The sequence below is a fragment of the Ascidia mentula genome, chromosome 3 (assembly GCF_947561715.1).
Source record: "Ascidia mentula chromosome 3, kaAscMent1.1, whole genome shotgun sequence".
NCBI lineage: Eukaryota > Metazoa > Chordata > Ascidiacea > Phlebobranchia > Ascidiidae > Ascidia > Ascidia mentula.
In genome coordinates, this window is record NC_138568.1 from 8656223 (window position 1) to 8724554 (window position 68332).

A 68332-nucleotide genomic window follows, 5' to 3' on the forward strand; every position below is an offset into this window, starting at 1 on the left:
CAGACAGGCGAAATATATATGTCGTAAAAACTTGAAACAGACAGACGACTTAGGATTATTTATCATTTTCTGCATTGATCCGTTACTGAGTCTCTGTCAGCCAAAAGGACTACACAGGCGATTCATAGAAATCAAACTCTCACTTGTTGTTAGTGTTACGCCCCGCTACACACCTGGTCACGTGACGATACAAGCGGTGCCGATGTTATCCATTCCCCTTTTTTGTGTTTTTCTTAACGTTTTTCTTGCGTTTTTGGTGTTTATGCGCATAATGCATTATTGTTGACATAACCCTAAGGACGTCTCGCCGGATGGCAGACGAAACGTCGGTATTAAATAAAACTTTAGAAACTTAGAGCAATTCTGATAAGTATTATGCATGACTGCACATGAGAAATTGGCGGGTAACGGGTAAACAATCTTACTTTGTTTATTTTCTTATAGGGCAAAGTTTAAGTGCATTTATTGTTCTGACACTTACTAGACGGAGAATGCCACTTGAAGGATAAATGTGGATATTTTCTTTATTTATAAATTGCACCTATCTAAATAATTTTAATGTGCGTAAAATTGCAATTGTACCAATGCTAAAGCAATACTTTTTGTTTTAACTCAAAATGAAAATCGCGGTAGGTTTAATTAAAACATACCAGCGATATGCCAGATTTAAGCAACAAAGTTTGCATTGTTACTGGAGCTTCACAGGGAATTGGACGAGGCATTGCTTTGCAGCTGGTGGAATGTGGTGCTACATGTTATGCAACTGGTCGAACTATAGAAAAACTCACTGAACTTAATCAAGAGGTAATGCCAGTCATTGGAAATTTAAAGAACTGTTCTTCTGGCATAAGTTTGCAAGATTTTTTAAAATTAAATTAGCATAGGCTACTTTGCAACACAACAACCTCACTTTTTTTTCTTTGCCAAGAGGAGTCCCATTTTCGGTATTTGAAACATAACAAACTGTTGTTATTTTTAAGTGTACTCTGGTGACGGGAGAATAAATTGTGTATGTTTTAAATTGATTAGTCTTAATTTTTGTTTCAGTGCAAATCAAGGGAAGCAAAAGGAAAACTTATTCCGGTACAGTGTGATCACAGTAATGATGATGATGTCCAACAACTATTTGCAAAAGTTGCAGCGGATCAAAATTCAAGATTGGACTTACTGGTCAATAATGCATATCAAGGTGCAGGGGTAAGTGCATGGGTGTATTGTTTTTTTGTGTGTACAAAAACTGGTGGTAACCTTTTTAGGTGTATAAACTTTAAAGAAGAAATATTTGTAAGAAGTTAAAAATGTAATCTCTATGCAGATATTAATAGAAAACCAAACAACAAGCTTTTGGGACATTGATCCATTTGAAATGTGGGATGCTGTAAACAACACTGGGCTAAGGTTTAAATTCTTTGTTCTTTGTAATATGGTGAAACATAGAAATACTATTTTATCGTGACTGCTCTTTTTTAGAAACTGTTATACTTGTGCCACTTTGGGTGCCAGAATGATGGTACCAAAAAGAAAAGGCCTAATTATAAACATTGGTTCATTTGGAGGTTTGACTTATATGGTTCAGCCCACATATGGCATTGGAAAGTGTGCTGTAAGACTTTGTCAAATTTTCCAAGTTTACTGAACCATTCATGAGCTTTTATGAAAACATTTAGAATGACCGCATGGCCAAGGACTGTGCTGTGGAATTGAAGGACAAAAATGTTGCATTTGTTTCGCTTTGGCCCAGTGCTGTAAAAACTGAACGAATGCTGGAATACAGTCAAAGGTTGGAAAATGAAAATCATAAGGATGCTGCGGTATAAAAGAAACTCCTGTTCAGTAACGTTAATATTTTAACTAGTATGTCCGTTTTAATTCCTCCCAATGCAGAAAACCAAATGGCTTGTGGACCATGGAGAAAGTCCAGAGTATGTTGGAAAATGTGTCAGTTACTTGTTTGCTGGTAGAATTTTTTTTAATTTTTTTATATTTTCATTTTATTGTATCTGTCAATTTGACTTGCAGAGAAAGATATTATGAAGCAGAGTGGAAAAGTTATTTTAACCTGTGATGTGGCTGCAAAGTACAACATATTTGATATTGATGGTAATTGTCTATTGCCCCATGCTGTTACATGGCACTTTGAATTGACAAAAATTTGTACTTAAATTGTAAATTTAATCTCCAATAAATTATTTTTTTATTTCAAAATATCAATTTTTATTGTTCATACAATGAGCCATAAACTTGAATTGATTTGAAACAACTAATGTAGGTTGACAAAGATCTATTCCTCTTTAGGTTCCACGCCAGCTAGTCCAAAGAGCTTCAGAATGATGTTAGCAGGGTCTGGTCTAATTTGGTTGAGTGAATACATACCAACCTGGGTCAAACTACCAACATGGATGTTTAAATGGTTATTGGGACTTGCTGCAGTTCCCCAAGAAAAAGTAAAGAGTAAATATGAATAATATTAACATGGGTATGGCAGATGGTACATAATTTGATAAAATTGTTAGAATGTGCTTTCAACATTAATACTTTCATGCTACCTACCGTTGTTACCTTCTTCATTACTTTATCATGCACATTTACTTGATCTGGCTGTGACTGTAAATTTTATTGATTGTGCACTTAGGTTATAGTCTGTTACAAAACAAGGCTCTTCCATCCTACTTCTGTTTTTAGTTTGTCTTGTTTTCCATTTCTTCAACAAATTGTTTGTGCTGTCATAAAAGTTTGCTTTTTGTTGTGATTTGCATGCAATTGAAGAAAAAGTAAACTTGTAATGACAATGACTGCTTATTAAGCATGAGCGGTAAATCACAGGGAGATCATCTATGCGTCTGGCCCTTTTTCCCGTCGCAATGCGTTGGACCCCAGACGAATATATCGTTATTGTGCGTTGGCTGTAGTTTTGTTGACAACTACACACCAACGAAACAAATATCAAAAAAGCACAATTGTTTTGTTTTTGTTGGCCTATCCACAAATAATTTACACGGATCTTCGCCACTGTTAGCAAGACAGTTGTAAAGCGTGGATGCTATTGAAGTCAAATATACTACGACAGCAATGCACGCATGATTGTGACGTCACATTTTCCGAAATCAAAAAGGATCAGGGTTTTACAACTCATGTGGACAACCGCTAGTTTGTATTATCAAACGTGAGGAAATAAGCTTCGAGTGAGACCGAATACTTCAGCAGCCATCGGTGCAACGAAGCGGCGACTTCCGCCGTCGGCGCCGATCATTCACGGGTGGGAGTGCTGTCGCCTTTTTGTCTGCTGCCATTTGACTGGTGTCGGCGCGCGTGTGTGCTTGCGCAAGATTGCGTTGCCAGACCAGCAGGGCGATGGCACCGATCGTATTGGATGTCGGCGCCATGTTCCCTTAACGGTCAACAGCGCAATGTGTTGCTGTCTGAAGCAGATAAGGTGCTGGCAGGTAATACAGCAGACGCAGTGGCAAGAGGTTGGGTAGTAAGTCAACTGTTGTTTTGCAAGCTGTAGCTGTAATTATTTGTTTGGCTAATTTTTAAGTGCACTTCATGTTTAAATGACTTTGGCTTTCAGCAATCGACTGATGAACCTGTACATGTTTTATCAAAACTAGGAACTAAAAAATGACGCAATTTAACCTAAAATTAATTGACTTAGTGCGGGGAAATCCTGCCTTGTACGACATGAGCTTGGTTTCATACAAAGATGATGAACTGAAACATGAAATCTGGCTCAACATTGCTAAGGAGGTTGGGGAAAGTGGTAAGACTAAAATATGTCAATTCTTTTGTATTATCACAGAAAGTGCATAAGGCCTTTAATGGGGGGTTTACTTTTAGCGTTTGTGGTATAGCCCCGAACAAATATTGGACCTAATAATTGCATGTGTTTTTAGTGGAAGTTTGCAGAAGAAGATGGAAGACATTTCGCACAAGATATAGAAAGGAATATCTAAAAACTGAAGCTAAGAATAAAGACGGTGAGCGACTTGCTAACAGCAAGTGGGCATATTATAAACTACTGGACTTTCTTCATGATCATCTGCGACCGATCGAGTTAGTATTTACGTGTAATAATATATTGGCCAAGTTAAAACCTTAATGTAACTTGTAATCTGCGAAAAAAGTCAAGTAAAATGTTAATACTGGTGCGTTTAACGTGCAGAAATGAACAAAATTGTCAGGATGGAAATTTAGAAAATGTCAAAGTCGAGCCAAATTATGACGATGATTTGATTGATTTGTTTGCAGGTAAATATTCTCTGTCATTGTTTTTCATTCATAGCGTACAAAAAGTTCTAAATTTTAGGATTTAAAATTGTATTGACATTTTTGCGCTTTGCACAGTTTAAATTGCCTGCAGTTTTAAGGTTTGCTGTGTTGTCTTCAGGGCGAAACGTTCAGGACATCTCTGCCAAATCGGAGGAAGCAACAGCCGAATATTCCTCATCCTACAAAAATTCGGAACATGACGAAGAATGTCTCTCACCAAATTTTTCACGCTACAAACGCCGGCGGTTTGATGACATCCCGCCAAGTATTTGGCAAACACTTGCACAAAACTGCAGCATTTTGAATCAGTTGGCAGACAGACAATTAGCCTATCAACGTAATGACGAAGCGGCTATTTTTGGCCAAGTCGTTGCAGCTAAAATGCGAAAGCTGAAGAACACCTCAAAAGTTGAACTTGGTATTTTGAAGATTCTAAACGACGAACTGGATTGCCAATGCCAGTCTACCTAGTATTTTCAGAAAAACACTACATAGCACAGTGCAATAAATTGATTTTTGTTCATCGGTTTTATTAATGTAGATTTTCTTATGTCCTTATTTCTGTCAGCGTTTTATCAACATACAACTAGCATAGTGTGCTGTTTGCATAACCTCAACGGTTTTTACTGCCGTCACCTACAAAGTCACGTTTGTTTGTGGAGTAAAACAAAAAAAATTTAAAATTCAAAATTATGAAAACGAACACACGTAGCGCTGTTGAATTATGACGCCACGCATTATTATCAAGGTTTTCGGCTTTGGTTTGGTTTGGCGTGAGAGGTGAGGCAAGACCGTGACGAGTTTTATTGAGCGCTGTTCAGCGAAATACGTCAGAACAGAAGTATAGCATTTGTGTATTAGTACTTGCCATGTAGATGCGCTGATCGGTTGTGACAAATACACATCGATAAACTGCTAAGTGCATCATGCGAACGTTAAACAGATCTTTGTATTTTGTTAAGTTTTCAGAGAGGAAAAGCTCGGAGATTAGGTTCTGGTACTGTTTAGGAAGATAACTTGTTGGACTATTAGGTAGTGTTAATATTTGCACCAAGAACTTCCATCATGCCCCAAGAGGTTGGCTGCTGCACCAAGTATTTCCTTTTCTCATTTAATGTTTTATTTTGGGTAAGTTTGTAACTGTTAATATTCAATTCCTATGTAAAGTATTACTGTACGTAAAAATAAGCTAGTCTATTAAATATATTGACTAGTATACAAAAAAATATTTCTACTATAAACAAATACTAACTTGCTAATTGAAAACTTTCCAATCTGGCAAGTACAAACACTTTTAATTTGAATCTAAAGATCTTACTGTTTTTAGATTGTTGGACTTGCTTTGCTTGGTGCAGGAATTTGGGCATGGAGTGAAAAAGTAGGAATTCTATCAGATTTTAAAATAAATATATATATTGGTTTCAATTTACCATGAACGTACATTTGGCATGTATATACCTATTGGATCACAGCAGTACATCTTAAAAGCTTTGTTTAAATAATTTTCGTTTGTAGTCTCATCCTATTAAAATAATATTGTTCATTCACGAATATTATTTTGACATAAAGATTGTGGCACTTAACAGGTAAAATGTTGTGATTTCAGGGTTTCTTCGACAACCTGTCGATTATCAGCTCTTTGCCCATTGACCCTGTGTTGATAATAATCATCATTGCGTTAGTGATGTTCATTCTCAGTTTTTCTGGCTGCATTGGATCCCTCAGGGAAAACATTGTCCTTCTGAAATTTGTAAGTCAAATGATATTTTGTTTAATTTGAGTGTAATTTGGATACCTTTTGTTACATAAGCCTATTATATTAGGAATAATTCTATGACTGTTAATTGTTGAAAAATTCATCATGGTTTGATATATTTTATGACTAATTTTGAGATGTTTATATACCACTTCTTGACCATAAGATAATCATTTTCCATGTTTCATTATATTGTATGTATATATATATATATATATGTACGTAATAATTGAGGAACTTTAAATTTGGTGGCATTCACATGCTAGAAATTATGTCAGACATGTCATTCATTATTAGCGAGGTATTTGAACTGGTTGATAAATGTTGAATGTGTTTTTGGTATAACTGAAATGTTCTATACAAATGTAATGACAGTTAGTTTTTGTTTAAAGAAAGGATAGAGTTTGACTGCAATTCAATACTCATTGTTTTCCATATATACATATTCCTTTTTTGCTAAGTTCTAAATGCATTCTGTGACTACCCTGTATGTGAATTATTCATGTTTTGGTTGGTTGCAGTTTGTTGTGTAATTTACAAAAGGTGAATGAGAATTGTATTACTGTAAAAGTAGCTGATATTAAATATCTGTGCCGTAATCATCCTAGGTGCATGCACCAATGTCTGACATGAAACACATAAACTCTAATGGTCTCTATTCTATAAAGTTTAAGGTTTACATAAATATAAAACTTTTAAATCTATAAAAACTTTATGTGGCAATATACCAGATTATTTTTGTGCGTTTTAATAAACAAATGTACTGTGTACGATCAATTAAAAAGTATATTTCAAAAACACAAAAATATACAATATTGCATTAATGGCATATAATTCATAAACATGTAATTTAAAGCATCTATGGCCATTGGCCACTGTTTTCCACACGGATGTTGACCCTTTGGTGTTCTCTTGCCCTGCTGGTTGTTGTTGCTAAATTTATCCCACCTGTGTTGTGGCGTAAACGCGCCCAGTGCGGTATTAACGTCATGTAATTTACGCTTCTACTGATCTTCCTGTCGTCATTGTCCAGCGCACAAGCGCTCATCCTGATTTGCTGTTAATCTTCACGTGACTTTTATACGCCTGTTGTTTGTGCGCACCCCGTTTTCGTTGTCCCGTTGGTCGTCGTCATATGTATGTCTGTGACTACCCATAGTAACGACCCGGTTATCAATTTTGCAAAAGTTTTAAATTCTACACAGAAATGGGAGATCTAGTATCGTTTTTAGTCATATTGACGTTTTTCAATCAAATATATATGTCGTGTATATACATCTGGTACAGGAAAAAGGCCTTGTCACATATGACGGGACGGTTGTGTTGGTACAGTAATTGCGGTGTTGAAATATTCTAATATGCTTATCAGAGCAAACATGTTACAAGGTTGTAATTAGTTAAATTTGTTCCGCACTGTGTCTAAATCTGGTTCACAGTATGATTGGTGGGCACTGAACTAATTTACGCTCGACAATATACGTCACAATGAAGTATGTATATAATGACGTGCTTGCCTTATGTGTAGCAATGAGTCAGTTGGCCATTACAGGCCCTCCCAAAAGTAACGTGTTGTGTTGTATTCGGCAGAATTTTTGACTTATCCTCTCTCACGTAAATTCGTGTGTCAATATGCGCCCTGCTTTGTTCTGGCGATTTGTAAGCTTATCAAAATCAACTTTCACTTTTATCTGACATCATAAAACTTTATAGCCGATGAAAAATGACCCGTTTTATGTTTCCTCTTTATTCATTTAGTGTATTTGCGTTTAGCCGACATGAACAGAGATTCCGACTTAACCACGCTATCTATAAGTTATATTCGAACCTACACAACCTACTCTGTGCTAAATCGTGGACATTTGTATAAGCCATAGTGTTTAATAGTGACCCGTTTGGGTTACAGGGCCCACTTCTGTCTTCGTATAAGCTTCTTGTTCAATTAATTCAACATGATCCTATTTAGAATAATAGGCTTGCAAGTATGTACCGTATGTTGACGATGTTATTAAACAATTTCTTTTCATAGTTTTCGGTATGTCTGGGTGTTATATTCTTTGCCGAACTGGTTGCTGGAATTCTTGGATTCGTATACAAGGACTGGTTTCATCAGCAGTTCGCAACCTTCGTTAACAAGACCATCAAAGGATACAGAGATGACCCCGATTTACAAAATATCATTGACTTCTCTCAAGAATATGTAAGTTTATAAGATGTCTTATCGCTAAGATTTTAAATCCCATTTTTCATTCTTGGCCAAATTAGGCGGTTTATTATATATTTTTTGTATTGTGGTGGAAACATCAGACTTTGATTGTCAGGTATTATATCACTAAGAACCAATTTAATATTATCGGTTGAAAAGTAGGTGTCATTTTCCGGCATTTAACGGAGTAAAAGCGATTTTGTCTATTCCCAAGCCCGACCCTGCCTACAAGCCAGACTAGGCAATAAACGGCCACTAGAATTCGAAGCACTCGTAACACACCGTAACACCCTTATTACGTCACAATTGTCAAACACTAGGTCCCTTTATATACAACCGCCTCTCCTTTGCCTTAGCTTTTATGTTGTGGTGGCGACTCGGGCGTGAACGATTGGGACAACAACGTGTACTTCAACTGCACCTCCAGCATTCTCGTTAACGACGTTCCCTTCACACCGGTCGAATCGTGCGGTGTCCCCTTCAGTTGTTGCATTAAGCAGAGTATGACCGATGTTGTGAACACACAGTGTGGATACGGAACGAGGGAACCGAAAGTTTCGGTATGTGTTTGTGCAAGCCGTTATAACTCCGAAGTTGCGGTGAACAAATCAAACTCATTGGTACAAGTTGGCCCTCTTAAACGCTTTAGACCGACTCCTTGCTTCCGCATACACTTTCACAGGCTGCTGATTTGAAGCTAATCGCCGCGCGCGAAATTCGCTTGTTGATCTTGCAAAATATAAATAAAATACGAAAACCATATAACAATGTCGTTTGTGTCAACCACGTTAATAACGAGGACCAGTTATTGCCAATTAATTTGGTTAATTGTCTGATGTAATCTAATTAATGTACTATGTAGCCAGTCCATGAAAAATACTGGTGCATGTGTATAACGATTGATTTGCTGTTACTGCAGGCAGCTGAACAGGTGAAAATCATCCATACATCAGGCTGCATAGCAAGTTTTGAAGACTGGCTGAAAACCAACCTCTATATGGTGGCTGGAATTTTCATAGGTGTCGCTCTTGTACAGGTTTGTGTTTGTATTGCTGTATATATATAAAAGACGACACAGTTTGGTGTGCCGTCATGCATTTGTGTGCATGTAGTTTTTTTTTTAAATCTGTCACCCCCGTTTTGAACTGATTTCAATGTTTCCAACCTTGATGTTGTACATAGGCGATGTTTGTGTTACGCTTGTATTTATTTCCTCATGATTAATATACAGAATGGTTGGCAAATGTAATAAACTGGCATACTGCATTTCATGCCCTCAAAAAAAATGTTGTAATAGTTTCGACCCATTTAGGCCAGGCTGTATTTTTATACATACAAATAGACAAATTTTGTCCCATCTTTGCAGATCATTCCGATATGCTTCGCGCAGAACCTCATCAGCGACATCGAAGCTGTCAAAGCCGGATGGTAGTATTCAATTCTTCTACGTATACCGTAGAGTAGCTTGCCAGTTGGCATTTGCCGCTCGTGCAACGTGTCATCAACCCCTGTGGGGAGTGCTAATTCACTAACCACCCCCTAATACAACTGCATGTACCCTTTAACATAATTATTCAAAGCTTGCTTTGTGCCGTAGCGTTTTTTGCGCAAGTGTGGTTTGTGCCTATTTCGTATCGGTTTGATTTTGCATCTCCCCTTGCACAAAACCTAGAGTGACGTTGATCTGGCGTAATATCATCTTTAAATTTAATAATCTCCTACCGCTGAGGCAACACGATTTTCAGTTAATTTTTGCAACACACCCACAATCTCTCTGCGTAAACATAAGTGGCATCGTAGATTCATTAATTTTCGTGCAGAATTATTGAAAAAATGTCCGTGTAGTTTCCAGAAATCCCTCTGCAATATTCTAGTTTTCAAGTCTATAACCAAACGCCCGTGTTACATCACCCTGATCATGGCGGTATATTCAATTAACGGAAGTCGGGTTTTTCACAGAGCCGCTTAACCTGCAGCTACGGGAGGCACGTTTTTTAAGTTCGTTGAAGGCACCTGAGCCATAAACCCACGAGCTATTCATTACACAAAGCGCCCTGTTTTAATTTGCCCAATTTTTAATTTACAGCGTTATTTCACCATAGTGGCATTTGCTACATTCGTACCATAACTTATATGTTTTTAGCTGCGCAAAATCGCACACAAGTAGTTAACAATGTTCTAGACTCAATGTTGGCATCGCTATTATACCATCCCATGTAGATAATTACCTAACACAAATGCGTAAACCAACTTTTTTGTTTGTACCCTGTTAGCGCATCATTATGTGTAAATCAACTTTAGCATGACACTATCATTCCCGTCATTGCAAAACTAACGCATAGAGTTGAATGAATTGTGCATCAAGATTTTAGATTATGTAAAACGAATCGTTCCCAATGTAAATATCCGCATTTTATATTGTAGAAATCCGCTGATTCCGTCTACACAACAATTTCGGCTCCCAAAACTTACTCTTGACGTTTATAGGCCGGGTGGGGGCAGCACACATTCCACCCATTTTTAATGATTTTGCTTTAAAAAATGATCAACGATCGGCCTTTAAAGAAAAGAACTATTTTTTACTAACAGTGCCGGCGACAACCTAATCAATAATAACACCATTTCTTGGTTTCTTGCTGTGTTGCTTTATGTGATTATATCTTACCTTGTGATCTTTGCTTGTGTTTTTGGTAGCTCTACAGCTCGTAGTTGCTATAATCGCTGTCCTTGTCTATATCCTTCTGTAGCCTTTTGCTTTCTTGCTTCGTGTGCGAATTCGAATGCTACGCCATGGCTTTTTTGAGCTATTTCATGTCATGGTGGACTAGAATTCACTTTGTGATACCTCAAATCATTATTTGACATGACTGATGGAGTTTGACTGTTTGTACTAATTACTATTACCTGTGTTACATGGCCAGGTCACATTTACCGGTCCGACAGGTTGACAACCAGGTCTGCTTTTCAACAAATGCTTAATTTCCAAGGCAGGCGCAGCAACTGACGCAGCACTTGCTGTGATGGACAGACATCTAATCACAGATACTATGTTTTGCTTCATGGAGGATGATGAGATGAATGTTACCGAATGATGACTGATGACGATAACAATTTGAGTTGCATTGATTGGTTATGTCCGTGTGTTGTGTTCAGTTGTGCTCGATGCTGCCGGCCAAGAACTACAGAAAAATATTCTCAGTGTTACGTTAACGGTTTACTACAGAAGAACTAGACATCCCTTTTGTAACCCAGAACGCTAACAAAATTGTGAACAATTTGTTTTCTGTTGTGTCACTTTGTATATGATTATTGATATGATTATTGTCATTTCCCTGTATTTCCATACATTTTATATTGCATTGTTTTACTTTTTGCCTACTTGTGCACGCGTCTAGCCATGACTGAGGTAATGTTTTTCTTTAACACAGGCCGTTATATAACTTTACTTAATTTGGTTTTGAGTTTGATATTGTACTTACCGTTTGCGACATAGTAATCTCTCGAATTGTACTTTTTTGTTGGACACTGTCATTGACTTTTTTGGAGTGTGGAAAAAGACCACATAGACAGCTTAACTGCTGCGAAGACAGATCATTTTTGTAACAACCGACTCATTGTTTTGTTTACGAATTTCTTTTTACCGTCTTCGGATTATTGGTTTATGAACTCAATTGGTTGTTGATATTCTTGCTACATCATTATCTTTAAAGCCATTTACGCTCCTTGTACAGTGCACACACTGTGTTTAATTTACCATCATACATTATATAAGTAGGCGGCACCCACCCTGCTTCATATTTTCCAGATTATTGCAGTAGCAGCAACAGAAAAATACAGTTGTTAGTTAAGTTCCTCTGTGAAAGTATCACATATTTCATTAAAGGTATAAAATTATTGAGGTGTAAACCCAAAGTGAATATTAATACCGAGAGAGGCGTAGTTGTGGCAGTTACATCACACACATTGTCTATTTTAGCAGGTTGACGAGATATCACGTACGATTTTATTTTTATTCTAAATTCCTTGCTGTGACGTAACAAACTCAATGCAAGCGTGTATTCACAGGCTCGCTGAGAGTTGGTCGCGAATTGAGGTTTTCATGAGGCGAGACAGCGAGTTGCAGATTCGGTATCAGTCGGAAGACAGCAGGACTTGGCGTAGACATGACGACCGCCTTCCTTTCGACTCCAAAGACTGGGAAGCGAATGAGCGACAGCTGCAGCACTTTTTCTGCAATTTGCCTCAAAACGAAAATTGGGATGACTTCCCTGAGGTTTCCAATAGTGATCTCAGTGTGAATGTCGACAAGACTCCACCAAACGAATTGAGTGTTTCTGTTTGATGTCCATCCCTGCGTTTGTTTAATAAAAAATTGTATGATGCTGACAGCTTACATATTTTTGTCAGGAGAAATTTTGCATATCGCAATTAACTAAGCTGTAGGCTATTCACATTTGAACTATTGGTAGGTGAAGTAATATTTCTATGTAGCATTGTTGGCAGACTTAACAGCTATAAGTTTACAGAAATAATTAAAAACAATTATTTGCGTCAATGTTATAAGTCAGTTATTATAATTTGCAGGCAAAACCTGCAATAAATAACTAGATAAAATTATGTATAGTTTGCATAGGACTTCGTCTACAGATAAATAAAATAAAAACACGCTGCATTTTCTTGTTCTGAACGCAGCTAACGAAAACACGTTTCGAGTGATTAAACACGGTTTCTCCAAATTGATTTAAGCAATTTAAATGAGTAATTGGCCATAAATAGTCAAGTTGTTTGCAACGTGGTTCAGTTGAAGAAGTTTTTGTTGTAATAAGTTCCATTAACCTGAGTTATGTTTGCTTTCGCCTTGTAAGTATTTCTAAATGAAGATGATAGTTTTGTTTTTAAATGACTAATGGTCATTAATTTCGTTTTTTCAGATGCTTTTGTTTGCTGTTCTCGCCAGAAGTTGAAAGTGCAGGTTATTATTAGTAAACTTAATTCATGCAAAACTACGCGATTATGTTCCATTCTATGTGGTAGTTTTCATGTTACTGGAGATTTGTGAAACCATATAACATGTGTGCAAAGTGTATTTTTTTAAAGATGATTCTGTACAAGTGGACCAGCGGGTTGTAATTCTTCCCACATTCTGTGATCCAAACCCCTGCTTGAATGGAGGCGTGTGTGAACTTACGGAAGACAAAATAGGTTCAAAGTACGTAATTTTTCATTTCACGTAACATGTATTTGGGGTCGTAAAATAAAAATATTAACAAATAATTTACTATACAAAGAAAAGCACTTGGTTATGTTGATGCTGTTTATAGCCGTCGAATTTGTACTAGTTTGGGCCGCAAGTCTTAAATCGTTCAGGCTTGAGATCTTGATGGTTTAACATCTTTTACAGGTGTAATTGCGCGGTAGAGTGGTACGGAGTCGTGTGCAGCAAACAACTACTTTTGCTGTGTGAACCAAATCCCTGTTTCAACGGAGCAACCTGCCAAGCACATAGTGTCAATAACGTCACGTAATAACCTTTCTATATACAGGTGTATAAAGCTTTGCAAGTGTATTTTTTCAAAGCTGTACATGCGCTAACGGATGGCAAGGGGAGCTTTGTGAGGATAAGATGGTGTTGGACGACGACGCTTTTGGGCCATGCGTTCCTGACCCATGCAATAACCGTTGCGAGTGCAGACTTTCGTGTAAACATGAATACGGTTACGTGTGCGTCAGCGAAAGCGGGTACATGGGGAAGGACTGTAACATTGGTGAGTTGTGCTTAATCAACTTTTTGGCACGTTCTGATTTGGTGTGTTGCAATTAAGTGTTCAAAGAAAAACATCGGCTATAGCAGATACAAAAACAAAATTGATAAAAACAATGGCTCGAGACGAAATTGATGACATTTTTTGTACATGCACTGGACCTCTTAAAACTATAATCCATAAACGGGCGGTGTCCTGAAATACGCTTTTTGGCAACCTTTACTTTTCTACTGTAGCAATGCCACGAGTTTCTTGCTTGGAATCGGAGATTGTGATCGATATTTCGAAACAATTCTATGATCAGTTCGACGATCGGATTCGCAACGCATACATGTACATCGCTCCTTCGGATAGCAAAACATCCAAGTCAAACGAAATTGAATGCCAAGGTTTGGTGACTTGCATTTTTGCAATTTAATGAGAATATCTTTTGGATAGAGATCGCCCAAATTCGTACCAATCGTTATCCCGACCGCTGGCAACAAACTTAAACTTAAAGACGCGTCTTTGGGTTATTTCGGGCAAACTTCTGCGGCTGTGAAAGCTATCTTTATCTAGATATCACTCTTATGACTTACAGTGAAACCTTTATTTTAAAAAGTATTTTTGTAAACCACCTTTTAAGTATTACTGTAAATAGCTTCCCTGATTGGTAACTTCATGGAAGTCAGCATTAAACTTCCTTTCACCGACTGCGGGACATCCGTGAGCAAGTCCAGGAGCAATTCGAGCGCTGTGGCTTTCGAAAACCGCCTTTGGATCAACAGAGGTGGCAACGAAGGCTTCGATATGCCTGTGCCTGTTCTGGACTTCACTTGTCTCTATGACCGAACCTACTCCGTCATGTCATCACTCGTTCCAATGTAAGTAACCCAAGATGAAGTGGGTGAATATTAGATGGAGCTCAATTCATTTGTTTTGCAATTTTTATAGGATCGACAATGTGGATCGCCAGGTGACTCGATCCGGTAACTTTGGCTTGCACTACGGCCTGTGTAAAGTCCCAGTATGTTCAAACGTAGATTTAGTCTGTCCAGACATTTATCGGGTTGGAGTCGACGGTCAACCAGCAGTTTACACAGTTGGGCAAATGATTCATTTTCATATCAATGTCCTTACGCGACAGGTGAATACAAAACCTAAATTGTGTTGAAAGCTGTTGCAAAACAACTGATAGCAACGCCATCATTTTTCTTTCAGGACTTGTTGTTCCAAAAGACTTTGATAAGCACACTAGATGAGATGTTTCTTTCCTGCAATGATGACCCGTTTCAGCCAATGTTGGCAATGATCTCTGCAAAAGGGTAAAATCATATTCATCAGTCGCAGTTGTATCAGCTCTGTCGTCTTAAACCAAATGTTTTATGAATTATACTGAAACTGCTTTTTGTAGTTGTCCGGTTCGTGAGGAGTTTCCAGTGTCGCTTTCGTCAGGCCTGGTTGAAAATCCGCAATCTGCTTGCGCCACATTCCAAGTACCTCGCGTGACATCAAGCGGTTGTCAAACATTGTACTTACACGCCAAACTACGTCTGTGCGACAAAGACAAACTTCGCGTAAGTTACCCAAGTCTGGGGGGGTATAACGCTGGTACCTAATAAAAGACTTAAAATGATATTGTCGGAAGTCCGTTAAAATTTCCTTATTAATAGGCATGCCAAAACGATGCAAGTGTTCTATATTGTCTTTCTGACAACTCTGACAACTCCGCTCGAAGGAGGCGATCAATTACTCAGGACGAAACCCAGTTCCTTCTGATCGGACCCATAAACATTAGGACATTAGCTAAAGGAAAATCTTTGGAGAGTCTACACCTTGGTGACGGATATGGCGGTGTGATCACTCTCGAAGAGCTGGATAATCATCTCGTCGTTTCCTCACAGAAGCCGGAAGCGTTGGAACCAATTGCAAACTCCAGTACGTTTTTAATTGTTTTTTTTTACAGAGATTTGAAAACACGGCCTGTAAGGAACTTTCTCTGTTAATAGGTGTCCACGTTCTACAAATTCTCGGATTCATAACAATTGCGGTGTGCTTGGGTGCGGCTCTTTTGTACGTTATTTCGAAAGTCTTCGTCCGTCGTCGAGAAACTAATCCCATGATGAAAATGCACGCCACCTCTGCGTGACAAATTCGTATAATTTAAAATTTTCATTTGTTTATTCGTAGTTTTATCTATGATGTCAACAGTGAAGTAAATACATCATTTTGATGCAAAAATCAGATTTGTCTCCGAATACTGATTTTCCCTGAAAGCATGCTATAAAAAAAACAGCAGGCAGATTATAATAAGACATATTCCAGCAAAACATTTCTATACTCGTGCAATCCAAGCGTAAGACCTTAAAAACTGCAGACTGCCATTCTATGTAAAATTTGTGATCAAACTTCTATAAAACTGCGGCTAAATACTTCCCGATGTTCATCAAACGTTTACCAACATTATGGAAGTGTCATTTGAAGTAAAGAATGAATCCAAACTCGTTGTAAAACATCTTGCGAGCTGAAATCACGTTTTTTTATTTTCCTTCATATGAAAGCAAAACCTTTTTTCCTTGACGTGCTTTCTGTGCTGCCATATTATTTTACCCCCCTGCTCGACTGTTTGTTCAAAATAGAAAAGCATTCAGTGTAAGTACACACCTTCAACAATGCAAAATGTATACAGTTTATTTATTTATTTCTTGCAACAAATCGTATTACATTTATGTGAGCAAAATCTACCAGTGCCTTTGACAATCCTTGATTTATTATATTCACAAAATTAACTTGAAATCAATAGTCGGTGATGGTATTAATCAGCATACAAACGCAAAGATTAATCACAAGCAATTAGAGAAGCTCATTGATCAAAAAAAGGTATGTACACGTTTTCCGCACAATCCATTAAATCCGTATTGACCAGGGAGTTTTCTGTTCGTCCTCCATCGGAGTGGAATGTTGTCGATGCTTGCATGACAAGAAATATATTTTTTCAAGTTTACCTATGTTAGGGAGTTTATTAAACCCCATTCGAATCGTAATTGTTTTGTATTGCGGCTTTGATGCCCCTTGTGATGTCACCGTATGTGTTAATTCTAATCAAAATATCACAAATAAATCCTTACTTGATTGACAAGGTGATCTCCACAAGCCATCCTTATTCTCTCCGCAGTGGCTGGACTGTCCATCCGAAAACTCCCGACTAATCCCGAATCTTTTCTCGCACTTGCAACTGCTTCCTTGATTGCAAACAACACAGAAGATCCCAGAAATAGAGGTGGCTCTCCAATGCCCTAAAAACAGATATTTATAAATTGAAAACAAATTTGGGTTGTCTCGTTCGAAGCCACCTAATGGATACCTTTATGTCGGTTATAAGCCAATCCAAAAAGCTGGCTGCTACTTACCTTTGATGAGTAAATAGCTTTGTCGTTTTCCGAGTTTCCCAACAAATGAACGTTGAATTCACGAGGACAATCTCCAAATCCCGGGATCTTGTATGTACCGGGACCGCTTGTCAATACTTTTCCGTTTGGTGCATGCAAAGGTTCCTCCATTGTGAATAAACCATAACCTTGGACAAATGCTCCTTCAATCTGCGTAAGGAAGAAATTAGCATTGTATTGGTGAGAGCTTTCATTCAGTTTTCGCACCTGTCCAATATCTACAGCAGGGTTGATACTTTTCCCAACGTCCATAACAATGTCCGTTCTCAACACCACGTGATCACCGGTCAAACAATCCACTTCAACTTCTGAAACAGCCGCCCCATATGTGAAGTAGTTTGATTTTCGTCCCTTCACTTTTCCTGTGTTTATGTCCCAATCACTGTACATGTTTGGAATTCTGTGCCACAATGAAATGAAAGTGTTCAATGTCCATGTTCTATTTTCAAATGGCCAATTTCCTTCTAAGACCAATAAGCACTGTATATACTTGTGTAGACATTATGTATGGGTGCAGAAAAATCTAGGTATGTGATATCCGCTTGAAAATAATTTTATGAAGATTAAATTAAAAATGTTTTGTGACTAAGAAATTTAGTTCACTTGTGTCTTTTCGCGTTAGATTGAAATGTCGCTTATACTTGTAAAATCCAGTTGCAGAAAGGCTAATGCGTTCCATGTAAGCTTTTACGATCAGTTCGTCCCACAACAGATCTGGAAACTGTTTGCGTATAGGATCAAGTCTTCCCATGATTTCCTCGCATGCCACCTGTACATTTGTGCATATACACTAGGTGTCAACAATTGATTCAGGTCAAACATTTTTTTTATGTAAATAGAAAACTCCGACAAAAATTGTGCACCTTCACCGCCATTCCGTTAAGATCTGAACTCAAGCTCGCCGCGGTGGTAGACGCGTTTGGAACCATAGCTGTGTTTGTCTCCGATATGTGAATGCGAGAAATGGGAATTCCAAGACAACGGCCAGCAATCTAAGTTTCACGGATTAAATTCACGCAATCAAAATACTACAGTATAGTTTATGGGCATTTAAAAATAGTACGTTTTTCACGACTGAATAATAGAAGTATTTTTATCAAGCGGCATTACCACAATTACCACCGGTAATGGTATGTGTAAAACGAAAGAAGTTAAAGCAACCTGGATCATTTTAATGTGCAGTCCTTGTCCCATTTCAGTCCCGCCGTGTGTTAAACTAACAGATCCGTCTGTGTATATGTGCACTAGCGCCCCCGCCTGGCAGCGGTACTCCTGAATGCCAATTGCAAACTTTGTTGGTATGCAAGAAATCCCGCGCTTTCGCCATCTGCTCAGTAGAAACAATTAATATTCCGAATTTCTGGTGCACTAATATCACATATGTAGTACCAAGGTGTTTGTTTTACCTGTTCTTGTTATTGTATGCTTCGATCTCCTTACGCCTGTTTGTAAACTGGGATCGATCCATGCATTCCAACCAACACCTTCGAGCGTTCGAAGTTTCAAGAACGTGGTTAAAGTGTGTTACATCCCCTGCTTTATACAAGTTCATTTCCCGTAGCTATGAAAAACAACACCGATCTTTTTAAATAGTGAGTACTGTAACTTTGAGTCTAATTTTATACTCTGTTGTTTGTAAATTTAAATTCTACGATGCACTACAAGCAGAATAATATGTTAAACCTTTTCTTTTGGCATAGAGAGTTCCTCAGCTACTTTTGAAAGCCAACTCTCCGTTATGAACATTGCTTGTGGTGCACCGAATCCACGGAATGCTGTGTTCGAAACCACATTTGTTGAGCACACAGAACCGCGAACCAACATATTCGGAATGCTAAAATCAAAGTGTTATTTGCAGGGTGTTTATTCGTCAAGCCCATAAAAGTATGCACTCTTCTTATTGTTGAAGCAATAGAAAACAATATTGATTTACATCTGCAGTTAATACATCACCCATAAGAAAGCCTAAAACACCACTCTTAAAAAAGCACAAATGCCTTGCCCTCAAAGTAACAGTACGTAAAGCGTAATCAACGTATTTCCTCTCACCAATAGCAGTTGTCGCTGTTTATCATAGCCTTGTCCATTACGAACATGGACGAGTCGACAGTGTTTCCTCCGTTACTATACATATCCAGTATCAAGGAAACGAACCGGCCTTCCTTTGTACAACCCACCTACAAATATACGTTAAAGATATGATGCACTGAAAAAAAAACATGAAATTTGTTTTTACTAATGTTTTCAATTACTTTGTACTTAGCAAGAAATGGATGTCGCGTTCCAGTGATGGACATGTCTTCTTGTCTGGTGAGCATGCACCTAACTGGGCGACCACACCTTGAAAGAAACGTTAAGCTGTTGGAAGACTGTATTTTTCAATACAAATCCAATACATGTTATAGAAAAACGAATTTGTTGAAATGTTCATAGCATTAGACACAGGCATATATTAAATGTAAAGGAAAACATATACTTGGCTGCTGCAATGACAACAGGATTGCTAAGCACCAAAAAGCGAGTTGCTTTTCCACCAAATCCTCCACCAAGTCTTTTAACTCGGACATTGATCTTGTTTCGTTCAACACCCAGAATTACCGCAGCCTTTGGAAGTGACATATTTTGTTTAAGTTATGCAAAAGTCAAAAGCAAATGGCCCTTTATTGCCAGTTTAAATAGGAAACATATTTGATTTCAAAATGTTTCACTAACGCGTGGTTTATGAATAATAAATTAAATCACCACTGATGGAAAAACGTAAATTGGTTGTATTTTGACATGCCGAGGATTGTTGTGCAGCTGGATCTTGATTTGACGAAAATATCTCCATTTCTCCCTGGTCTTTCGGGACTGCCAAACAAACTTGGGTTTCCATGTAAAAATGTTCCTGTCCGGCAATCCTGCAGAATTACATCATTGACGCGTGTTTTTTAGGTACACAACTGTATCGCACCTAATTTCCCCTTCGAAGATGTGGTCGCTGGACTCCATCGCGCTTTCGGCATCTCCCTTCACCACTTTGCACACTGGTTTTTGAAATGATTCTTTTGCTATCGCGTCCTGTGTACAAATGTTGGCGACTTGTGGAAATGCAACAAAAAATGTCCCTTCTACTAGTACCTCAATTGTAATGATAACCGGTGATATGTCTTCGTATTCAACTTGAACCAACTGTGCGGCTCTCTGCGCGTGAGCTTGCGTATCGGCCACCACGGCACCGATCACTTGACCAATACAGGTTACCTGTCAGAAGTGGATATGTCGTAAAACTGATAAAAGTGTTTAAATTGACCTCTTTTCATTTAAATTTTTTTCACAACGCAACCCTAAATGCTCAAAAATGTTTTTATGTGATACCCCATCGTATAGTCCTTAAAAGGTAAAAGGGCCATCGACTACTCCGACGAAATCAATAGTGGCCCGCTGAGACAAAAAAGTTTCAAAACGCTCAATTAAATAGAACTAAATCCCGACCTTCTCAGTTGCAAATACTTCATGCAATCTGTTGTAGATGCAAACTTCGTTCGATCCTGTTACGTCACTATGATCGACGTACGTCACAAAACCTGGTGACGCCATGGCTGTTCTTATATCCACATGACGTATCAACGCGTGAGGTCTGGAGCTTGTCACCAGACATAAGTACAGTTCCGCTGCATGCACAGAAAATTGTAATGTCGAAAGCATTTATGAGAGAATTGCTGTTTTGCTGATGCATATCAAACATTTCGAATTTTCGGTTTACGTAAATTTTATGTTTCACATAATACGTTATGTAATGTACTGTTTGCTCTATTTTAAATGGTTTGGTCCAATATAGATGTATTTGTACATTTTTATGTAATTCAACCAAAACCACGTTTTATCTTATTTGTGGGAAATAAGCTGGCCAGATAAAACACGATAGACAGTATTGCAAAAAAAAAAAACTAAATCCTAAATTTCAGTGTGAATTTAATATTGCTCACCGGTGTGCTGGGGAATATCATCGATATAAATTGCCTCTCCGGTTGCGTGGAGTTCACCAGCAGCGTGTTTAATCGGTTTGCCCACTTTGTCCAATAAAGGCTGCTCGACTTCAACCTAAATTCCAAACAAGAAAACAGGAAGAGTCGTGTTTCATTGACTCATTTCATTTCCTCAATCTTCAAATGTTAAAATCGGGCTTTTACCTCCTGCCATGTTTGTCTTCCTGATATAAGTTTAAGATTATGGTCAGTAGTCAATGCCGACAGTTCGTAGTCACCGAGAGTTTCCTAAACAGATTCGATTCGACACACTTAGCAAGTTTTGCGAAATGTAACGTTCATACCGTGAATACTCCCGCTTTTGCTAAACCAGCCTTCACGTGAACAAAGAACTTGAAAAAGAAGCTTGCAGCCAGTGTTTCTCTGTATTCCACCATTCCTCCTGGAGCGTCGAAACTTAACGGAAAATCTTCTCTGATCCATTTCATGCATTCCTCAAGTAAATCATTGTTCCAGTGACTGCATTTCAGGACAAATGAGTAAACAAACACATAATTATAACAGAAGTTATTACCGGCCAATAATATTTGCCATTGTTTTCTGCGGCATTACTGAAGTTGCAGCCATTCCACCAAAAGCTGCCACAAATTTTCGAACCTTGGAAGTTCCCGGATGAAACGCGACACGCATGGCTGCGTTTACTATAGCAATATCATCTTCTCTGCGTTTAGATTGCTTGTACGCTTTCATGTACTCGCCCTGAATTATTTTGCCACAACATATGTTTATGGTTCCATTAAATTAACTCGATTGATGTTTGCAATTTTACCTTTTCATTAAATGGGACGAATATGGAAAGAAGGACCTCGCCCTTAACTGAGCACGTCGTCCTGTACTTAGGGAAGAAGTTCTGATCCATCAAAATCAGGCGATCGTTAATACGAGAATGCAAACCAAAGTTTGCAAGACATTCGTTTGCCATCAGGATTGGGTTGAGATCAGAGATTGGACTTGCAGTCATTACATTCCCACCTATTGCCTGCAAATAAAGTCAAGCACAACAACTTATGACTGTAAGAATATGTTGTTGTGTTTTCTTACTGCCACGTTCCTTATTTGGTTTCCAGCAAACAAGTGCAGCATTTCTAGCAGGCAACAAATGCACTGAATCTCGTCCTCGGATCTTGCTTTTCTCAATGTCTCGAAGGAGTCTTGTAGCTCAGTCAAAGAAGATGAAGACCCAATCCAAACACCTAACCAAAAAAACATCACCCGAAATTGAGTTAGTTGCCCGCATTGTGTGAGTACACAAATTTTATTTGCAGTGTTTGTAAAAATCTCGATCTGAAATTAGCTGGAATTAATGAGCTCGGGAAGTTAAAATATTTAATAGTATGTCCTTCAGTTTGGTATATGTTCAGGTTACCTTTATCACTAATATCGATTTTTCGAAGTTCATCCACTGCTGTTGGGGAAATAATAACCGGATACAAGCGCCCTTTCACGCCGGTTTCCACCCCGATCTCCGTGTTTCCGTTCACCAAGGGAGCTTCTGGATATTTACTTTTTAGTTCGAGAAGTTGCTCAAGGGTTGTTGGCCGAAACCACGTGACTCGCTCCCCAATGAACTTTAGAGACTTCGGCTTCGATCTAGATTGAATCTGTGAAAACAAGAAATGTTTTATTTCTGTGCATGGCTCATAACAACATAACAAAAACGCGATGTGTTTCATGGTTTTTAATGAAAACATGACCAACTTGGACTGGAATATAATAACAGTGTAGGATGTAGCCAAAAATCAAGCAATACTTTGTTGCATGTTGCTTGTGGATGAATATCTCCAATACTCACCACAAGTTATAAAGACGAAGAAAAAAACCACTTACCACTTCTGTGGGAAGCCAGTAAGGTCTAAAGAGCAAAGTGTATTTTTGTGAAGCAAACAAAATGACTGTGTTGAACCCACCAAAAGTTCAGGCGGGAAAATGACCTCCTGGCTCGGATTGTATCGGGCATAACAAATGTCACGTGACACCCCACCCCCTTCTGCAAACACGATCTCTGCTGCCGCACGTTGCGATCCTACATGAGCAAAACAACTTTTGAAAATACTTGCAAAACAACCATATGTGCAAAAAACAATCGCTGATCAACGACCCGAAGTAATAATTGTTCGACACACGCATTTGAATTCAAGTTAGTTCTGTCAGTTCATCACGAATATATGAGGGTGATTCTTAAACTACAAAAGAAAACAACACAAAACAAACTGTGATAAATGTCATGCATGATATGGTAGAAGTTCTTGCTTTTGTTTTGTTATAATATTTTTAAACAGTAAAACCTTTTTAGTGACCGCGTTTAACCTACATAATTGCAAAGGCCTTGAAAGGTGTGCAGATCTTGTTTGCTCACTATGCAAACAAAGACTTTATCAAGGCACCGATAGGCACAGCTGACCACGTCAACAACCCCGCCCCCCCTTGTAACAAACATGTGGTTCTGTACTACGATATTCTGGAATGTCTTGTTAGGTATTTAAATACTAGAATCTTTACCACAATAAATTTTGCTGTATCTCCTATAGTACTCTTCTTATAGTTTGGTATGCCACCAACCTGTTTTGTCGCCGATTTGATTGAGACAACAATTTCCATCTTTCGGGCATCCGGAACATGGATTTGCGAAAGTGTTGAAAGCTGAAATAAGTTCATAGTTCATTGGTCGCATGTGCGGTAGAGTAAATTGTGAACTTATATTATATTTTTTAAATATATAGTACATTAAATGAGAATGTGGCTTTGTTGTTATTATTCTACTTCGTATTCGTGGAATGCTGGTAATTGTGCTTGATTACGCAACAAGAGTACTTGGCTGCAGACTGGGTGCACCAATTATACTACAAACAAAACTAATGGGACAATGTAAATTTTAAGTCTTGTACACGCCTTGTGCATTAGTTTGTAAAATTTGGATTAAGTGTAGTACTGGCCTTTAGTTTGGTTGCTTTCAGCTGCTTAACGACTTTGCAAACATTGGGCGGTGTGGTAATAGTTTGTGCCAAAAGCAATGGATTGCTGGCATGCTCCAATACGTATTGAAAGGTTGCAGCATTTATTACATTCGAACATGGCTGATTAAAGTTCACTACAGTATATGTCACTATGTTTGACGCACGTAACACCGCATTTTAGTAAAATGATTGTGTTAAGCAGCGGTCCCCCAACCACTTTGCAGTCAACTTTATCAAGCACTTGTAACGAAGTTGTACGTTTTTATATTGTCGGAACCCTTTCACTAACACCAGATTGGAAACAAAGTTGTATTGTAATGCCTTTTCACCTTGACGCATAATGAAAAGCTGCACTAGCCCTATACATGAAATGGTTTGCGAGCGAGCTTTTGCCGCTGAACCATGAAAAACAAACTGACGAGCGAGCTTCAGTCCTCAATTTACACGCTCTGATGATGTTGCGAAATGTGCAAAATGTTTTTTTTTAGTGAAATGACGGTTGTAAAACGATGCCGGTTGAGAAAAGTTTTTTGCTTTTGTTACATCCTGGTGCATAGCATTCTCATAGCCGACGATTTGGGCGACCTTTTCGTAGGCAAATGTAACTATTTGCTTGAAACGACTGTACTTTTCCAGATCTGTAGTTAAACATTTGCTTCTGTTTTACATCACGTAATTTGTTAATTCCAAAATAAACAAACAAAGCTTGTTTGTGTGAGAACAAAACCTAATTTATTCGTGAATCAGACACAACTTCTTAAATGATCAAATGTACATACTGGCGCATTCCTATATGTCTGTGCTATATGTAACTAAAAGCTAGTTGTGGTGCTTTACTCCAATTATTACCGAGATATTCGTTTGATATTTTTTACACCTTTTTGCTGGATTTTGGAGATACATGATAGTTAATAAGAAGACTAATCAGAAAACGATAATTAAATGGTACTGGTACAGCACACAGCCAACACCAAGAAACGTAATGGCCTTTCGTTTGGTTGCTTTTCGCTGCTTACCGACGTTGCAAACTTTTGGCGGTGTCGTAATAGTTTGTGGCGAAAGCAATGGATTGCTGGCATGCTCCAATACGTATTGAAAGCTTGCAGCATTTATTTCATTCGAACATGGTTGCTTAAAGTTCACTACAGTATATGTCAGTATGTTTGACGCACGTAACACCGCATTTTAATCAAATGATTGTGTTTAAGCAGCGGTCCCCAACCACTTTTGCAGTCACCTCAGAACTCTCCCACGAACACCAGATTGGGAACAGCGCTGAATTGCAATGCTTTTTTACCTACATTTTGCAAAATAATCAGAGCGTGTAAATTTAGGACTGAAGCTCGCCCGTCAGTTTGTTTTTCATGGTTCAACGGCAAAAGCTCGCTCGCAAACCATGTCTGAATTGCAATGCTTTTTTTTTACCGCATAGTGTACAGCTACACTAGCCCTGTACAAGAAATGGTTTGCGTGCGAGAAACACAAAAAAAGTAGCAACAACACACTCCATAAAAATAGTCTTTTTATGATAGCATCAGCATTCTTTTGCGGTTAAATGTCTTTAGGTGATTCATTCTAAATAAACTTGACTTTGCCACCATATTTTTCGATCAGCTGATGGGCAAAAAGAAGCTAGTTCGCTCAACTAGCTTTCGAACCCACCCTAACTAAGCTAGTTCGCCGAAACCATCAGTTCCGAGCTAGCCTGGGCTGTAATGCGTGACGCTTTTTCCGATAATGACGAAAAGCTGGAAAGCAGTGAGCCGCGAACCCGATTTAGACGTCCATGTTAACAGGGCTATTGTTGTCTAAGCTAGCTCAACCAACCACTTAGTATAGGCCGATATCCAGTGCAGCGGCACAAATTTCCCTGTAGACATCTCTCTATGTCTTCAGCATTCGGCACGATTTTGTTACGTAACAATGCATACATTGACATCACAATGCCAGGAGTGCAAAAGCCACATTGGGAACCGTGAAACTTTGCCAGTCGCTCCTAAACAAACATACATACAGGAATTCAAATATGTAATGGCTTGTTTCGTTACTAGATACCTGCACTGCATGCAACTTGGTCTTGGTGCTGCCGATACCTTCTACAGTTGTAACAGCGCATCCGTGAAGCGAAACCACTGGAGCCAAACATGCGTTTGCTGAATAATGGCTGAATAGATTTGAAAGCAAACAAGTTCATCGCTATGTTTTATCAGTATTTCCTCACTCACATAATCTCGTTATAGAGTGGATCCCATTTAGAGATCATGACAGTACAAGCTCCACATCCACCCTCCCCGCACCCCAACTTTGACCCCGTCAAGAAAACTAGGAGAAAAAATGTTGAAAAACTTTTAATATTAGCTCGGTTGCTTCAGAAAACCTTTCAACTCACGTGTGGTTCTTAAATATGTCAGAAGGCTTATCTCGGGGTCTGGGCTAGTTTCAGTTACCTATAATAAAACAGCTTTTACGTCAATTTTATGTTCGATTAGAAATACCCCGTTTCAGTTGTCAACCTTTTTTCCATTAACGAAGAATTTAAGGACGCTGACATCCTTAGATAAATCTTGCTTCAACTGGTGATCAACCTCGTTTGTTACAGAAGCTGGCATGTTGTCAGTGTTCAATCTACACTTTTCTAAGTTACACGAATAGATTTTTGTTTGTCAAATATTACGTACTTGTTACACAATTTTGGGCTTGAGCATATTTTACCAGCAGTTTTTTCCACGTTTATCAAAAAAGTAGTTTGCACTTGCAGGTTGTCTCTTAACTAACTCTTTTGTTCTGTATCGCTTAGTTTATATACCTTTGATTGGCGATTTTTTCCCGATCTTTGAAAAATATATCTGTGTCGCCCTCTTGCGGAAAAGTCGTATTACTTATCGTTTATATAAAGCAAGCTGGTGTGTGTTTAATTAAAGAGACTCCATTCATTTATGTGCGTTGTTATTTTTTAATCATAGTTTTTCAAGAAAGCTATGATTGATCGTTTAATGAATTTATAAGATTTCTTATTAGTTCCTTAACAATAAGATTTGTTTTTATATCCAAAGCCACCAGCAATAAACGAGCCAAAAACTTTCAGCGACATTGCCACCGTTACACATTTATTTCTGTTCATGTATAGACATAACTATCAGACCTAAATTAACAAAATAACCACATAACTAAGCTTATTTATTAGCACGAAATTGTTGTGTTCTTAAAAATTATACAAAAACAAATTTATACAAACAGATTTAGCAAAAAATCACACCGGGAATAAAAATCAATCAGATAACATACACTGCTAAAAAAAACTACAAATTTTTTTAAAGCAAATTACAAAAGGCGATTGTGAAGTATATAAAGATTCAAACGGAGGCAGATAAACCAGCAAACCTAATTAACAGTGAACGATTTTTTGTTTCATGAACTCTTGCTTTTGTTCTTATTTTGACAACAACCAGGATAAGGTCATCGAAATGAGAGACAAAAGTACATTGGCTGATAACCCTACAGTTCCAGAACCTACAAAAAAATGCAACAATTGCTATGAGTCTTCCTTTAACACACTGATTTCATCTACTGTAGTCAGCCTGGCCTTGTTCTGTTGAATCTAAAATTAAATCGTTGCATCATTTACCTTTGACTTGTATGGTAGGAGACTTGGCAAGCGATATTGGCTTCGTTTCTGTGATGGACGGATCTCTTGGAGGAGCAACTTCCTCCTCTTCTTCTTCCTCTTCTTCCACTGCTCGGTTGGAGGACGGGATGTTCAGCTTGGTAATTTTGGGTGCTCTAAAAACGAAAAAATTTGCAAAAGACTGGTTGCTTGATTTTGGCAGAATCTAGTCCTCGATTAAGCATTGTCTCATTACCAGCGACGCCAATATCGAAATAGGAATTGAAACAAGATGTTAGGGATTGGTTCTGCTAGTTTATTCTAAACATTATTGTTTTTTTTCTATTGTTTGCAATAAACTGGATGGCAACTTTTTGAAACATCTTGTTTTAAACAATTAAAGTTGCACATTTTCTGCGAAAATGTAAAAAAAACACGCAATCAAAATATGTTTCCTTGCCTTCGTATGGGAGGAGACTGGGCTGAACGTAAAGCAGAATTAACACAACCGCTTGCACATCGAGTTCCGGTGTTTCCTTGCACACAAATCACAACTTCACACTAAACAGCATGATAATACTTTAATATGTGTTTGTTTTGTATAACAACCAATTTAATAAATTTAGAGTAAATAAATGTCAAACACAATTTGTTTACCACAATCGCCACGTCTGTAGTTGTGTCAATGTGAGCCAAATTATCGTTGAAACGGAAAGCGTCGATACTGAAATGGTTTCTCTTCAGAGAATTGGAGGAATGTGTTGCCATGGTCGAGTCTTGCAGACAACTAGGATGTTATGTCAACTTGTATTAAACACTCTTATACAATCAAAATTTATAAAGTTCAGGTATTGTTAACCGCATAAATACCCATTATCAATCATTGTGTAGAAGTAGCCGTCCACTGCTGGTTCAGGATAAGCGGTACATTTCTCCGTAAACAACTCAATGTCGTCATCCGTGCTTTCGGCGTATAAACCGAAATAGATTTTCTCGTTTAGATCGTATTGATGGGGGTAATCTGCTGGACCATATGGCGTCTAGGGAAATGTGTTTATTAAAAATGTAAACCGGTAGATGCTTTGATCTGTCAATCGTTTCCAATAAACGTATATCTATCAGTAATAACAAAGAACAATTTGTTGGCATCATTGTTCAAAGTTTTACTCAAATTTTGCCTCTTCGCATTAACAAACCTTATTACACTGATATATAACAACTAATAAGTGTAATTTACCACAAAAAAAACAACTGATGGAACTTCAAGCATTAAATTTTACTTGAAAACTTGAATCGGTGTAAAAATCAAAAGCCATCTGGATCTCCGCAAATCCGTCTTCGATGATGATGGTCGTCGTAGTGTCTTGAGGGTCGAATACACCCGTAACATTCTCATATCTTTGTACAGAGCAAGTGTAATCAATGTAAAGCCATTCGCCACGGGTAATGGCTGCATTCAAGTTGTAATCGATCCACATCTTCAACGTGTTTTGATGTTTCACTTCGTCAGCTGAATCCTTCAAACATGATTTGTTCACTTTTGGTGTTTATTCCAAAATTGCCGAACATTTTGAAAACCCTTGTCTATCGGAGGATTAAAAAAACGGCTTTAAAAGGGCATAAAAACCATCAACAACCTTTGCATGAACAATCGGGTAAATATATTGCACTAAAGATGCATCTTGTTTCATATATTTAAATGTTACAAATATGTGTGAAAGAAAAATGCCATGCAAATAATTTCTTACTATGCGTTGCGTCCCACAGTTTTGTACACCAAAATCGAAATAATGGTGAGTGTTGTTGCCTTTGTTCTTGCATTCCGCAGCGATAAGGTTCATGTTGTCAGGATCAAAATCTCCGATACCAATTTTTCCATCGACTGCGCATTCCTCCACTGTGATTACCATTTTGTCTTTGGTGCAACTTCGCCACATTTTAGCTGCAAAAATTCAAGTTGACAGATAAAAATCTAAATTTTGGCAATGAACTTAAAATTTTGCTTCACGTTTTGGAACAACATTGATCTACAAAGAGTGACAATTTTAAGGAGCATTTTCCAGTTAAGCGGATCACTATAACCACGTATATCTTTTTCAGACTCAACCTGTACAATAACCCCGCTTCACAAGGGGTTATAGTTGTTAGGGCTTAAATCATTTTTGTTCAGGATTTAAATCAGCACATCAGTTTTTCCCTAAAGTGGAAAAAACACCTTTTAAATCCTAAATTCAGTAACGGCTCCAGTTCAAGAGCCAACCCCACTTTAGCTTTTCAAAAAAAGCAGGGTTGTCGTTACTTTGATAATCTTTAATTGTTGGTTCGTTGGGATAGTGTTTTCAAAAACTTACGAACACATTGACGTTGATCTTCCATCAATTCCCAACAATTATGGTTGCATTCGCAGTGATATCCTCCCACAGTTTGCACGCATGTGTCGCTGCACCCGCCATTTTCAATACCACACGGATTTAATTCTGCGCAGAGATAAGCTCAAAATCATGAATAAACGTATCATCTATTAAGTAATGTTACCTCCAACATTTACAGTGATGCACCTTTGCTCGGTAACAAGTCTAGATATAAAAAAAGACCAACAAACCGTCACTTTTACCACAAAATAACTGGTTAAATTAAGCTTTTAGATATATTATCGACAAACAAGTGGGGTTTGTTGCCAAAGTGAGAATTGATAAAATTTTGTTACTGAAAATATTTCCTCCAATTGACAATTAGACGTGAGACAAATGTTAACTTTAATAAACATTTTGCTTTGCAAGTTGCCAAATAATAAAAACGAATAGTTGGCCGACTGCAAACCATTACACCTTTTGGTCGTATACAAGAAATCTGAATCAACAAATCGAACAAATTATCTCCACTAACCCTGTGCTTTCTCTAGCTTCATAGCAAAAGTAGTTTGGACCAGTGTCCATAATCGTCGGGGTCCATGTGACTGTTGTTGAATATTCATTATTGCTGTGAGAACCGATAGTACTTCGACTGACGTTTCTTGGTGCGATCAAACCAAAGTGAGTGATGCTGCGACAATTCAAGAGACCAAATACTGTTATTGTTAGAGACGAACAAACCATTACATACCTATTTGAATTGCTAACTGGTTTAGCCCTCAAATTAAGCGTAAGGGTTTGACCCACTGACACAGAAGTCTTTTGGTTGTTTGCTGGGGTCGGGTTGACAAATACTGGTTTATCGGTGCAAGAGTAACCGGACGATGGCGCAAGGGAGACTGCAAACAAACAAAAAGGCTTTGCGCCGAAGCTTTGTAAAGCTTAAACCAATGGCACTGAAAACTGATGACAGATATTTGATTATGAACAGGAGTGACTTGTTTATAAGGGGAATTTTTACAATTTCAACTTCCAGTTCAAGCAGCTGGATCAGACGTGGATATGGGACCCTTCTACTCAAAAGGTTTGCATTTCTAAAATTAAACCACGTCTGTGAACCCAACTTAGTTTGAGAAAGAATATCTCACCATCCACTATAAATTGTAGTGAGCTGTAGCTTTTCACAGAAGACAAGTCGTTAGTTGGGTGATCTTCTATGATCAAAGCGACAGGATACAAGCCATGTATTGCTGTGCCAGCATATTGCAAACGACAGTCGTTCTGTGACTAAATATCAATAATTTAAAACAAATATAGCTTATAGTGCTTTGCTAGAGTTGCTTTAGGACATCATTTTTAACAAATCTGAAAAGGATAAATTAAATCCTAATTATGAAAATGCTTTACTGACTCCAAGTAGAGTGAGATGAGGATAATTCATGTTGATAATCGCCCCTCCCTCCAACTCGTCCTGAGCAAACCGACACGTTACCGAATCTCCGTCTTCATCCATGGTTGGAATCGAGATCGTTGAAGCGCAACCGGACATAAATCTTCAAGTCGAAACATTTTGAATAAAAACACCAAACAACATAAGACGATTTAATCCTGTGCTTCCCAACCAGTGGGTCGCGAAGCTTTTCTAAATGTTACAGTTTTCTATTAGATCACGAAATTATTGCATTATAATTGTTTTTTATTCGTTTGGTCATATCTCATTGTGGGTCGCACAATAAAACGTCTCTTGTCGAATACCTATGGTTTCATTTAAAATCGTAATACGTTCCTTCCAAATGTGTTTTTACATATACTAAAGAAGCCGATATAGTGATAACCTATCAAACCTATATTATCTAGGTACATGACGATCACTGTGTGTAACTTTCGTCTTTTGATGTGTTCCATTATAAATTATTTTACATAATGTTTTGCAAAATTACTTGACAGTAGGTTGAAGTATTGCAATCGGTGCTGAATTTGTCACTCGCAGATCAGCCAGATAGGGCAAGCTGTAAGAGGTAGAGTCGGATCCCGTGAATCCGGACAAGCCTCCAATCCATGCACCGCTGATAACACTGCAACAAATCACAAGACAACAGTATTTATTAAATGATATTGGTTTATGAATCTGAGATCCCCTAAAATGAAATTTAGTGCACAGGAAATGACCCATTAATCAACCTCATAATGCTGGCATCAGTTGTATCTTGCAGAACGTATTGAACAAGTTGGGTGGTTGTCCATGTTTCCTCTGGACATTCATCGCCACAGCTGTGATCAAGCAAAGTACTTTCCTCCAAATCGGTGGCACCAGTAAGAGTAGTTTGCCGGTAAGGATGAAAACTTGAATATGGACAATTTGAAGTTCTTATGTTGTACCACACTGAGGATTTAATCTAGAGCAAACAAAAAAGGCATGTTGGGATTTCTTCATTGTTTGAAACAAATGTTTTCAAAAATGAACCAATAATGCATTTGCAATTCGATAAAGTAAAAAAAAATTTAATATCACCAATGCTGTTCCATTTCCATAATTTTCGTGAACTCTCCAACTTGCTATTCCACCACGTATATGGCTGCCTTCAATTTGTACGGCCAGCGCCGCTAGTATCAGAAGTACAATCATTTTGTTTTCGAGGACGAACAACGTCTGAAAGTTAGCTACGTGAAAACTAATAAACTCGTGTTAAGAGGTTTTGCCCTATAATTCAAGTCACAGATGCAAAAATGCATTCAAAGAATTATAACCAATTCGTTGAACTTAGTAGAAATCTAATCTAAAATCTAAAAATCTGTTGCTGGGTAGTCATGAATTAATCACCAGGTTTCGACAAAACATCTTTCGGCTAAATTCTAGGCAGTCTCCAGCCAACTTTGGCCGCTTTGATTAAAATGACCCCCGCAGTTTCCCGTGAAGAACCAAAAAGGCAATGTCTTTACTTTTTGCTATCGCCTTTTTATTTCTCATCGGGCGCGGTATTTTCTAGGACCAGGCTCGGCTGTAATCTGAAAAAAGGTCAACATTCACAATCTTCCCACACGAATGCTCTGGTTACAGTCAAGTCTTTTATAATTGGAGCAAACATGAAGATTTTCGAAAACTATTAGTGGGTCCAAATTTCTCAGCAAACACTCGACTTGTGCAATCGCAACACGCGCGCACAAACTAAGTTCCGCCTCCTAGGGAATTCACGCTGTTTAAACCATGATAATAATGTTGGTTTAACCTCCCGCATTCTCAGCAGACGGAAATTGGTATCGCCGTCAAGCGGACAGACGTGTTATCCGCATGACTAACGATGTTTAATGAAACAGCACCGTTCACATTCATTTAATTTAAGCTGAGGTCGTCGCGATGATCCTACTGCTTAAAAATGGCCCCACTTGTACATTTGAATTGGCGTGAATAAGCACCCAAACTTGACTGACAACAGCAAAAGAAATGAACACCGAAGCTACCCGTTGTTCTAGGTTAATTTTATGTTTCTTGATTCATATTGACAAAAAGTGCTATGTTTTCAAATTTTATAACGCGTTGTGGCATCACTGGTTTCGCTATGATAGTGTGCAGTTTCTGTACTGAAGGGTAAACTATACTTATTTTGGGGCACAAATGTACTGGAGTTTTCAATATCTTTTTAGAAGGTTACATGTAAATGTGTTTGTGTTTAGTGTTGCATTGATTTTCAATAAAAATTACCAGTTCCGCCAATGTGTTATGACCAAATGCCTTTTTTTGATGCACAATGTAATCGGCTGCAATGCAGTTCAGCATGGCGTGCAAAAAATTTTTCATGCAGCGATGGCATAGATAGAAAAGGAAAAAAAATATTCTTACTGCGACTGAAGTACCTATGTGTACTCTTGATTACAGCTGCCAAGTAAAATCTTATTTTTACCTAACTCAGTGAAGGGTTTACAAACAGAGAGGAAATTTCTGGCTGAAATTTCACTTCACCGCCAGGTGTTTGTTGTGTGCCCTGCTTATCACACACACGATAAATCTTACGCGCAATGTTTGGACTACTTTCAAGCGGCTGGGTTATCTAATAAGTAAGATGTGATGCTTTTTACCATCAAGGAATTTCGCCAAGGCAAGCAGTTTTGTCAACTTACACATTGTTGCGGGCAATTCTCTTTTCTCCCAAAATGCTGTGCATGTACCGGAGTTTAAAATATGTCCCTACGTTTCGGGGTGTGAACTTCCACGCGGGATATCGGTTTGGTAGCAGGTTTGCATCATTTACCAATGATTTCCTAACTGTTTATAACTAAATTATTCAGATTTAAAATAAAAACGTGTGTCGTGTGTGTTCAAGATTCGGTGTCAAGTGACGACAAATTCCAATGACCTGACAGATGTCAGCTTAAAGTTTAAACACATTTGATGTTTTTAGATACACTTTTCGATCAGCTGGTAATAAATTACTGCGAACTCAAGTTTACAATTTTAGTCATTGTGCTTTATCGCAGATCGTATGCGTTGTTTTGCTATTCACTAGCTCTGTGCAACACGCAGCCGTGAACTTTGGTCAGTTTGAGAACTACCAATATATACCCAACTCACCATTGGCCATGAGGCTGCCATCCTACAAGAAGGAAGAGGTTTAGAGCAACTTTTCCTTTGTTTCAATTGCTACACTCTTTTTTTTACAAAATTGGTGTTAATTTGTGATTGCTGTTGCATCACAGTAATCACCCTCAGCTGTGGGGAATTTGTCCATATATATGTATCTGTATGTCATAACCGTCATGACTAATTTTGTCTGTCTGTATATGCTTTACGTGTTTCTTACAAATGCTCGTAACGTATCAAATGAAGTGGTCAAGGTGGTGTGGAGGATCAACATACGAAATTCCTGCATGTCACCACTTTACGTGTTATATACTTATATTAAATCTTACATATTAAAGTATTAAAAGGCTGTATTTACTTGATTTCATGCAGAAGCAAAGTTTAGGATCACAAAATCATCACACCGAATCGCGCTAACTTAACCTCGCCGCGCAGGTACAAATAAATGTTTCGTGCAGTTGTGTTGAGAAGGAGTGACTTCCTATGCCACACAGTTACGCTCCCAATAAAAAATAAGCTAATAAAGTAAGTACTTTCTGTTTTAGTGGTCATGCCTAGAAAATAACAGAACATATTCCCACAAGACCGGAATGGTAAATACCTCCCATAACTTCGTATGTAAACAACATATATTGAGCAATCGGGTACATAATCTGATCCAGACATGGCTCAACCACCAACAAAACAGAAAAGTTAAATTGTAAAATGGCCATCAGTGCAAGCTACTGGTGCTGACGCACTGGAAGGCACCCTTGAGCAGAGCTGTAACGATTGACCTACCTTCGAGTTCACCACCACAGGTATCCGTTGTATAATCAGGTAAAACAGCGATAAAACGATTTGAAATTAAGCAAATAAATAAACTTACGTAATCGTCGGTAAAACATTCTTTGTATGTTGATTTTTGCGTTTAAAGTTTTGTGCGATTTTTTTCATGTGTGTCTAAGTGGTCTATGAGAGGTTACTGTAAAAACAGTAGGGTGTGTGTCTTTATTTAAACATACGATAAAAAGTAAGCCCTTCGCACTACAAGTCCTTTTTGCGTTGCAGCCACGCATAGATTCTTCCGCTTGACCACACCCAAGAACTGTCATAGAAATCACACGCAACCGTTGGGAGGCGATAAAGAGATATGACGAATGTATGGTTGGCTAAATGCGAAGTATATTTATGATATTGCCTTTTTCTACGTTCTTTCGCTTTGTGTTAAGTGTTCCTGGAAACCTTGCACAAAGTGCATATATCGCAAAATGCCTCTAAAGTCCACCACATCATAAATTTCTGACAACGTAATTTGTATTTCAGTTGGACAGTACATATTGCATGAGGCACTCGCAAACTTAGCAATCACGTAAAGTCCCTGTGTCTCCATTGGAATTTAGTGTACTTTCGATGCCCAGCAAAGTGTATCTGGGTGGTTTTGGGGAGTCTAATTAAATGTTGTTCATGCCTATTTCGCGTGACGGAAATGCCCTTTCAGCATTCAACATGCCTTTGCAGGTTTCCTGTTTGGAAACTCCCAGCTCTTTGCTCAGCAGTAACTCAAAAAAAAACAACAAAAAATACTAACAGTCCAGGTGATTTCCGAAAGTAATTGAACACGCAATGCTGACATCACGTAAAGCCCCGCCTCATTACTGGAATTTGGGGTCACGAGCTGTTCTGTCGGTTCAGTGTTTCAAGCTTGGTATCGTGTGATGGAATTCTTGGTATCGTGTGATGGAAACTACCCATTCAACATTCCACAATCCCTCGCACGTTATCGGCTTGAAAACTCATTTTTCAAGTTGTATGAACTATTGCAATATTTAAAAACACAAGCGAAATATCCAATAAGTCGTATTTAATGAAAATGTTTGCTCGTAAGTAAGCAAAGTTAATTTAGGTTAGTCATTATTATGACTGTGGTGAAATATATGTGTATACATTGTGCTTAGAAGGCATTTTAGCAATAATTCACGCATTAAACTAAGGAATAATTTTGCGCTGAAGCAGATTGAGTTTAGATGGAATTTTGATTGTGAAAGTATGTTAGTTTGCGCAAAATCACAGAATGTGAGTTTGCTTAGTCGTTTTGATGTTGCTCTTGGTGATGCTAATCTGTTAAAGTTTGAATGCTTTAACGTGTGTGTAGCGAATTAACTTAATTAATCTGAGGCAAATAACTGTGGAGGTACAAAACGGTTCATTTCCTACAACGAAAATGCCCTGGAAAATCATCACTGATTGTGGAAGGAATTAGGCTTAGTCTTCTACAAATCATAAAGTTGTAATAGTTTAAAACGCGCCATACTTGACAAGTAAAATGTCGATTGCTTTGGCATGTTTTGAAAAAACACGGAATTTAACGACGTTTACTAACGTCGGTTCTTTCCACACCTTTACCCTTAAAACCACGCAGGCAGAAAAAGGTTTGGGCGTCATTTTTTTGAATTGGAACGCTCGGTTGATTTCGAAGAAATATATAACTTACGCCCGTCCGAATACCGTGCTTGTAATCTAACCCGCGTTTTGCGTCTGTGACATTAAGTTAACTGAGGTTAAGTCCGTGCATTTCGCCCTGCGGAAGGACTTGAAAATCTCGTCGCTTTATTGGGCTTTTGTGTACGGAAAGGAGATTAATGAAACAAATATTGAAAATATTGGCTATGGTGTGTGTTCATGTTGGCGGTGAGGACGCTTTTTTTAACAGACAGTTTAAAGTGTACGTGTCAATTTATATAACCTAGTAGGTAGTACTAATTATAAAACAGAATCTTCAAATGCAACAACCTGGGACCATTGTATACATCTCCCAATAGTTAAATGTTTTTTCGGGGGAAAATATAGCGTTTATTAGGGCAGTCCTTGGAGCCCGATATGTTGGGCCCCATCAGACACAACTACGCTGGGTATCTTCAATCTATTTTGTGCTGTGGTACTTTCCACTGTATACACGACTGCTTCTCCCACTGCACAGACTTGGCGACGCATTTCGTTCGCTTGTTTTACTGGCATCGCAGCCAAGGCATTGTAGATAGTTTAACTAGGATCGTGAGATCCAACTACACCGGGAGCTTGATTGTTTTTGATTGTTGGGATGGAACTTAGTGATTGAAACACGATAAGGTTTTGGTCGATAGGCAATTGTGTGATAATTTCTCGGGCAATAAACTTTGCGTGCCTAAGCAACAGAAACTTTTCACAGGTATATACTGCGTTAACCCAGTCATTCTGTATACTATCCAGCCATGTCGACTACCTACAGGGTTACCATAAAGGTAAAGGAATGTGGCAATGACATCGGCATGAACACTAAGTTTAAAAGTATATATATCAAATTAAATATAATTAAGTTTTGTTTTTTGTTATTATTTTGAATATCTAATGCAAGGTATTATATATTATATTTATACTTTTGCATGAATATCAGAGAAAAGTTATCGTGCCTGTCTTTTGTCCTGCAATTGGCTGCAGTGTCTAAAGTTACTGTTCGCAAGTTTTGAGAAAAAGATTTTTGAGAATTAGCAAAAAAGTGGCATACTTTAGTTCTTGTATTCGTTCCACCAAATTTAAAGAACGTGGAAGGGAAGAACTTCGTTTTACCAAGGAACAGAACCGCCTTTGGTCGGTCTTTTTTTTAATTGAAACGCGTGGCTGATTTTGAACGAACATACCATTTGCTCGCCCAAAACCACAGACTGATTTGGCCGAAACAGTCGAATGGTCAGGTTTTAACGGCGCAAGCGCAGCGACTTTGTTTGTATTGTAACATCTGACAAACCTTTTCCTAAACTGTGTGCGCGATTGCGTGTGGTGTAGGTGATCTTTTTACAAATTTAACAATCTATTTGCACTTTGTGGTATTAGTCAGTAGTCCGGTGGAGTGTAGTATTGCAAAGACATCTTTTAAATGAAATCACAGTTTACTGTAATGGTTGCTGTTAATTTGAAGTATAACTGTTAGATCACTTAACTTTGAAAACAAATCTGGAAGAAAAACGGCAACAACCAAGTATGGGTTGTGTTTTAAAGTTTCTGCTGAGACATAGCTTTCATGTACGACAACACAAGTTGCAACAGTAAGCAAAAAGTGTCTGAAATGCAAGCACGAGATGGTCATTTTAATGCGTGTTGTAAAAAACGAAGGCCCTTAGTACAAGTGGAAATGGATGTAGGTTCTGTGAATATACGACGCCAATCAATACAACGTGTGAATGGTAAAGGATTTGTTTTAGATTTGCACAATCATGATTATGATTTACAGGAATTTGCTTGGCGATTTGTGTCAGCGGTAAATAAAAATTATTAAGTCCAGTGCCACTAAAATATTCTTACGTCGATATGTGCCGATAAACGAAATATAAACTCTGCACGAATGAAAGAACGTCATGAAGCGGAACGTGACCTAAGTTAAAAGCGTATCGCACGCGAAAACGTTTGAGTACCACCGACCGAGAACACCATTTTGTTTCAAATTATTTTAAATTTATGAGGCTGATGATGCTACCTAAACACGTTACACATAGTACAAAAGATAAGGGTAAAAGTCCCGCCCGCAAAATGACTCCACCAGCGTGTTTTGCTGTGTGTGTTCTCGGTTGAAAACAGAAAAAATTTATTCACAAGGCTGAACTACAAAACTATTTTATTGTCTTTAACAACAGAATTATTTTACACGCACGTCAATACGAGAAACATGCGGTTGAGTAATTATAACTTACAGTGTGGCAAATACTTCCGTTTCCCTGATAATTTATCAGTTGGTTGAGCCGATTAAGCGGTGTTGCAACTATTAAAACTTCCCTGTATTCAACAATGCAGACAGTGATATGTTTATTGCATGTTTATGACAACACCAGTAAAGATGAACGTTTGACATGTTGGATAAAACTTCTTCCTAACTTCCCTGTTATATAATAGCCGTGTGTTTAGTATGAGTATATATAGCCTGGCGCCCAAACATATAGTTGAGTATAGTGTCGGTAATGTAGAGATTAAATTAAGGGACGAATTTTTTAAACCCGAAGTAATCAATTTTTTTTTTCAGCCTAAAAATTCTGCCCTGTGGGTTGATGACAATAAACTTAAAAGTAAGGTTTACGGTCAAGCGTCTGGCTCTATGTAAGCGCTACCTGAGGCAGGAGCTAAATTTTGCGTTCGGGTTAACTGTGTGGTAAACAGCAAGAACAAGAGGCCACAGCTTTAGAAAAGCTGCATTATGAAGGAGTTCTAGAGATTTCGTATTGGAGATGAGAGTAGAACACAATCGTACTAAAAGAATAACGGTATGTGGTAGTGTGAGAGGGTGCAACAGTATGTAAAGACTGCAAGTCAGCATCGTCTACTGACCGTAAAATGTAAACAAAACTTGTGGTGGTTTTGAACTGGTGTTTTATTTAGTCGTTTTATTCTTATCCTTAGAGGGATCGCTGTTAACCAAAGATTTTAGTATTGTGATTTCAACTGATTGATCATAACTAATGACGAGGTCTGCACCTAGGTTATCTACATCTTCACATTTTGATTTCTAAACAATTTGACAGCATTTTCTACTGACCGTAAAATGTCCATACAGGTTCATTGAAACAACAAATTATTTAAGTTATTGTGACTTTAAAAGCTTGGCTAATTGCAAAGAATATTTATGGGATATGAACCTAGGAACGTACTTTTTCTGCTTAGCTAGATAGGACATATATTATGACGGTATCCAAGACGCGACAAAGAATTTTTATTTGTGACTTGTAATGACATACTGATAACCAGAACGTGCCATAAATTGCCAAGGTGATTTTCCATAATAATTGAACTCGCAAGCCTCGTAGCTTAATTGGAATTTGAAGGACAAGAGCTACGGTGCCTAAATTTTCTGTTCCGCTCTATATATTTTAAACAGCCTAATTTTGCTCGTTCTTGCTTCGTGTGGCGAAACCCCCTATCAACATTCGTCATACTTTATTTTAGTTGTATTCGTTTCACAAAGTTTAAAGAACGTGGAAGGGAAGAACTTCGTTTTACCAAGGAACAGAACCGCCAGTCTTTGGTCGGTCTTTTTTTTATTGAAACGCTTGGCTGGTTTTGAACCAACATATCATTTACTCGCCTAAAACCACAGGCTGTCTTGGCCGGCACTAGCGCAGCAACTTTGTTTGCATTGTAGCATAATAAAAAAAGCGTTTCCTAGACTGTGTGCGCGTTTGCGTGTGGTGCAAGGTGTTCTTTTAACAAATTAAACAATCTATTTGCACTTTGTGGTATTAGTCAGCAGTCAGCGTTTTTTTTATTGCTGCTTTAACGAGATTACTTGATTGCGTTGATACGAGGAATTTTTCTGCGTTGAGAAATTGTGTACAAAAGAACTTCCGGTCTGACCTACATAACTTTACATTACTTTAAAGCAGTGTTTCTTAGCCTTTTTTGGATCACGAACCCCTAAAACATTCTTTGAAAAGCCATGGACCCCTTTGCAAGAAACACATTGTAAATGTCGAAAAATTAAAATTCGTGGACAGTGAAACCTTATGGACAGAGGAAAATACGTGGATTTTCGGAATAGTTGTATTTCGTTTCATGGACCCCTTAATGCATCTTCTCGGACACCTTGGGGGTTCATGGACCCCAGGTAAAGAACCCCTGCTTTAAAGATATATTATTCAAAGTTACTGATAGGTCTGAATTTTATAGGTATGTCTGCCACATGCAAGGTTACCATTAAGGTAAGTGGAATGTCGCTTGTAATGACAGTTGGGCCGTTCACTATGCATTTTATGTAAACATCTGTGTAGACACTTCAGTTGAGTTTCTTCATAATTTTTTTCGTATTGCATAATGCAACATATACTTGTTAGAAATATCACTATCATCCGAAAGTGCTGTTTTCTAAATTGCAAATATTCAGACTTCTGACAAAACCAAGGATGCGGGCACCAACTCATCAGTGCACCTTCAAATGGTTGATGAAGATGGTAGTGAGACCAAATGGTTTAAATTAGACAGTTTCTTTCGCAACGACTTCGAGGCAGGAAGGACCGACGTCTTCACTTTGAATTGTGGCAATGTTGGATTACCCGTCATGATACGCTTCAGTAAATTCGAAGATGGACCTACTGCGCTGGGATATATTTTTGCGATCCAACCTTGGCCGCTATTTAACCCGTGAAACCGCCGAGTTCCTGTAGCTCAGTTGATGGAGCGTTGGGCCTGGTCTACCAGGGTCGTGGGTTTAAACCTCACTGGGAGCTTTTACAGCTCTCGAACCGACTTGGCTAACAAGGCCAAACGCTCTACCAACTGAGCTACAGGAACTCGGCGGTTTCACGGGGTATATCCCACTTGTTGGAAAAATGGCTGATCTAGCGATGCCAGTCAACCTATTTTTCAATAACTTTTGTTTTTGATTTATTTAAATATTATTTATTTGTTAGAGCTCACCAGCTGGATTTCAACCGACGAATGGTTGTGCGATATGGTCACCATCGAGTGTAATGGTAAGAAGGCGGAATTCCCAATCTACGAGTGGATTTCGGACACAATTGATGTAGCTCGAGGGGACGGTAGGTGTCACATAGAAGTGATGCGTCTATTGAAGGGATTACTTGAACAATGATGCTGCATCACGTTGAAATGACAAAGTCATATTAAACTTGTTATAACACAGCCATGACAATTTGAAAACAAATGAATATTTTGTTGATTCAGCTCAACTGCCACAAAAAGTTTCCAGCGAAATTGTTAAAACCATGCGCAGCGAAGAAGTCATGAAAAAGAAAAAAATGTATCCGTGGGTGTCGAAAGCAACTGGGCCGAACGACATCGGGTGGGGGCTTCCCCGTTACGTCAACGCAGCAACCACCAATGAGCTTCCGAGAATTTTCAAACGTAGCGAAATACGATCGCAAAACTTCATTACTATTGGACTGTCGGGAGCTCTAAACGGGATTCTTGAAATTGTGGAAAGTAAGGAACTTCAATGTCAACGTTTTTTACAGACTTTTGTATTTTGACTAAAAAAAAAAAATAAGACATATTTTAGCAAGCAATCTTTTCTTATGTAGTATGTAAATAATATGACCAGTTTTGTCAGTGGTCAGTGTAACCAATGTTTAACAAAGCCAAACTTGCTTTTAGGTTTGATTAAACCTATTACTCATCTAAATGATTTCCATCAACTGTACCAACACGAAAAGCTGAAACGACAAGATCCAATGTACTTAGAAGAGTGAGTAAATTGCAATAAAATAATTTATTTATCACAAAATAGCGTTTTAGCAAAATTTATGGTAACCTTTGGTACATCTTTTTTGGTGATTTACTGTTGCCGATTTGGGTTGTTTGTAACTGATTGTTATAACTCCATACTATTTGCCCTACGTAGTGCACTAACACAACCTAGTCCTATCTTTTTTTTGTTCTTTTTGGGGCAATTGAGCAACTTTATTGATGACGTTTTATTTGCAGCTGGTATTCTGACGAAAGCTTTGGAAGGCAGGTCATCAATGGCATCACTCAGCCTTGCTTCAAGAAGCTGGAGTTGAATGGTTTGCCAAAGGATTGTGTTATAACTAGCAAAGATGTGGAACCAGTTCTCGGAAGTGGGAAAACTTTGGAAAGTGAAACAGAGGTGATGTTACAAATTGTTACAATGATCTATAGCTGTTCGCACACACCAAAATACCCGCGTGTGTGAAAAAACGGGACGTGTAAGATTGTTTATGCAAGCCTCGATATTTTTGTCCTGCTAATAGCAAATTAATTAATTTTTAATTGCAAACAGAGCTCACGTTTTTTTGTACTTTAGTAAGTAGAAGCAGTAGAGCAAATAATGACTAGCATGTTGCACACAGTGCTTGGTTTGTCATCAGTTTGGTATTCGCCACGAAAACTACAAAACCACCATGAAGTTTATTGGTCCCAATGCACGTTTGTTTGCGGGCAAGATTGCGAAGTCACCAGCAGCTGCACCAATGAGCTCAGACACCCCCCAACACTGTCTGCAGCTGAAAATTGGCTCTAAGACAATAGTTTATTTCGTTTCACTTTATATTCTAATACCGACGTTGTTGAGTAGGCGGGAAAAATCTTTGTCGTTGATTACCTGAAATACTTCGACGGTGTGCCGAGAACAAAAATATACAACACGGAGAAGCCCCTGCACTGCCCAGATTGCTTTGCAATGTTCTACGTTAACGACAAGGAACAATTTCTGCCTTTGGCCATTCAGTTGGTCCCAGACAGCGGCGACCACGTGTTCACTCCAGCCGACAGTCACGAAGATTGGCTTCTGGCGAAGATGTATTTCAGATGCGCGCAAAGCAATGTGCACGAAGTAAGTGGGGATTGTAAAACAAATTAATGTGTGTAATAGCCAATACTATCCTAGATGACCCTTTTTATAGCTTTCTGGCATACTTATTTTGTTCCACATTTTTCACAAAGTGAGATAATATTTGTAAAACATTTAACTATTTGGAGTGGGAATCATCAAAAATGGTGTAAAATTATAGTATCATGCCTTTATAAATCAGGCTGTCATGATATACAACAGCTACATTTTTCCAAATAATTGGTTTAAAACTTGGATAGGAGACAAACAACGAAGAGTTGGCAGATAACTAATTTAAAGTATAAAATATTTTAGGCAGTGAGGTCAATTAGACCGGACAAACGTTTAGCTTCAGGCATAATACTGGACTGAGCGCTAAAATTCCGATCTTTTTGATGCGCAGTCATGCGCCTCGAACCAGCTGCAGCCAAAAGCACTGAACCATAAAGAAATAAAATCCTTCTCTACTGGATGTGATATTTTTTTATAATTTTGCAGTTTCCAATAATACTTGCTTCTTTTTTGAAAGTTGTGCAATTATTAACATAGGGCATATGCTAAATTGTTTGAATACTTACAATATAAAGGTGGTAACCTTCAAGACACTCTAAGTAGCAGCAATATTCTAAACAATAAATGCGTTTGACACAAGGTTATTAATATCATAAAAATGAAATTATTGAATGTCGTTTGAATACGTTGCATCATGTATCCAAGCACCGTATAAAATGTATTGGCACCAGTTTGTCTCGTAATTAATTGAAGAAGAAAACACCTACAATTGTTTTCAGTGGATTTCCCACTTCCTGTTGACACATGGGGCCATGGAACCATTTGGAGTCGCTCTGTTTCGATGCCTACCGCGCGCTCACCCAGTCTACAAGCTTCTGTTCCCACATCTCCGAACTGTGATGGTGATCAACACCGACGCAAGATTAAGTCTTATTCCGAAAACTGCTATTCCCGCAAAAGGAATTTCAACCGGTAAATATTTCATTTTGAAGTATATATTTTCTAAGCATAACTTTCCCAGCATGAATAAGATATACTTGACATTTCGCAAAAAATAATTTACAATATACTGGACACCTTATGTGAAGATTTCTTGTTATGCCATGGTGTTTGTTACGTTTGATATACTACCATTTCTACTGTCATTAGGAAAAGGGGTTTCTAATCTCACATCAGGCGACCCAAATCGCGATAAATCTAATTAAAATCCAATAATTACTCTGAGGTTTTGCGACTGATCTTGCTGAGCTTATAGTAAAAGCAACGTGGAAGTAGGTACTAAAATATATTTACTGGTTTTAGAGGCTCTGGGACTGACCAGAACGATCTACAAGACATTCAACATCGACGATCTTTGCTTACCAAAGCAACTTGAACGTCTTGGTGAGAAAAAGAAAAGAAAATCTAAACAATCATGTTCCAAATCGCAAAAATATGTAATAATGTAAATAAATGTTGAAAATAAAAATAAATCAACGTCTAAGTGTTGAAAATGGTGTTTCCGTAAATTTTTCTATTTTTGCGATGAGACAACAACTTGGTTATTTAGGATTACAAGATACTAATTGTCCCCCAAATTACTATTACCGCGACGACGCTCTGAAACTGTGGAACGCAATTGAGAATTATGTCGCCAACGTTGTACGTCATTACTACAAGTGCGATTCGGTGAGAAATGCATTATAACATTACTAATTAGACATTTCGCTGACAGTATACTTACTTAAATTACTTGAATACACACGCAATAACATGGGTAAAGAATGTTCATTGACGAAATTGTTTGCCTCTGTTGTTCTTCACAAAAAGCAGTAATTTTATTTCGTGCATACAGGACGTGGTTAACGATTTCGAGCTGCAAGGTTGGGCTAAAGATGTCGCCAAAGAGGGTCTTGGTTGGCAGGATGGGAACACCCATGGAATGCCAGAAAAAATATCAAGTGTTGAACAACTGGTAATATCCAATTGTCGCAAGCTCACGCAACTTTAATCTATAACCCAATTATTCAATGTAGCTTACCACTGTGTTAAAAGTATTCCCTTGTCTAGTTGACAGGCAATAAGACTGTCAGCATTGCGTTAATGAGGCCTGAAATGTTGTTTTCAATGCAAAGATTCTCTTCACAGATTGCGGTATGCGTTGCGTTGATATTCACAAGCTCTGTGCAACATGCAGCTGTGAATTTTGGCCAGTTTGAGAACTACAAATATATACCCAACTCACCATTGGCCATGCGACTGCCACCCCACAAGAAGGAGGAGGTTACAGAACACATTTTTACTATTTGCTCCATTGTCACATTTTTTTTTATCAATTTTAGCACATCGAACTAAGATTTTTGTTCGTAGCTAATTCTGGCATGTTCGGCCAAGTGGATATGATTTTGTTAGCTACTATGTTATATTATGGCGTAGTGATATAGGCTATGAGCTTATGGAGGTGATTGTTTTTTTATTTGCATTCGTATGTAAAAATAATTTCAACAATAAATTTTAAAAAATTATACAGGGGACTAAGGAGAGAATCTTGGACAGTCTTCCCGATGCTGCGATGGCCTCAGCGGTTATTACCATTGTTTTCGCACTGTCCGATTATTCTCCGAATGAGGTAGGTAAAATAAAAATTCGGTTTTACACTGTGGGTCGTATAGTTATGAGACTCAAAAGCAATTGTTTTCGAATTAAATTACCAGAAATCGTTGCTTAATAGAAACGTGAAATTAAATATACCCAAAATCAAATTTGCCTGTCTTCTAGTCGTAGTGGGACTAAAACTCCTTAAACAATTGGCAATTGTTCCTCACATTGCATATTAGTTTTTTAAACATTCTTTGCAAATTTTGTTTACCTTGCCCTTGAATAGATTTACCTGGGAAAGTTTCCAAAAAACCTGTTTACTGAAGAGAAGGTCGTCTGCATTCAGGAAGCTTTCAGGCAAGATCTCAAAACGATCGAAGAGGAAATCAAGCAGCGGAATTCAACCCTGGAGCATCCCTACACTTACCTTAAACCTTCCCGTGTTCCAAACAGCATTGCCATTTAGAATAAAATTGGCTATGTTACTAAAATTCTGCACACATAATGCACGTAGCATTTAATTTGTTGTATTTCGGTTGTGGTTGATTTGAAGCTTACTAACACCGCGTGACAATAGTATATATATGCATTGCCATATAGTTGGTCATAAATTGCTGCGTCTCTGTATTATTTGTACACGCTCTATAAAGGTATTGTGACAATACAACATGTAGCGCTTTATTTGTGCTTGATGTTGCAGTCTCGCTCAGCGATTAGTCGATCCTCGTTTAAGGCTGATTCCCACTGGCTAACGATGCGACAACGATTGGGAAATACCTGCGCCTCGCCCGATTTCGCAAACCGTCTCTGACACGACGCTGCGACAGCCTATGCACACTGGTACAATCGTACTCTACGCAGGTGCTTCGGTGTATTTATATATGGTTCCAGTAACGTTAAAAGTTTGCGTACAAACCTACTTCAAAGCATCTTGTTTATAGAGAAATAATTATTAAAGCTCCACAACCACAATGTTGATGCATTCAAAATTTATTCACCTTTTCTAAATTATGGGTATTCTGCAAGCAATCACTGCGCCATAAGATGATTTATTTTTTTTAAGTCACAGTGTTTAATTAATTGTTACTGTGTAACATACGTCGCAGAAATCAGTGCTTGTATTACGTGCAGCTTTGCGCATGTAATGAATAATCCCATAATGTGACCCAAATGATTTAGCCATCGAATGTTCTCGAATAAAGTGATTCATTCAATATCCTGCAGTGTGTACCTGAAAAGATTATTATATTCTATTACATTCGCTTGGATTCTATCAACATCCTATTGAAGAGTTGTAATGTACCTTTTTAATGAAGCCGATGACAGTTTTCAATACAATCGATGTCCAGAGAATTATCCAAGGTGTGATTACTTTGAAAGACGAGGTAGGAAATATCATCACAACTCAAGAGATTCATCACGCGCTAGCGTCATTGAGACACTGTTAAATATCTCTGAGACACAGCTCTTTGGCAAACCACAAAAGCTGCTGAAAATACAATGTTAAACTTTATGTAACTTTAGCATAATTATACTCACATTCTATGTCAAAAATTCAATTACAGGTATATGCAATTGATGCACAGTCAAATTCCTGGTCCTAGTAATAGTAAATGACTGCAACAAAAGCACTTTTTGATAAAATACTGCTGCTACATGCTAACATCTTGTACATATTCACTCCCTCATGTATTGACTTCTAAAATTGTATTTATTTGTAAGGTGTTACAATTGTTATAATGATAGTTGTTTTAATATAACAGATGTTCACTAATCACACATGAATCATTACAAATTTGCTGTAAATATCATGAAAAATAAGGAACAAATTTTTTTTTATATAAATTTAAGCATTATTCACCAGAAGTGAGCATTAAAACAACCCTAAAACACTTGTGAAGAGCACAGCGAATCATATTTTCAATTCTTTAACAAGCCATTTCGCTACGATGTGCTTTCGACGGAGTAGAACTCAATTCTACTCTACCGTAGCATCGTTAGATCGACTTCTTTCGGCGTAAGCGGCGCCGCCGAATGCTTCTCCGAAGGCGCTTTTAAGCAGTGGGCCTACAACTGCTCCGAACCAAAGAGACGCTAGTCGACAAAACTTTTTTTCTAGTCGACAAATTTCAAACGCACATAACTCTGCTGTTTCTCAATGGATTCCGATAATTTTTTTGGCAAGATTCATAGATTGACACAAAATTTATGGAAATGTAAAAAGAAATATCAATTTCGAACGAATTTTGTAACGCATATTAATAAATTTTAAATACTGCTTGAGCATATATTGCTTTTTCTATAGGGTTTCATGAGGACATTATTAGGATTAAATTATGTTAAGGTTTTACTGAAAGTAGAGTAAGATGAGGATAGTTCATGTTGATGATCGCCCCTCCCTCCAACTGATCCTGGGCAAAACGACAAGTTACCGAATCTCCGTCTTCATCCATAGTTGGAATTGTGATCGTTGAAGCGCAACCAGACATAAACCTTCAAGTGGAAACATTTTGAGTAAAATAAGTTAAACAAGGCAAGACGATTTAATCCACCGTACTTCTGAATTTATTAATGTCCTATTGTATTATTGGCAAATCACTATGTTTCGTGCACGAAAATCACTGTGTTATAGGACATGTCCAATACCTATGGATTCATTTGAAATCGTAATACGTTACTTCCGAATGTGTTTTTACATACACTAAAAAAGCCGATATAGTTATAGCTAGATTATCTCGGTACATGTACTACACCGTGACTATCACTGTTTGTAACTTTCGTCTTTTGTTGTATTCCATTGTTGAAATTATCTTACATAACGTTTTGTAAATTTACTTGACAGTAGGTTGAATTATTGCAATCGGTGCTGAATTTGTCACTCGCAGATCAGCCAGATAAGGCAAGCTGTAAGAGGTAATGTCGGACTCCGTGAATCCAGACAAGCCTCCAATCCATGCACTGCTGGTAACACTGCAACAAATCAAAAGACGACAGCATTTATTATTTAATATTGGTTTATGAATCTGAGATCCCCTAAAATAAAATTAAAAACACATGCAGTGACCACTTGATCAACCTCATAATGCTGGCATCGGTTGAATCTTGCAGAACATATTGAACAAGTTGGGTGGTTGTCCATGTTTCCTCTGGACATTCATCGCCACAGCTGTGATCAAGCGAAATACTTTGCTCCAAATCGGTGGCACCAGTACGAGTAGTTTGCCGGTAAGGATGAAAACTTGAATATGGACAACTCGAAGTTCTTATGTTGTACCACACCGAGGATTTAATCTAGAACAAACAAAAAAGGCATCTTGGGATTTGTTCATTGTTTAAATCAAATGTTTTCAAAAACGAACCTAAATGCGTTTACAATTCGATAAAGTAATAAAGTTAAATCTCACCATTGCTGTTCCATTTGGATAATTTTCGTGAACTCTCCAACTTGCGATTCCACCTCGTAGATGGCTGCCTTCAATTTGTACGGCCAGCGCCGCTAGTATCAGAAGTACAATCATTTTGCTTTCGAGGACGAAAAACCTCTAAGTTGTTTTTTCCTATGATTCAGGTCATAGATGCAAAAATGCATTCAAAGAGTTATAAGCTGATTTCCTAAACTTAGTGAAAAACCAAACGTGAGGCATAGAAATTGTTGCTGGGTAGCGGATTTAATTTCAAGTCATGAATTAATCACCGGTCTTCGACAAACCTTCTTCCGGCTAAATTCTGAGCAGCCTCTAGCCAACTTTGGCCGCTTTAATTAAATTGACCCCCGTAGTTTCCCGTGAAGAACCAAAAAGGCAATGTCTTTACTTTTTGCTATCGCCCTTTCTTCTCATCGGGCGCGGTATTTTCTACGACCAGGCCTGGCTGTAATCTAAAAAAAGGTCAACGTTCACAATCTTCTCACACGAATGCTCTGGTTACAGTCAAGTCTTTTATAATTGGAGCAAACATGAAGATTTTCGAAAACTATTAGTGGGTCCAAATTTCTCAGCAAACACTCGACTTGTGCAATCGCAACACGCGCGCACAAACTAAGTTCCGCCTCCTAGGGAATTCACGCTGTTTAAACCATGATAATAATGTTGGTTTAACCTCCCGCATTCTCAGCAGACGTTAATTGTTATCGCCGTCAAGCGGACAGACCTGTTATCCGATGACTAATGATGTTTAATAGAAAAACACCGTTCACATTCATTTAATTTAAACTGAGGTCATCGCGATGTTCCTTCTGCTTGAATGTGGTCCCTCTTATACGTTTGAATTGGCCTGAATAAGCACCAAACTTGATTGACAACAGCAAACAACTGTCTAGGAAACTTTCGTTTCAGGTTAAAATCTTTCAGTCTTCTTTGACATATACATTTCGCTTCGTTAAAAGCATCATGAGTGTCTATAAAAGCAAATTAAGAATTAGGTTCAAATAAAATAAAGTAATGATTGCTGTTGCATCACATTAATCACCCTCAGCTGTGGGGATTTTGTCCATATATATGTATCTATATGTCATAACCGTCAGGACTAATTTTGTCTGTCAATATATGCTTTACGTGTTTTTTACAAATGCTCGTAACGTATCAAATGAAGTGGTCAATGTGGTGTAGAGGATCAACATACGAAAATCCTGCATGTCACTACTGTACACGTTATATACTTATATTAAAATATATATTAAAGTATTAAAAGGCTGTATTTATTGAATTTCATGCAGAGGCAAAGCTTAGGATCACAAAAGCATTGCACCGAATCGCGCCACCTTAACCTTGCCGCGTAGGTACAAATCAATGTTTCGTGCAGTTGTGTTGAGTGCCTTCCTATGCCACAAAGTTACGCTCCAAAAAAAAAAAAAGTTAATAAAGTAAGTACTTTCTGTTTTAGTGGTCATGCCTAGAAAATAACAGAACATATTCCCACAAGACAGGAATGGTAAAACCTCCCATAACTTCGTATGTATACAACATATATTGAGCAATCGGGTACATAAGCTGATCCAAACATGGCTCAACCACCAAAGTTAAATTGTAAAATGGCCATTAGTGCAAGCTACTGGTGCTGACGCATTGGAAGGCACCCTTGAGCAGAGCTGTGACGAGTGACCTACCTTCGAGTTCACCACCACAGGTATCCATTGTATAATCAGATAAAACAGCGATAAAATGATTTGAAATGAAGCAAATAAATAAACTTACGTAATCGTCGGTAAAATATTCTTTGTATGTTGATTTTGGGGTTTAAAGTTTTGTGCGATTTATTCTCATGTGTGTCTAATTGGTCCATAAGAGGTTACTGTAAAAACGCACAGCAGTAGGGTGTGTGTCTTTATTTAAACCTTACATGCGATAAAAAGTAAGCCCTTCGCACTACAAGTCCTTTTTGCGTTGCAGCCACGCATAGATTCTCCCGCTTGACCACACCCAAGAACTGTCATAGAAATCACACGCAACCGTTGGGAGGCGATAAAGAGATGTGACGAATGTATGGTTGGCTAAATGCGAAGTATATTTATGATATTGTGGTGGAGTGTAACGTAGCGGATATATTGCCTTTCTTCTACGTTCTCTCGCTTTGTGTTAAGTGTTCCTGGAAACCTTGCACAAAGTACATATATCGCAAAATGTCTCTAAAGTCCACCACATCATAAATTTCTGACAACGTAATTTGTATTTCAGTTGGACAGTACATATTGCATGAGGCACTCGCAAACTTAGCAATCACGTAAAGTCCCTGTGTCTCCATTGGAATTTAGTGTACTTTTGATGCCCAGCAAGGTGTATGTGGGTGGTTTTGGGGAGTCTAATTAAATGTTGTGCATGCCTATTTCGCGTGACGGAAATGCCCTTTCAGCATTCAACATTCCTTTGCAGGTTTCCTGTTTGGAAACTCCCAGCTCTTTGCAGTAACTCAAAAAAAAAACAGAAAATACTAACAGTCGAGGTGATTTCCGAAAGTAATTGAACACGCAATGCTGACATCACGTAAAGCCCCGCCTGTTTACTGGAATTTGGGGTCACGAGCTGTTCTGTCGGTTCAGCAGTGTTTCAAGTTTGGTATCGTGTGATGGAATTCTTGGTATCGTGTGATGGAAACTACCCATTCAACATTCCACAAACCCTCGCACGTTATCGGCTTGAAAACTCATTTTTCAAGTTGTATGAACTATTGCAATATTTAAAAACACAAGCGAAATATCCAATAAGTCGTATTTAATGAAAATGTTTGCTCGTAAGTAAGCAAAGTTAATTTAGGTTAGTCATTATATTGACTGTGGTAAAATATATGTGTATACATTGTGCTCAGAAGGCATTTTAGCAATAATTCACGCATTAAACTAAGGAATAATTTTGCGCTGAAGCAGATTGAGTTTAGATGGAATTTTGATTGTGAAAGTATGTTAGTTTGCGCAAAATCACAGAATGTGAGTTTGCTTAGTCGTTTTGATGTTGCTCTTGTTGATGCCAATCTGTTAAAGTTTGAATGCTTTAACGTGTGTGTAGCGAATTAACTTAATTAATCTGAGGCAAATAACTGTGGAGGTACAAAACGGTTCATTTCCTATACAACAAAAATGCCCTGGAAAATCATCACTGATTGTGGAAGGAATTAGGCTTAGTCTTTTACAAATCATAAAGTTGTAATAGTTAAAAACGCGCCATACTTGACAAGTTAAATGTCGATTGCTTTGGCATGTTTTGAAAAAACACGGAATTTAACGACGTTCACTAACGTCGGTTCTTTCCACACCTTTATCCGTAAAATCACACCGGCAGAAAAAGGTTTGGGCGTCATTTTTTTGAATTCGAACGCTCGGTTGATTTCGAAGAAATATATAACTTACGCCCGTCCGAATACCGTGCTTGTAATCTAACCCGCGTTTTGCGTCTGTGACATTAAGTTAACTGAGGTTAAGTCCGTGCTTTGCGCCCTGCGGAAGGACTTGAAAATCTCGTCGCTTTATTGGGCTTTTGTGTACGGAAAGGAGATTAATGAAACAAAATATTTTTAGCGTGAACTATAAATACCTCAACAATGGTCTGTCTGGTTCAAGGTTAAAATTGAAAATATTGGCTATGGTGTGTGTTCATGTTGGCGGTGAGGACGCTTTTTTTAACAGACAGTTTAAAGTGTACGTGTCAATTTATATAACCTAGTAGGTAGTACTAACTATTAAACAGAATCTTCAAATGCAACAACCTGGGACCATTGTATACATCTCCCAATAGTTAAATGTTTTTTCGGGGAAAAATATAGCGTTTATTAGGGCAGTCCTTGGAGCCCGATATGTTGGGCCCCATCAGACACAACTACGCTGGGTATCTTCAATCTATTTTGTGCTGTGGTACTTTCCACTGTATACACGACTGCTTCTCCCACTGCACAGACTTGGCGACGCATTTCGTTCGCTTGTTTTACTGGCATCGCAGCCAAGGCATTGTAGATAGTTTAACTAGGATCGTGAGATCCAACTACACCGGGAGCTTGATTGTTTTTGATTGTTGGGATGGAACTTAGTGATTGAAACACGATAAGGTTTTGGTCGATATAGGCAATTGTGTGATAATTTCTCGGGCAATAAACTTTGTGTGCCTCAGTAACAGAAACTTTTCACAGGTATATACTGCGTTAACCCAGTCATTCTGTATACTATCCAGCCATGTCGACTACCTACAGGGTTACCATAAAGGTAAAGGAGTGTGACAATGACATCGGCATGAACACTAAGTTTAAAAGTATATGTATCAAATTAAATATGATTAAGTTTTGTTTTTTGTTATTATTTTGAATATCTAATGCAAGGTAATATATATTATATTTATACTTATGCACGAATACGAATTTCTTAAAAGTTGTTTGCAATTATTTAGACTTCCGACAAGAACAAAGAGGCCGGCACCAAGTCATCGGTGCAGCTTCAAATGGTTGGTGAAGATGGCATTGAAACCACATGGTTAAAATTAGACCATTTGTTCCGCAAAAACTTTGAGATTGGACAGACCGACGTCTTCAAGCTGGATTGCAGCAATGTTGGATTGCCTGTCATGATACGCTTCAGTAAGCACGCGCGTTTGGTTACATGGCAGACGAGATCCAGACTCTCAGATCGTAAACGAGATGCAGTTCGTATTGAAATATCTTCGTTCGCATTGTAATACATCTGGTGAAATTTTTCATAGTTCTTGTGCTTTAAACTGATTTCCCATCGTTCTGGCAGCGAATGATGAAAAATTCTTTGTAGGGTGAATACATTTAATTCATTCCTTATATATTTTCTTTTTTAGAGATATCCAAGTTTCTTTCAACTGACGAATGGTTATGCGATATGGTCACCATCGAGCATGATGGCAAGAAGGCAGAATTCCCAATCTACGAGTGGATTGTAGACACGATTGATGTAGCTCGCGGAGACGGTAAAAGTCTAATACAAAAGACACACGCACTAGAGGCATCAGTAAAATACAAACAATAATGCTGCATCTAGCGAAAGTCGCATTGAAATTGTTCAAAATCACAGAGAAATGATAACTTGCAAACAGATAACAATCTTTTTTCACAGCTCAACTGCCACAAAAAGTTTCCAGCGAAGTTGTTAAAACCATGCGCAGCAAGGAAGTCATTGAAAAAAAGGAATTGTACCCGTGGGTGTCGAAAGCAACTGGGCCGGACGACATCGGGTGGGGGCTTCCCCGTTACGTCAACGCAGCAACCACCAAAGAGCTTCCGAGAATTTTCAAACGTAGCGAAATACGACATAAAAACTTCATCACTATTGGAATGGCGGGAGCTCTGAATGGGATTCTTCAAACTGTGGAGAGTTAGTTACTTCCGTTTTATGTGACAGATTTTTTAACTAAACCAAACTAAACGTTTTGACTTGTACGAGGAAATAGAATTGACAAAAAAATATGTAAAAATTTGTGTAATATACGGTATATAACGTGGTTCAAAAAACATATTTTCCTATATATTGACGTTAAATTTAATTACGACATGCTATACACTTTCACAGATAGCAAGTAAATATAAGTAAATAAGTGTTGCCAGTGTGGGCATTGTTTAACAAAGCCAAATTTGGGTTCAGCGTTGATTCGACCTATTACCCATGTGAACGATTTCCATCATCTGTACAAACACGAAAATCTGGAGCGGGAAGATCCAATGTACTTAGAAGAGTAAGTAAATTGCAATAAAATGAATAATTATCACAGAATAACATTTCGTTTAGCTGTTGGTGTTTGTCGTTTCGCTGTTTAGTAGCCATTATTCGGATTTGACCATTCACCTATCGGCTTGTTTGTTCGTTACACCGGACCAACCATTAGCAGTTACGCCAACAATACAAACTTTGGTTGCTCAAAGTATCGTTGCTAATAATTCGACAATGCCACTGCCAACCTCTTAATTAATAGTGTTTTATCGGCAGTTGGGATACAGACGAAAGCTTTGGAAGGCAGGTCATCAATGGCATTGCTCAGCCTTGCTTCAAGAAGCTGGAATTGAATGGTTTGCCAAAGGGTTGTGTTATAACTAGCAAAGATGTGGAACCAATTCTCGGAAGCGGAAAAACTTTGGAAAGTGAAACAGAGGTGCTGTTACAAATTATTCCAATGATTTATAGTTGTTCGCACACACCAAAATACTCGCGCGAAATATTTTCATCTGCTTTTCGACATTTTTAGCTTCATTGGCACATTGATCAATTTTGAATGAAAAACAAAGCTTACAGTTTCAGATACATTTTATGTGGTTGACCAAAATTACATGACCACAGCTACATTCATTATTGGCACTTGTTTTGGTTGTTATATTGTCAGATCGGCGTCGACTGCTTAGTCACCACAAAGTGTAATACTCCCTATGCACGGCTAATTGCCCGGCAGCTGATACTTGTTAAGATGCAACAAACTAAAAGAGCCTTGACAAAAGCGATTTAGTTTTCCATTTCTCTACATATTCTAATACCGACGTTGTTAAACAGGCGGGAAAAATCTTTGTTGTTGATTACCTGGAATACTTCGACGATGTGCCAAGAACAAAATTGTACAACAAACTGAAAACAGAGCATCTAAATTGTCCAGACTGCTTTGCGATGTTCTACGTTAACGACAAGGATCAATTTTTGCCTTTGGCCATTCAGTTGGTCCCAGACAGCGGGGACCACGTGTTCACTCCAGCCGATGGTCACGATGATTGGCTTCTGGCGAAGATGTATTTCAGATGCGCGATGGGCAATGTGCACGAGGTGAGTGATTGGCTTTGTAACAAATGCATCAACTGTAAAATTGCCAACATGCGCATGACAGAAAAATACCTCCTTCCACATATATATTAAACTTTCTTAGCTTTCCGTTTATATATTTATCAGCCACTGTAACTTAACGTTCGAGGAAATTTTTATTGCAACAATAATTTTGGAGTTTTAACTGTCATTAATCTCGATGTAATCATACCCAACATTTTTCCAAAACATTTTTCCAATACTTAAAGTTAGTTGGGAGAAGATACAGATAATTGATACGACCTTTTGTCTGGCAATGACGGCACGCCAGACGTACTTGTCTCGTCGCAATGACAAAACCGCCCATAGCTAAAATTTCACACTTTGTTGGTGCGCAGCCATGCACCTCGAACCAACAGCAGTGAATTGCTGAAACATTCAGCGTAACGTATTATATTGTTGCAGCTCCCAGTTATAGTTTTCTTAACCTTGCATCTGCCATTTTAGGGCATGTGCTAAACCTTTTGAATATTCTGTAGGGTAAAACCAAAGTAAAAACATATCACTTTAGTGGATTTCCCACTACCTGTTGACCCACGGGGCCATGGAACCTTTTGGAGTCGCTCTCTTCCGGTGCTTTTCGCGCGCTCATCCAGTCTACAAGCTTCTGCTTCCACATCTTCGCACTGTGATGGTGATCAACACTGACGCAAGGAACAGCCTTATTCCGAAAACTGCTGTACCTGCAAAAGGAATTGCAAGTCGTACGTCTAGTGAATTTTTTTTAAAGGATTTTGGTAAAACATAGTTTCGATCAATGCACTGTACTTCGCCTTCATCTTGTTTACGCTTTCTGTGTAAATATCTTATCAATGAGTGACTGCCATAAAAAAAAATGCGATATAATCTAATAACAGCCATGATATCGAACGCAAGAAATCTACGATTGATGTTGGGTTTTGTAACTGATCCTGCTGCATTTGTAGCAAAGGCAACTTTCAGTAGTTTGGTCGTAACTTTATTCTTGTTTAGAGGCTTTGGGTTTGACTCGAAAAATCTACAAGTCATTTCATATGGACGATCTGTCCTTACCGAAGCAACTCGAACGTCTTGGTGAGCAAAAAAAATCAAAAATACCTAAAGTTCTTAAATTCGTGCCGCCATAATTATGTTAAAACGACTGGAAGTTAAAAGTATTGTTTCTATAAAGTGTGTGTGGTTGTAATGTCGCAATAACTCGACCATTTAGGATTGCAAGATACAATGTGCCCACCAAATTACTATTATCGTGAAGATGGCCTGAAACTTTGGAATGCAATTGAGAATTACGTCTCCAGCGTTGTGCGTTATTACTACAAGTGCGACTCGGTGAGAAATGCTGCGCGATATTACTAATTATTACGTATTTCGCTCAAAAATTAAGTTAAACTGGCGAGATTATCAAATAACGCAGAAGTAATGTCATGCTTTCGCATAGCAAGGCAGGATCGCCCCACTGCGCAGGCCCTTTATATTTGGCGATCAGTGGGGCGATCCCGCCTTGCTATGCGAAAGCATGGCATTACGTCTGCGTTGTCTGATTGCGGTGGTGGAGATCCTCTACGTATGTGAAGGTCGCCTGACAAGTTGTGCGCTTGCGCACCAGTGTACCTTGACAACATTATACCCCGTGAAGCCACTTAGCTCCTGTAGTTCAGTTGGTAGAGCATTGGGCCTGGTTAGCCCAGGGTCGTGAGTTCAAACCCCACCGGGAGCTTGATTTTTCAGATCTCGCTCCGACTTGTCTTGAAAAGTGGCTGATACAGCTTGGCTGCGAAGCCTGTGAACCTTAGGATTATCAAATAAGAAAGAGATTTGTAAACGATGTTGAGCGGTAGAATTGGACGAAAGATAAACCTCCTCCTACTTTCTTTCTTTCTTCCTGTTGAAAACGAGTGATTTATCTTTGCATTATAAAGGACGTGGACAACGATTACGAGCTGCAAGGTTGGGCGAAAGATGTCGCAAAAGAGGGCCTTGGCTGGGAAGATGGAAACACTCATGGGATGCCGGAAAACATATCTGATATTGATCAGCTGGTAATAACTACGGCGTGCTAACTTACTTTTTGTTGATGTATAGAGTCAATAACCATAAGTGAACTACTATTTGGTTTTGACTTATCAGGACTCAAAAGTGCGTCTTGGTTTTCAAGCCATTGCTTGGGTACGGTTTACTTGTTTTTGTTTGAATAGCAAAGTAACGACATTATGGAAACTATTCCCTTGGGTAGTTTGCGGTGAAGACTGCCTTCAATCAAGAAACTGCATTGATAAGTCCTGACAGCTTGAAAGTGTGCTACTGCCTGCAGATCACATATCAATTATTGCCATTGTTTCTTGTCGCAGATTGCCATTTGTGTTGCTTTGATATTTACAAGCTCTGTGCAACACGCAGCTGTGAATTTTGGTCAGTTTGAGAACTACAAATATGTACCCAACTCACCAGCGGCTATGAGGTTGCCACCCCACAAAAAGAATGAGGTGACAAAAATGATTTTCAATTATTTTCGCATTTGTCTGATCATAAACGCATAGAAGGCATTTGCTTTTACTTCGTGTGCAAAAATATTTCCGGCAATAAATTACGGAATTTTTTTACAGGCGAACAAGCAGAGAATCTTGGACACACTTCCAGATGCAGTTATGGCTTCAGCCGTGATCACCATTGTGTTTGCACTCTCAGATTACTCACCGAACGAGGTTGGTAAAAATTAAAAAAAAATTTAAAAAAATAAACAAAGAGTTATGAGATTAAATATGCTGGGAAGTTCGTTCACACTGATGGATTCGAGATGTGTCAGATTAGATGGGAGACATTGAAGAATTCAAATACTAATTGTCGAAATATTATTTCTTTCATGGCAATTGTTTTCAAAGGAGATTACTCGAAAACTATTTGATTTGAAAACGATTGTGCTGAGAAGTGAATTAAATGAACTTAATAATCGAATTTGCTTTAGAGTCATTTAAACAAGATTTGGCAAACATCGTTGACTGTTTTCTCACATTGTGGATGATATTGTCAATTATTTGCATAAATCAGCTTTTCGCTCAACAGATTTATCTGGGAAACTTTCCGAAAAACCTCTTCACAGAAGAGGAGATTGTCGAAATGCAGGAGGATTTCAGACAGAATCTTAAGAAGATCGAAAAAGAAATTGATCAACGAAACAAGCCACTACGTCATCCTTACACTTATCTTAAACCTTCCCGTGTTCCAAACAGCATTGCCATTTAAAATTAAGTCGGATATATTGCTGAAATCCCTGCGTACATTATACATCCATTGTATTTTTCGCTTGTGTCTGATTTGTTGCCTTGATATTACGCAATTGTAAATGCATGCACTAACTATTTTCCTCGACGTAACGTTTTGTAGTGTGTCTGTATATTTTACAGCGCTATATAGCTGTATAAGGACAATGTAACATGCTCAAAGGTTGTTAACACACTACAGTTGTCAATGTAACTTAGAGAATGCAGCCTAGAGAAACAATTTACATGTATCTACATTATTTGTAGCACATAAAAGAGGAGTCGAACAAAGTAAGCCAAACCAGCAAAAAACGGGATTAATTTGTACAATTTGGTGACTAATATTACACATGGTTTTTAGAGCAAAGTAGGTTAAAAATAAAACCAAAATTGGGTAGAAGTGTGCACTTTTATTTAAACAGATAAGCCAGCAACTTTGCCTTGGCATTAAGTTTAAAAACGTCGTCCAACTATTTGTGCAATTCTTGCTGTGGCGATGAATGTCCAGAAGAAGAATGGACAACTTCACAACTTGTTCAATACGCTCTTCAAGATACAACCGATGCCAGCACTATGAGGTTGAAAGCTTTTTACTTTCCGTCTTCGAGTTTGCAACGGCAAACATAAAGTACCAGATCATCCGTTTCAGTGTTACCAGCATTCTGGGTCCGATGGCATATCTGCGATTTAATGTCAACGGGATTATTAACTCGGCTTGCTGGTCAGTAAAAGGAATCTGGTACAATCTTACTAATGTGGCAAAAAATGACACATTGCATCAACAACCTTCTTTATGCTTCCTATGATTATCTGTGTTGTTTATTTAAAGTACTCTTTATCACAAATGCACACAACATAATTTCTTTGTTCTCATCGATTTCCTGTACTCCAGTTTTATGTGTTTTTTTTCATTTATTTCCAAACTGCAGTTTTTTCTGTGTTCACCACATCCCGTAACTCCCATTGGAACACGTGTTGTTCGTTTATTGGATAATTGGCTGGTGGCAGAAGTATAGCGAAAATGACCGGTAGTCTAGATTTATGGTGTGTATTTTTCGTCGTAGCCCATAATATTAGTAGTACATTTCATCAACAAGACGTCTGGTTGGTGCAACCAGTGTGAGGTATTTTAGCTTTAGTTGTGAGCCGTTATTGCAGGATCCCATGGTCTTTTCCGACTTAGAGAGGCAGCGTTGGGGGAAATATCATAATTAACGTTCCAGGGTTGTATTTGTTGGTAAGGCGTCGCCGCTTAAATCCTCACCAGGCTCAATTCCTGCACTGCTGAAAAATTTCGTTTTGACAAGGACTTCACAGATGATGGCGGCAAAGCAGCAAACAAGGTTGTGTACGTGTTGGACGAAACCAAACTTTCGACTGGGGTTGTGGAGTTGGTAACTGGAGACAACAAGCGGCACTAAAGGTTTACCCACATACAAAGTTGGCGTGACATCCGTGTCTATTAAGGGTGTCTACCATTGTATCCCCACCTCTACGCGTTGGGTTTTGAAAGCTATCACAAACAATACGTTTTCACTAATTAAGGGACATTGAATGGGACAAAAGTTTTTTATATAAATCCCAGGCCTCTTAAGTTTCCAAGTCACGACTTCTGTTGCGCCAATGTTTTCCAATAGGGGCTTTGAATTCTCTGTTCAGTAGACGAATTTCCGCTGTATAATTTTGCGTAGTATCGTATATGGCCTATTCGAGTTCAAATTTTTCAGTTTGGGTTCGTGTGGGGAAAGTTATATAAAGGAGATGAAAATATCAAAAAGTTGGGAGTCATTGCGTTACATGTTTTGTTTACGTGTCAAGCTCTTAGTGTTGTCACAATCAAAAATTTAATTTGTAATGACAGAAAATGCGACAAGACTATTTACCTTGTAAACCATTTTTGGTAGGTTAATGTACTTCTTAACAGGATTCGCAAACTAGTCAGCTCCCATATTTTACTGTTTTCCTAGTGTTTTTGACTCAGACGTAACAAGAAGGCGGCAAAGCAGCAAACAAGGTTGTGCACGTGTTCGACGAAACCCTACATTCGACCGATGTTGTGGAGTTTGTAACTGAAGACAACAAGCGGAACTAAAGTTTTGCCCATTTACAAAGGAGCCGTGACATCCGTGTCTATTGAGGATGCTTATCATTGTATCCCCACCTGTAAGCGTGTAGTTGTTAAGCTTTCAAAAACAACGTTTTTACTGATTAAGGGACGTTGAATGGGAAAAAGTTTTTTTTATTTGAATTCCCAGGCCTCTAAAATTTCATGAAGACCTTAATTCAGGAGTCCATTGAAATTGAAAAATGTTATGATAATATGCAGGAAAAAGCTGGTACAATTATAGTATTGGAATGACTTTTCTACCAAGGTACCTGCGGATATTGGTGTGCTTTAACCGAATAGTTTAACACAGACCCAGCAGGTCCAAAACCTGTAAATCGTCGTGAGTTCGTAAAATGTTTTGATGTGGTATTCGGGAAACACTTTGTAGAAACAGAGGCAGTGGGTGGAATTCAACTTCGGCTGAAAATTACCACCATCCCTTTGACAAAACGTCCATTTTACTGCAATAAGTCAAGAAGCGAATTGAAAAACAACGCTCAGTCACAGTCGGGAGACACGTCAATCAAACCATCACGTGATGATTCAGTCTCCGCCCTTTGCATCTCTTCGGCGACAAGGCCATTTGTGTCGGGATCATGACGCTCGGGGTCTTTGGTTCCGTGGCTCAAGCAGCGGTTTGCGGCCATTTTACGAATGCGGTATCAAGACGTTATTCCAGAGTCAACGGAATGCGAGATGAAAACAAATTCGACAAAAAATCAGTGATAAAATATATAATTGGCAGTTCGCTGAATGAAGTGGAAGACAACAAGAAACTGAAATTCTAACGGTAGAGTCGAAACTGAAAGCAGAATTCTTGCCTGTAGAGCGACTTTTAAGGCACGGGCGGTTGTTCAAGCGACGTGCGCTGGCTTCTAAACGCATTCAATACTGCGTTAATAATTCTAAGTTTGATTTTAAAACCGGCGGCACAGAAAAAAAGCACACATGTTATACGAGCAGACACAAAACAGTTAAAAAATAAAACGGAGACGCAGCGAATGACGGGTTGGCCACTGTATCAAGAATTCATGACGCAAGATGTTGTACGAGCAAACGGAGGTTTTAGACTGATTTGGATACGCTTCTTGTTGATCCGATGGAGGTACACAGTCGATAGCACGTATGGGTCAAAACATTAAAAACGCAACACTGTAAAAAACAAAAGTTGGCGGTCAAACACTCTACGAAAGAAAAACAATCACAAAATTATGCAACGAAAGTGAATTATGTATCGTCACAATATCACTTGCATCGGATGTATCGTAAACCAGTGTCGCGGTCACATGATACCGAGATAACCACAACAGACAAGGAAAATACTCAGTAAGTTCATAAGGTTCACAGGCTTCGCAGCCAAGGCATTGCAGCCAAGCTGGATCAGCCACTTTTCCCGACAAGTCGGAGCGAGATCTGAAGTATCAAGCTCCCGGTGAGGTTTGAACTCTCGACCCTGGGCTAACCAGGCCCAACACTCTACCAACTGAGCTACAGGAGCTCAGTGGCTTCATGGGGTATATTGTGGCCAAGGTACACTGGTGCGCAAGCGCACAACTTGTCAGGCGACCTTCACATGCGTAGAGGATCTCCACCACCGTAATCAGACAACGCAGAAGTAATACTATGCTTTCGCATACCATAGCAAGGCAGGATGCGAAAGCATAGTATTACTTCTGCGTACTCAGGAGGTTTGCGTAAAGCAATATGGGCGTGTGCTAAAAGGTCGCTAACTTATACCGCCTAAGACAAGGTGACTTTCTGTGCATAATTGTTACATATTTTAATGAATGATGGGATATGAGATTATATTTCAGGACAACTTCCTGTTGCCGCGATGACCTACTTTCCTAGGCAACTGGACATGTCCGATATGCCTAAACAATTACTCACGCGATACATTATTGTACGATCACGACACTCTGGAACTCCTTTGCGTGTTTTTACTATTCTATTTCAGTTTTCTTCGGGGCTAAGCGTTCCACAAAGTTGTTTTTCACTTTCTTACTCAGAAACGCGGGGTATTTTTCCAAAGTGTCATTGAGGAATTTAAGGTGTTTACACTCACAATACGTCGTATTATAAAGATGCTGTTCCTCTCCACCAGCATGCCAAACGGTTTATAATACTATATAATATATTTATTGAAAAGCTGTGTGCCGGAAGATACCACGATAAATAACTAAAACCCTGATTTGTTGACGCATTAATCGCAGAACAAACATCAAGGCAAAACGGTTGCGATTTCACATCAAGGAAATATAAATATACACAAAAACAGGATAAGGGAGTGGAACGAATTCATAATTACCAAAACTAATTAGCATAAAGGTCACATTGTTATTACATCGCGTTTGCTGGCTTTGGTCCAAGAATGAACAAACAAATGCAAACTTGTTTCAATATATGTTTCAAAACTCTGCTTCACACGCCTAACTGGCGCGGTCATTTCCTCTCTGGCCGTCGTTTGCTTTTTCAAGAGCTCTGTTTGGCATTCTATTCTACACACGTGCCAGAAAAGTTATCGTGCCTGTCTTGTGTCCTGCAATTGGCTGCAGTGTCTAAAGTTACTGTTCGCAAGTTTTGAGAAATATATTTATGAGAAATAACAAAAAAGTGCCATACTTGAGTTGTTGTATTCGTTCCACGAAATTTAAAGAACGTGGAAGGGAAGAACTTCGTTTTACCAAGGAACAGAACCGCCTTTGGTCGGTCTTTTTTTAATTGAAACGAGTGGCTGATTTTCAACGAACATATCATTTGCTCGCCCAAAACCACAGACTGATTTGGCCGAAACAGTCGAATGGTCAGGACCGGACCTACGGTTTTAACGGCACAAGCGCAGCGACTTTGTTTGCATTGTAACATCTGTCAAAGCTTTTCCTAAACTGTGTGCGCGATTGCGTGTGGTGTAGGTGATCTTTTTACAAATTTAACAATCTATTAGCACTTTGTGGTATTAGTCAGTAGTCCGGTGCAGTGTAGTATTAGCAAAGCCATCTTTTAAATGAAATCACATTTTACTGTAATGGTTGCTGTTAATTTGAAGTATAGCAGATCACTTAACTTTGAAAACAAATCTGGAAGAAAAACGGCAACAACCAAGTATGGGTTGTGTTTTAAAGTTTCTGCTAAGTTATGATATTTATGTACGACAACACAAGTTGCAACAGTAAGCAAAAAGTGTCTGAAATGCAAGCACGAGCTGGTCATTTTAATGCGTGTTGTAAAAAACAAAGGCCCAGAGTACAAATGGAAATGGAAGTAGGTTCTGTGAATATACGACGCCAATCAATACAACGTGTGAATGGTAAAGGATTTGTTTTAGATTTGCACAATCATGATTATGATTTACAGGAATTTGCTTGGCGATTTTTGTCGGCGGTAAATAAAAATTATTAAGTCCAGTGCTACTAAAATATTCTTACGTCGATATGTGCCGAGAAAAGAAATATAAACTCTGCACGAATAAAAGAACGTCATGAAGCGGAACGTGACCTAAGTTAAAAGCGTATCGCACGCGAAAACGTTTGAGTACCACCGACCGAGAGCACCATTTTGTTTCAAATTATTTTAAATTTATGAGGCTGATGACGCTACCTAAACACGTTACACATAGTACAAAAGATAAGGGTAAAAGTCCCGCCCGCAAAATGACTCCACCAGCGTGTTTTGCTGTGTGTGTTCTCGGTTGAAAACAGAAAAAATTTATTCACAAGGCTGAACTACAAAACTATTTTAGTTGTATTTAACAACAGAATTATTTTATACGCACGTCAATACGAGAAACATGCGGTTGAGTAATTATAACTTACAGTGTGGCAAATACTTCCGTTTCCCTGATAATTTATCAGTTGGTTGAGCCGATTAAGCGGTGTTGCAACTATTAAAACTTCCCTGTATTCAACAATGCAGACAGTGACATGTTTATTGCATGTTTATGACAACACCAGTAAAGATGAACGTTTGACATGTTGGATAAAACTTGTTCCTAACTTCCCTGTTATATAATAGCTGTGTGTTTAGTATGAGTATATATAGCCTGGCGCCCAAACATATAGTTGAGTATAGTGTCGGTAATGTAGAGATTAAATTAAGGAACGAATTTTTTAAACCCGAAGTAATAAAAAAAATTTTCAGCCTAAAAATTCTGCCCTGTGGGTTAATGACAATAAACTTAAAAGTAAGGTTTACAGTCAAGCGTCTGACTCTATGTAAGCGCTACCTGTGGCAGGAGCTAAAGTTTGCTTTCGGGTTAACTGTGTGGTAAACAGCAAGAACAAGACGCCACAGCTTTAGAAAAGCTGCATTGTGAAGGAGTTCTAGAGATTTCGTATTGGAGATGAGAGTAGAACACAATCGTACTAAAAGGATAACGGTATGTGGTAGTGTGAGAGGGTGCAACAGTAGGTAAAGACTGCAAGTCAGCATCGTCTACTGACCGTAAAATGTAAACAAAACTTGTGGTGGTTTTGAACTGGTGTTTTATTTATTCGTTTTAATCTTATCCTTAGAGGAATTTAAAAGCTTGGCTGATTGCAAAGAATATTTATGAGATATGAACCTAGGAACGTACACTTTCTGCTTAGCTAGATAGGACATATTTTATGACGGTATCCAAGACGCGACAAAGGATTTTTATTTGTGACTTGTAATGACATGTTTTGTCAATAGTGATAACCAGAACGTGCCATAAATTGCCAAGGTGATTTTCCCATAATAATTACTCGCAAACCTCGTAGCTTAATTGGAATTTGAAGGACAAGAGCTGCGGTGCCTAAATTTTCTGTTCCGCTCTATATATTTTAAACAGCCTAATTTTGCCCGTTCTTGCTTCGTGTGGCGAAACCCCCTGTCAACATTCGTCATACTTTATTTTAGTTGTATTCGTTTCACGAAGTTTAAAGAACGTGGAAGGGAAGAACTTCGTTTTACCAAGTAACAGAACCGCCAGTCTTTGGTCGGTCTTTTTTTGATTGAAACGCTTGGCTGGTTTTGAACCAACATATCATTTACTCGCCCAAAACCACAGGCTGTCTTGGCCGGCACTAGCGCAGCGACTTTGTTTGCATTGTAGCATAAAAAAAAAGCGTTTCCTAGACTGTGTGCGCGTTTGCGTGTGGTGCAAGGTGCAAGGTGTTCTTTTAACAAATTAAACAATCTATTTGCACTTGTGGTATTAGTCAGTAGTCCCGTGGAGTGTGGTATTGAAATCAAATTTTACCGTTATTTTGAAGTACAGCTGTTAGATCACAACTTTGAAAACAAATCTGGAAGAAAAACAGCAACAACCAAGTATGGGTTGTGTTTTAAAGTTTCTGCTGAGACATAGCTTTCATGTACGACAACACAAGTTGCAGCAGTGGCGTCGTTATTAATTGTCTGGAACGGAACACCTCGTGCACGCAAAATACGCAGTCAGCATTTTTTTTTTATTGCTGCTTTAACGAGATTGCTTGATTGCGTTGATACGGGGAATTTTCTGCTTTGAGAAATTGTGTACAAAAGAACTTCCGGTCTGACCTACATAACTTTACATTATTTAAAGATACATTATACAAAGTTACTGATAGGTCTGAATTTTATAGGTATGTCTGCCACATGCAAGGTTACCATTAAGGTAAGTGGAATATCGCTTGTAATGACAGTTGTGTCGTTTACTATGTCTTTTATGTAAACATCTATGTAGACACTTCAGTTGAGTTTCTTCATAAATTTTTTCGTATTGCATAATGCAACATATACTTGTTAGAAATATCACTATCATCCGAAAGTGCTGTTTTCTAAAATGCAATTATTCAGACTTCTGACAAAACCAAGGATGCCGGCACCAACTCATCAGTGCACCTTCAAATGGTTGGTGAGGATGGTAGTGAGACCAAATGGTTTAAA

General features: G+C 38.4%; 9 protein-coding genes across 11 annotated transcripts in view; 7 read left to right on the forward strand and 2 right to left on the reverse strand.

The window, feature by feature from the left end:
- Positions 1-599: 599 nt before the first annotated feature.
- LOC145894754 (dehydrogenase/reductase SDR family member 1-like) lies at positions 600-2792 on the forward strand. Its single transcript, XM_082983401.1, has 8 exons — positions 600-804; positions 1048-1197; positions 1316-1398; positions 1471-1603; positions 1668-1811; positions 1885-1957; positions 2020-2100; positions 2296-2792. Exons 1-8 carry the CDS (start codon positions 658-660, stop codon positions 2463-2465), a joined length of 981 nt encoding a protein of 326 aa, XP_082839527.1. The 5' UTR covers positions 600-657; the 3' UTR covers positions 2466-2792.
- Positions 2793-3586: 794 nt separating this feature from the next.
- Positions 3587-4830, forward strand: LOC145895300 (uncharacterized). 2 transcript variants are annotated; one of them, XM_082984090.1, is made up of 4 exons: positions 3587-3760; positions 3894-4057; positions 4182-4248; positions 4388-4830. In XM_082984090.1, the coding sequence occupies exons 1-4, from the start codon at positions 3622-3624 to the stop codon at positions 4738-4740; spliced, it is 723 nt and encodes a 240-aa protein (XP_082840216.1). In that variant the 5' UTR covers positions 3587-3621; the 3' UTR covers positions 4741-4830. The 2 variants fall into 2 exon arrangements, with proteins under 2 accessions (XP_082840216.1, XP_082840215.1); XM_082984089.1 differs by having other exon boundaries at positions 3894-4053; positions 4163-4248.
- Positions 4831-5220: 390 nt separating this feature from the next.
- On the forward strand, positions 5221-12013 carry LOC145895364 (tetraspanin-5-like). 2 transcript variants are annotated; one of them, XM_082984160.1, is made up of 8 exons: positions 5221-5397; positions 5597-5647; positions 5876-6019; positions 8052-8222; positions 8585-8788; positions 9148-9264; positions 9595-9656; positions 10653-12013. In XM_082984160.1, coding segments are annotated over exons 1-8 (813 nt in total). In that variant the 5' UTR covers positions 5221-5334; the 3' UTR covers positions 10654-12013. The 2 variants fall into 2 exon arrangements, with proteins under 2 accessions (XP_082840286.1, XP_082840285.1); XM_082984159.1 differs by having other exon boundaries at positions 11216-12013.
- Positions 12014-13851: 1838 nt separating this feature from the next.
- LOC145895512 (uncharacterized) lies at positions 13852-16118 on the forward strand. Its single transcript, XM_082984318.1, has 8 exons — positions 13852-13993; positions 14227-14379; positions 14631-14853; positions 14924-15116; positions 15191-15294; positions 15384-15546; positions 15643-15907; positions 15979-16118. The coding sequence occupies exons 1-8, from the start codon at positions 13852-13854 to the stop codon at positions 16116-16118; spliced, it is 1383 nt and encodes a 460-aa protein (XP_082840444.1).
- Positions 16119-16646: 528 nt separating this feature from the next.
- On the reverse strand, positions 16647-27160 carry LOC145895044 (xanthine dehydrogenase/oxidase-like). The gene is made up of 31 exons (XM_082983789.1): positions 27116-27160; positions 26914-27014; positions 26790-26847; positions 26626-26722; positions 26456-26564; positions 26228-26396; positions 24006-24086; positions 23354-23469; positions 22813-23047; positions 22488-22639; positions 22216-22425; positions 21961-22145; positions 21731-21905; positions 21591-21674; positions 21387-21501; positions 20893-21071; positions 20539-20661; positions 20372-20478; positions 20201-20318; positions 19895-20022; positions 19671-19758; positions 19468-19595; positions 19102-19252; positions 18825-18979; positions 18580-18745; positions 18282-18410; positions 18060-18187; positions 17626-17818; positions 17380-17568; positions 17098-17265; positions 16647-16939 (listed from the first exon to the last, which is right to left on the reverse strand). Exons 2-31 carry the CDS (start codon positions 27007-27009, stop codon positions 16877-16879), a joined length of 4095 nt encoding a protein of 1364 aa, XP_082839915.1. The 5' UTR covers positions 27010-27014; positions 27116-27160; the 3' UTR covers positions 16647-16876.
- Positions 27161-27830: 670 nt separating this feature from the next.
- LOC145895514 (uncharacterized) lies at positions 27831-32981 on the reverse strand. Its single transcript, XM_082984319.1, has 16 exons — positions 32868-32981; positions 32537-32751; positions 32296-32430; positions 31767-31908; positions 31504-31642; positions 31107-31254; positions 30891-31046; positions 30540-30580; positions 30356-30481; positions 29753-29946; positions 29285-29521; positions 28875-29044; positions 28662-28791; positions 28465-28565; positions 28026-28180; positions 27831-27910 (listed from the first exon to the last, which is right to left on the reverse strand). The coding sequence occupies exons 1-16, from the start codon at positions 32979-32981 to the stop codon at positions 27831-27833; spliced, it is 2283 nt and encodes a 760-aa protein (XP_082840445.1).
- Positions 32982-41130: 8149 nt separating this feature from the next.
- Positions 41131-47505, forward strand: LOC145894328 (allene oxide synthase-lipoxygenase protein-like). The gene is made up of 15 exons (XM_082982881.1): positions 41131-41535; positions 41598-41629; positions 41812-41998; positions 42338-42466; positions 42612-42869; positions 43041-43131; positions 43371-43533; positions 43981-44238; positions 45027-45219; positions 45550-45630; positions 45797-45915; positions 46082-46201; positions 46375-46509; positions 46757-46855; positions 47111-47505. Exons 1-15 carry the CDS (start codon positions 41484-41486, stop codon positions 47288-47290), a joined length of 2097 nt encoding a protein of 698 aa, XP_082839007.1. The 5' UTR covers positions 41131-41483; the 3' UTR covers positions 47291-47505.
- Positions 47506-54414: 6909 nt separating this feature from the next.
- Positions 54415-60646, forward strand: LOC145895045 (allene oxide synthase-lipoxygenase protein-like). The gene is made up of 14 exons (XM_082983790.1): positions 54415-54508; positions 54690-54876; positions 55104-55232; positions 55379-55636; positions 55904-55994; positions 56246-56408; positions 56801-57064; positions 57612-57804; positions 58073-58153; positions 58290-58408; positions 58999-59118; positions 59428-59562; positions 59683-59781; positions 60140-60646. The coding sequence occupies exons 1-14, from the start codon at positions 54479-54481 to the stop codon at positions 60317-60319; spliced, it is 2049 nt and encodes a 682-aa protein (XP_082839916.1). The 5' UTR covers positions 54415-54478; the 3' UTR covers positions 60320-60646.
- A 7010-nt stretch (positions 60647-67656) lies between these two features.
- The window catches only part of LOC145895046 (allene oxide synthase-lipoxygenase protein-like), a 6777-nt gene continuing 6101 nt past the window's right edge, over positions 67657-68332 (forward strand). The window contains exons 1-2 of the mRNA XM_082983792.1: positions 67657-68060; positions 68243-68332. The exon at positions 68243-68332 is cut by the window's right edge and continues 97 nt beyond it. Coding sequence (XP_082839918.1) covers positions 68031-68060; positions 68243-68332 — 120 coding nt within the window. The 5' untranslated portion in view covers positions 67657-68030. The remainder of the gene's footprint in view (positions 68061-68242) is intronic.

What these genes read in the sequence shown, in the direction of transcription:
- LOC145894754 (XM_082983401.1), top strand. Translation starts at nt 658, where the DNA reads ATGCCAGATTTAAGCAACAAAGTTTGCATTGTTACTGGAGCTTCACAG. An exon ending in TCACTGAACTTAATCAAGAG is followed by an intron (nt 805 to 1,047) that starts GTAATGCCAGTC and finishes TTTTTGTTTCAG; the next exon opens with TGCAAATCAAGGGAAGCAAA. An exon ending in CAACATATTTGATATTGATG is followed by an intron (nt 2,101 to 2,295) that starts GTAATTGTCTAT and finishes ATTCCTCTTTAG; the next exon opens with GTTCCACGCCAGCTAGTCCA.
- LOC145895300 (XM_082984089.1), top strand. Translation starts at nt 3,622, where the DNA reads ATGACGCAATTTAACCTAAAATTAATTGACTTAGTGCGGGGAAATCCT. An exon ending in TAAGGAGGTTGGGGAAAGTG is followed by an intron (nt 3,761 to 3,893) that starts GTAAGACTAAAA and finishes ATGTGTTTTTAG; the next exon opens with TGGAAGTTTGCAGAAGAAGA. An exon ending in TTTGATTGATTTGTTTGCAG is followed by an intron (nt 4,249 to 4,387) that starts GTAAATATTCTC and finishes TGTTGTCTTCAG; the next exon opens with GGCGAAACGTTCAGGACATC.
- LOC145895364 (XM_082984159.1), top strand. Translation starts at nt 5,335, where the DNA reads ATGCCCCAAGAGGTTGGCTGCTGCACCAAGTATTTCCTTTTCTCATTT. An exon ending in ACATTGTCCTTCTGAAATTT is followed by an intron (nt 6,020 to 8,051) that starts GTAAGTCAAATG and finishes TTCTTTTCATAG; the next exon opens with TTTTCGGTATGTCTGGGTGT. An exon ending in GAAGCTGTCAAAGCCGGATG is followed by an intron (nt 9,657 to 11,215) that starts GTAGTATTCAAT and finishes TTAATTTCCAAG; the next exon opens with GCAGGCGCAGCAACTGACGC.
- LOC145895512 (XM_082984318.1), top strand. Translation starts at nt 13,852, where the DNA reads ATGGTGTTGGACGACGACGCTTTTGGGCCATGCGTTCCTGACCCATGC. An exon ending in GGGGAAGGACTGTAACATTG is followed by an intron (nt 13,994 to 14,226) that starts GTGAGTTGTGCT and finishes TTTCTACTGTAG; the next exon opens with CAATGCCACGAGTTTCTTGC. An exon ending in TCAATGTCCTTACGCGACAG is followed by an intron (nt 15,117 to 15,190) that starts GTGAATACAAAA and finishes TTTTTCTTTCAG; the next exon opens with GACTTGTTGTTCCAAAAGAC.
- LOC145895044 (XM_082983789.1), bottom strand. Translation starts at nt 27,009, where the DNA reads ATGCCAGCTTCTGTAACAAACGAGGTTGATCACCAGTTGAAGCAAGAT. An exon ending in TCTTCGTTAATGGAAAAAAG is followed by an intron (nt 26,848 to 26,913) that starts GTTGACAACTGA and finishes GTTTTATTATAG; the next exon opens with GTAACTGAAACTAGCCCAGA. An exon ending in CCACTCTATAACGAGATTAT is followed by an intron (nt 26,565 to 26,625) that starts GTGAGTGAGGAA and finishes AAATCTATTCAG; the next exon opens with CCATTATTCAGCAAACGCAT.
- LOC145895514 (XM_082984319.1), bottom strand. Translation starts at nt 32,981, where the DNA reads ATGATTGTACTTCTGATACTAGCGGCGCTGGCCGTACAAATTGAAGGC. An exon ending in CTCATCTCACTCTACTTGGA is followed by an intron (nt 31,643 to 31,766) that starts GTCAGTAAAGCA and finishes ATTGATATTTAG; the next exon opens with TCACAGAACGACTGTCGTTT. An exon ending in ACACCGATTCAAGTTTTCAA is followed by an intron (nt 29,045 to 29,284) that starts GTAAAATTTAAT and finishes ACATTTCCCTAG; the next exon opens with ACGCCATATGGTCCAGCAGA.
- LOC145894328 (XM_082982881.1), top strand. Translation starts at nt 41,484, where the DNA reads ATGGACCCCTTAATGCATCTTCTCGGACACCTTGGGGGTTCATGGACC. An exon ending in CGCAAAGCAATGTGCACGAA is followed by an intron (nt 44,239 to 45,026) that starts GTAAGTGGGGAT and finishes AATTGTTTTCAG; the next exon opens with TGGATTTCCCACTTCCTGTT. An exon ending in CGCAAAAGGAATTTCAACCG is followed by an intron (nt 45,220 to 45,549) that starts GTAAATATTTCA and finishes TACTGGTTTTAG; the next exon opens with AGGCTCTGGGACTGACCAGA.
- LOC145895045 (XM_082983790.1), top strand. Translation starts at nt 54,479, where the DNA reads ATGTCGACTACCTACAGGGTTACCATAAAG. An exon ending in CTTTGGAAAGTGAAACAGAG is followed by an intron (nt 56,409 to 56,800) that starts GTGCTGTTACAA and finishes GTTGTTAAACAG; the next exon opens with GCGGGAAAAATCTTTGTTGT. An exon ending in TGCAAAAGGAATTGCAAGTC is followed by an intron (nt 57,805 to 58,072) that starts GTACGTCTAGTG and finishes ATTCTTGTTTAG; the next exon opens with AGGCTTTGGGTTTGACTCGA.